The following is a 72089-nucleotide window of genomic DNA, read 5'->3' as shown; positions in this document are numbered from 1 at the left end:
TATAGCTCTTGCAGCTGATTGCTTCACACGGAAACAGTGTCACACATGGGCAGATGCTATAGCTCTTGCAGCTTATTGCTTCACACGGAAACAGTGTCACACATGGGCATGATGCTATAGCTCTTGCAGCTTATTGCTTCACACGGAAACTGTGTCACACATAGGCATATGCTATAGCTCTTAGCATCTGCCCATGTGTGACACTGTTTCCAGGTGAGATTGCGCATGCGCAGTAAAGGTCAAAGTTCGCTGATATAAAAATGTTGCAGTTGCATAGTCTCTCGTTGCCGTTTTTACTGTTTCGGTAGCGAGGTAATATGTTTATGCTGCTATTTCCACGACTAATGGAAACCTTTCAGCGTTTTTCTGCACAGTGGGAAAGTTTTCTTTGGTAGCCCTGATTTTTGGATACATTTGTTTCAGGGTCTGTATGACAGACTAGGCCTGGCTGTGATGTGGTCAGTGCTTTGAAGATGATGATCTGCAATTATCTGATGCAGTGTAGCAACGTCCATCACGGCACCGAGATCACACATCAGCAGTTAAAAGAATAACTTTATATGCATGATATAGATTTACATGTCCCAATCGTGACCAGTGAACAACTTATAACGTTACACAGATGTGTCGCTGACATTTACATCAACTCGGACGACTTAAAACCTTGAAAAGAGCGTCATTTTCGTCATTTGCGTGCGGTGCATGATTACAAATAAAATAGCCACACGAACACCAAAATATTATTGAAGTTAACGGGAGCGTAACGAGAAAGAGTATTTGGTTTGTCACAGATGGGTTTAGTCATATGTTACACAACCTTTGGCTGTTTCAGACAAACCGTAGCCTTAGGCGGTTCCACCAAACCTTTCTGACATGTGACTGTCCCCGAAGTAGAAGGCCAAGGGGAATAAGCCCTCAGTACACCAGCACATCCGGGCACTTCACCTACGTCATCATCAGTATCAGCGTTAGGTGTGTGACGTTTACGATCTGCAGACATCATGGCCAACACACCAGTCCATGGGATGGCATCCACAGCAACAACACATTAATCGACAACGTTGCACGAAAACCGTGCGACCTTCGCAACGGCGTAACTGCATGGCTCTTGTGATGTTTAACGATGATGCTACCTTGTTTCCTGACTACTATGGAACACCTGTGGGATCATCCTGGCAGACGACCGAGACTCCGACTACAACGGCCACAGAACATACAACTCGAAGACTCTGCGTGAAAGGTGGAGCGACGAAAACCGATCACTTGTCCACCCCGAAACACAACGATGACATATCGGTTGACGATGTGTCATAGACTAATAAATATTATTGTGTATGAATCAAATAAGCAATGTGTTATTTTTCAGTTAGAGAGGTAAAACATTGTGTGAAGTGTCTTTTGAACTTCATTTTGGTAGAAAAAATGCTGATCATCATTCACATCTGTGAAACTTTCCATACACACATTCACTAGGTAACCAACGTCAAGGTATCCGATGTCTGGCCCAGCTCAAACACTTTCCCACTCACTTGTAGACCCAAGGTGCGTGCGTGTGCGTGCGTGCGCGTGTGTGTGTGTGTTTGGGAGGTGGGGGTGGTGGGTTGAGTGAGTCAATGCAATTAAGCAACGATTAGAGTTCATTTCCAGTAAAGTGTACATCATTACGTACTTATCTCCCTTCCTTTCACGCTTATCTCCCTTGACGACCGTGAGACGCTAGATCCACCGGCACATCATTTCTTCGTAAAATCTGATTTGGCAAGAAACCATCCAGAATCCCCACTGTCTTCCTCTCCAGCTATACCTGCTCTGATTCTAAAGGTTGCGAGATGCTGTATACATGTGAGGACAGCAGATTACACGTCTGAAAACATAAACGTCTGGGTCACAATACCTCTTTGCACTTATGGCGATAAAAAGAAACAGTAACTAAACTTCAATTTAAAATAGTCTTCCGCAAAACTACGAAATGGCAGCTTCGATTGTGAGGGTTCCTGCTCATCGCGTACGTCTATCTACATCTACAGCTGAATCTTGCAAGCAGCTCAAGATGGCGATGTTGCAGACGTCGATGGTGGAGCAGGCAGGCTCTGGATGTGGTCGAGTGATAAGTATTATCTACACAGGAAGTGCTGGAGTAGGGCAAATCTGCTATCTGTAGGCCACTGTGCTGGTTGCGTTCGGGGCACATGACAGCGGAGATGAACGAAAACAGAGTTCTGCTTGATGAATCTCATTTGTATGTTTCTAAGGTCCACATTGTCTCTAGCTACTAACACATTGAGGGAGGATGAAGGATTCTGTTAAAACTTAAAGTACCAGATAACGAATGCTAGCTTCTATGTCTATGCCCACTACGACAAATGCGAAAGTTTATTGAACAACATACAGTCAATTACGGTTATCACGAACTCAAATGGACCACTGATTATATTTCGTGACAACCACAGCTCCTGCTAAATATGCAGCAATTGGTCGGGGTAAGAAAAAAACATTACGTCATACGTGCTGCTGGCAACTGGTTACCGTCCCAGCTACCTGGCTACCTATTTTTCTATAAAACGACAACGCCAATTCTCAACCGGATTAAAAATTAAGACATTGGCCTACATCTTTGTCTACATCAGGAATCGAACCCTTCTGTTCTGCATGGTAAACTGAAGCACGCCCTCTCAGCTACCAGAAGAATAGCCAGAAGATTACGTGGTTTTAAATCAATCAGAAAAGCAACTTGACATATTCCACCTGCTATAGGAAACAGTTAGTGTTGTTTATTGTTTAACGCCACATCAACAGTATTCAACCTTTGTTGTAATAGCCTGTAAAACACCGAGCCTGGAAAGCTCAACTCAATTATTGATATTCTGATCAAAGTGGACACGCAATCAACCAAGTCTCCTAGCCACCCAATTCTCTATGTTGCCTCGTATGGTAAGCGTAAGCTGCTGAAGACTAATTCTAACACCCCGGATGTTATAGGTGGGTTCAATGTAGATACTGCAGGAACGTGTTCCGGTAAACTTAGTGTACATCGCCAAAATGCAACCCGTGTGATTAGTTTGTCCTGTTGACTCGCCCGGTCGCTGTATGCCCATGTTTACACTGTGGTATTAGGTCGAGTAGAGATCGATAAAGACTGGAACACTTGTCTTGCAGTGATATATTTTGTGTTTGGTGCAGATGAACTCATTACTGGTAGGAGCGTTCCGAATGCATTTCACAGATGGCTGAAGACGGATACATCAAGATGGATTATAGCTAAACGTATGTCCCTACTAAATGCATTAATTTCAAGATAACAGTTTCCACTCACAGCTCTGTCGTTCGCTGCTTCATAAAAGTAATCGGAACGTGGTCATGGTGTCCTTGTCACATCGACCACATCATCGACCATATCAACGACTACATCATCAACCTTTACTGTCATCGGCTTACAATAGGCCCTCCTCAACGTACAATCTGCTCTACCGCCTGATGCCAAGGATTGATTGATTGCTTGATTGATTTATTGGTTGTTGTTTTACGCCGCACCCAGCAATATTCCAGCTATATGGCGGCGGTCTGAAAATAATCGAGTCTGGACCAGACAATCAAGTGATCAACATCATGAGCATCGTTGGGATACGATGACGTGTGTCAACCAAGTCAGCGAGCCGGACCACCCGATCCCGTTAGTCGCCTCTTACGACAAGCATGACAAGGAGGGTTTGGGCCACAGTGAAGGTCCTTTAGGTTCCGCTGTTTAGTGAAAGGATCTAGATATGATCTAGATCTAGACGTTGCACCTTAGTAGATCTAAAGTCTTTGAATGGCATTCAGAAGTGATACATATACTGAAAACGTAATAGTAGACACTCCAAAGCACAGATTCATCAGCAAAACCAACAGCAAGATATGGACGTCAACTGAAAAATAAAACTCTTTAAATCATAGTCTTTAGAAGCGAACGGAAATCAGTTTCACCTACGCAGTGACCATCCTGAAGAATCGCACACTGTTTCAAGTGTCAGGGTGACTCAAAACTATCGCCATTCCCAAAGTCATAGCGACTATCCTCATGTTGGTTGAAAGAGATGTGTGCCTCCCAGTTTGTCTGTGTTTATGTCCCAGCATGCCTGACCTAATCGTCTGTGCTTCTGCAAGCCCGTGTTAGATATACAGAGTTTTCCAGTCAGGGAGCGATGCCCACTCTGTGCCACCTGCACAAGCCCCTCCCCTGCCCACAAGGCACGAACAGTGGGTAGCGGCACCAACACCTAGGGGAGCTGGCGGACACACACAACACACACACACACACACACACACACACACACACACACGCCCACACACACACACACACACACACACACACACACATCAGACGACCGCTTCCTGCTTTGAAATATATAATAATAAAATCCGAGATTTCTATCCTTGTCCCTCGTGTCCGAAACTATAACAAATCCACGGATACCGTGTTTGCATTTTGTTTGTGTAATGTATCAATATATGACGTTATTTACGCTGCATTCGACTGTAATGGATATTGCTCTTGTCTGTGTCTGGTGCTACCCATCCCATCATTGTTCAGCCACTATCATGCTATTCCCGTTTTCAGCAGCAGTTGGAATCGCCAGATAGCTTCCACCATTGGTAAGTTCAGCAACACACAAACACCTACTAGCTGTTAAATCTGTGCATACTGTAGCTCACCCTACGTGTTCTAGAATATCATGTTGAGAGGTCAATTTACATCAATGTATAATGTATACTGTTCAAAAAGAGAAACGCATGACCCAGAAATCTGTTGCGAAAATGTTGTATTTTCAAACTTGTATAACGCGTCCATAAATACACTTTAGTACATGAATTTTTACATCGGTTTAGAAGACGGAAATGTCTATACAACCAAGTGGATAACGGAGACGTTGAGTGCGATGGTGACGACGTAACACGGTCCCGACGTCAGGTCTCCTGGCTCTCAGTCCAATCTTACTCAACCTGTTCCGTACAGTTTGACCGGATATCCTCCGAAGTCCAGGTACCCTGGCTGCTGTGCTCTCACGCGTGGCAGTACGATCACGCAAATGTAGCACCCGGATGTACCGATCTTGGGCTGCAGTGGTGACTCGAGGTCTGCCTGTACGGGGACGATACATTTGTTATACCTGTTTAGTTGTAACGAGCGGCAGGCCGTGATATAGTGCTCTGACTAACATTCGGACGTCTGGCACCAGAAGATTAGTAATCTCCAGCGTGCATGCTTTCAATGGCGATGTTCCGTGTCGCAGCGTCAAGACTTGGCGTAGTGATTTGACCTTGAAACTCCTTCAAAACGAATTCCGATTTCAGAAAGTAATCTGGATTTTTATAGCCTGACAGTGCATGTCGATTTTTTACTTGTGCAATTGTGTAAAATCATGTTATCAACACTTTCGTTACACATTTTGACGATTGTTTGAACACAATAGGTAATTAATTGATTTTTAAAAATACAAAACGCCTATACGCTTCTTTTTGGGGGGATAGTATATTATTGTGACCTATAGATATATCAACTATTACACTTCGTCTTACTCTGGCGATCTGCCTCTTTGTTACATCGATGGTGTATGTCCATTAATATACATCACCAAGATGACATACTTGACAGGAATCCCCACAGAGGCAGAAGTATTTCATTTAGGTATCATTGATCACGGACATGTACAAAACAGTACGCCAATCTCTGTCCTCGTGTTGAATGTAGGAAAACACTTCAGCATTCGTTTTATCAACAAGAGTGTAAAATGATTATCATTTATCATAGGTTTATGTTAAAGTGAAACATATAGCGGAAGTGTTGAGGCTGCTTACGTAGGGCTGAGTTAGTGGGAAGGTCGTTATCATAACTGCCTATACACCAGTTTAATGCCCCTGCTATGTGTACAAGTTTATACCGACCATATCTGATATTTCAGTACACACCCAAATAGCACCTGTTCGATAGATAGGCACAGGGAGCTGCGCTGTACGAGGACCGCCGACGTACTTCCTCGCAATTAGTCAGACCCAGCACCCAGACACACATTTTGTGAAAGTAAAATATAAACCATCCGCTGTTGTAAACACGAATGTAACAATACATGTGCATGTGTACAGTTTACGGGAGTGTACAATTACAGGCTCTCCCACAAGGAAGGGTATGTGTTCTCACATTCTCACTATGACAGAGTGAGAGACAAAACTAAGGAATTAAGTCTGACTGGTTCGTAAACGTTTTTCGATGGGTCTGCATCTCTGAAATCTTCTTGACATTTTGTTGTGCGTGAATTCTTTTCATGCGATTTACTAAAACGTACCTTTCGACTTGGCGAAATTTATAATAATTAGAAGCATATAATTTCGTTAAGTGAGATCTATATTTACCGATATAACTTCTATTTAATTTCTCTTCCGCGTTCCCATGGAGTGATCGGTTATCACGGAAGCTGTAACGTCAGTCAGCTGTAGCATGATGTCATCGCAACCAAGAGTCACGCGATACATGTTTAGCAGCTGTATGTAATCACGTAGGTAGAGCAATGCAACTTGTATTCAATGTCTATAAACATTATGAGTTTTCAGAGGGTGTAATTCAATATCTAGTTACAGTGAAATGTTTTCCTAATGATTTCGTTTAATTTTCCCGATGAACAAATGACGAGGTGAGAGTCCTGGTGTATGCAAGGAAGCAGTGTCGGCCTGGATTGAGTAAGTCTATGTTATTTTGATTATATTATCTATCTTACACAATGTACATGTAGATGTAGACGCCAATGTATATATGCCGTTGACAAAGCGGTAGAGGTTGGCATACGTGTTGAAGTAGATGAAGATGTAGGCGCAGACGTACATGACGTTGATGAAGATGTAGACGCAGTTGGGTAAGCGGATGTTAATGTAGATGGCAGCTTAGAGGTAGACGTAGACGAGGATGTAAATGCGGCTGTCGATGTAGACAAAGATGTAGATGTACTTGATGACAGCATGATAACTAGATGTTTCATGCAGCATGTATGATATTTCTGTTATTGAGCAGTGTAGGTTCCATCTGTTTCATGACAGCATGTCAGTAGGTACATCTGTTTCATGACAGCATGTCAGTAGGTAGGTAGCAGGACATCTGTTTCATGACAGCATGTCAGTAGGTAGGTAGCAGGACATCTGTTTCATGACAGCATGTCAGTAGGTAACAGGACATCTGATTCATGTCAGTAGGTAGGTGGATGACATCTGTTCCATGACAGCATGTCAGTAGGTAGGTAGCAGGACATGAACCAACAGCATGTCAGTAGCCCTGGACATCATGACAGCCCACAGCACAGCATGTCAGTGGTGTAGACGAAGACGTAGATTTGAATCTGTTCATCAGAAGATGACTATGAAGGTTGTATACGTGAAGTTCAGTAGCTAGATGGACGAACCAAGGCATAGGCCCTGACGGTTACCCACAGCACAGATCTGCAGTATGTAGATGATTTGAAAGACGATGACTATGAAGGTGTAAGTAATTTGCCGATGTAAGTAGACGACGGTGAAGGTGCAGATGTAGATGTGGACGTAGATGAAATAGCCAATGTAGACGACGATGAAGGTGCATATGAACACGAAGATGACACTGCCAGGTGTATTGTTGCAGGTGTGTTAGTGTTGTGTGCGAGTTGAGTTGGGCTTCAATACGTGAATGTAAATGTTGATTAATATGTTGACGAAGACGCAGATGTTGACGCATAGACAGATGAAGATGTAGATGAAGAAGAAAATGTACATGTATCTTCGGATAAAGATAATGACGCGGATGTTAAACCACGTATCTAGAGATACAGAGATAATCACTGAGCTTGATCGAGACTTCTCACAGCCAATCTGGTAACTCATTGCCTCTCTAAGCACTACTGGAGCAAGAATCACGCAATTTTGTCTTTAACTGTTCTTGGCAAGATTCTGCCCCTTGAATCAATCTCTATTGCTCTGATGACGTGGAGAGGCTGAAGGGCTCTTAAAAACCCAATGCTATAGCCACATCCTGGCGACTTTAGTGGCTGCGCACAAATCATATCTAGAATGTTTTTTATTTGTTTGGTTGGTTGGTTTGGAGGGGTTATTTTTCACTTGTTTGACTTTCGTTGTTTTTATATTGTTAAGGACCTTTTTGTTTGTTTGTAGTTTTTGTTTGGGGGTGGGGGGTATTTTGTTTGTTTTAATTTTTTGTTCATTTTATGCGCGAATATGTTTCTCCTGTTACGGCGTGAATGCTTTACGTGGAAAATGTTGGTCTCCGACGTTTAGTCAAAGATCATACGAGCACGGGTACTGTGCTTAAGTCAAGATGCGTTGTCTCAGTTGATCGGAAACTTGAACACTCATTTATAGGATTCTGGAACGCCAAAGGGAGACAACTGTGCACGTCGAACTGCCACACCTTCGACTACTGGGCTACCCACATCTCAGTGTCATGACTTCAACGTGCTTGTTGTATTCTTCGTATCCTTGTCAAGACGTTCACATGCCCACAATGTCATTTATATGCTTGTGATGACGTTCATATGTTTGTTATACCGTTCTTATGTCTGTGATGTCATTTATATGCTCATGATGTCATCCATATGATGACGTTAATATGTCTGTGATAACTTTTCTTGCTTGTCATGACATTCATATTCTTGTTATGACGACTGACATTGACGTAACAGATTTCAGATTATACTAACTCCGTTCTCTTTAAATAATATATTAGCTTTCATAACGTAAAAGCAAGTTTGGTGGGTGCATAGACCGTGTGAGGGGTATCTCGGGCTGTTTCCCCGTCCTCAGCAGCGTCCAGCAGTACACGCGCACTCTCGCTCTCTCTCTCACACACACAATCACTCACTCACTCTCACACACATCCTTCTCTCTCTCACACACACACACACAATCACTCTCTCACCCACATCCTTCTCTCTCTCTCACACACACATCACTCTCACACACATCCTTCTCTCTCTCACACACAATCACTCACTCACACACACACACTCTCACACTCTCTCTCTCACTCTCACACACACACACACAATCCCTCTCACTCTCTCACACATCATTCTCTCTCTCTCACACACACACAATCAATCACTCACTCTCACACACATCCTTCTCTCTCGCTCACACACACATACATACACACATGATTTAATACTTCCAGGTTATTGGCGTGGATTTCAGTAAAGAAACAGGTCGTGTCAAGGCCATCTCGGCTTTACGGAAAATTGCAAGACTAAAGGGTTTCGATGGTGATTAAGCAAAGTAACCTATTTTGAAGCTAGGTTAGTGACCTCCAGGTAGGCTGCGTCAGGAGCATCATCAGCCTGTAGAGGCTGGTGGATATTCCTGATATTCTCGTTGTGTAGACGTGTATGTCGTTCACGTATCGCCGTCAAATCGAGCCATTATAACCCTCACAGAACTTGAGAGGAAAAGGGGAAAAAGATCCCTGAAATTTAATCCCAGAAATGAAGTTATCTTGATTGAAAATATCTCAGAAAACGAATAAGGTAACAAATGAAAGTGTTCCTTTATTCTTTTCCAGGTTTCTTCACAAGGTATGTATTGCACTGTGGGTGAAATTCTGGAAATAAATATAGGAACACTTGTTCCCTTATTCGTTTCCATGACTATACATATCTAAACATATATTTACGTAATAATGCAAAAGGATCCTAAAGCAATTCTTAATTTCGTGGAGGTGAGGCCATCAAGACTGACCAAGTCATTCTAGACTTGAACTTGACTCCTTTTATCATATATTCCCTTGAGTCTGGGTGACAGACAGTTCTCGAATACCCCGCGAGAAACGTGTCGCTGATAATTACAAACGTCCCAATCAAGTCGAGACGGACGTCGTTATTGTAACCAAGTGTATCAACGGTCTTCATGTGGGGGACTGTGTAGCTGGAGGGGGGAGGGGTGTGAAGGTGAGGGGTACTTCTATTCTATGAGAAATGCGTGGTTCCCTTTGGGACCGTTTCCCCTGCATAAAGGAAACCATCTATTACACACAGCTAAATTTGCCAGGAAAGCGATAGGTTAAAGGTCAACATGTGTTTCTGTGTTAAAGAAGTACTTCCTCCGTTTGGCGACTTCCGACAATCATCTGTGCCATGACACTGTCCTTTGTCCTCCGTGACCACTGTCCTCTCTGAAACAACCTTTAACATGACCATCAGAACATTCCATAAGACTATCTTTTCAGGTACTTATACTTTCTGTACAAAATCGTTCGTTAACACTGAATTAATTATATTATTATTGTGAAATTATTTATGTTTTCTGATGATTGTTTAATTTTCTATGAGACACCAGTTTGTTTTAGAAACCGTCGCCCTGACCACAAAGACCTGGAGAAATTCCGACGCCTCCCTGGTAACTGGGAGCGAGCGATCGCGTGTTTGGTTCACACACTATACCAATGTCAACCCCTAGTCGCAGCCTTCTCTCAATGGTGGAAAAAGTCCACCCATCTGTCCCGACTCACGAAATAATATCCGCCAACGGGTCTTTTTTCCCAATCTCACTCCCTGTTGTTTCCCAGAAATGCCGGCTTAGTAAGCTTGAATTTCTCCAAATGTCTCTAAAAAATACCTTCTCTCCTCTTTGGTTCCTGAAGAAAGTTCACATGGGTCGTAAAACTACCCAAATGCAACCGTGCTTGTATTGACACGCAGCTGAGTCTGTGGTTCACTGGACCAGCTCCAGATTTCAACAGTAGCACACTGTTTTATCATTGACGGTAGTATTTTGATTTCAGGAATACTTAGTTTGCATATAAAGTAGCAATCAATAACATATTTTAAGATAAAAGATAAGATAAAATATTTATTGTGCAAACGTTCCATACAGAAACAGTGACGATATTCTATAAATTACATAAACAAGATATATAATGAATCATATATATATATATGATGAGTAACAAAACATATAATAATACAAATGTGTATAATAATAATGGCCTAGGACAATCAGATCTTCTATATTTGTTTAAAGTTGTACACATGGTAGCAAATATTTTCTATACTATTTGGATCATTATTTCTAAAAAGGAGGTTAAATTTTTCAGTGGTAGTAAGGCTGAGAAAGTTATTAATTTTAGAGGAAAGGGAGTTAAATAAGGACTTTCTTGCATCTGAATATTTAGTACAACACATGAAATGGTGTTCTTCATCCTCAAGACGGTCCTTATCCCAGAGCATTTATCACAGAGACGGTCCTCCAAAGGTGTAGGTGGTCTTGTTCTTCTACCCAGTTCAATTTTTTGATTGTAGAACGTTCCATGGCGTAACAGTGGCAATATTCTGTAAACTACAAGATTATACACAACGTGCAAGGTCATGCATTCAACATTAAAATGAAGTACATTATAACACTTCCATTTTGAACAAAAATGTAGTATACTGACATGGAAACAACCCGAGGAGTAAGGAAACTGTCGTTATGTTCAACATGCAAGGAGCCATGTATAATTGTAGATATGACGACATCTTGGAAATTGTTTCAGCACAACTGTCTGTACATTTTGCAGATTTTTAATTTTTAGCAGAGTGTAGTAAAATGTTTATCATGATTAAGGACTAATTGTTGAAGTGATAATCGGTCTTGATTATTGTATATGGTGTCATCATCATCATCATCATCATCATCATCATCATCATAGCTGGCCAGCATTAGGCATTTGGTTTCTATTTGTTAATATTAAAATGACAAGTGTAGATACACAAGCTTCTTGGTTGACGAAAAACTGTGTAGAATTCTTCCACAATCGGAAATGTGGAGTGAGGGGGTAATATTCCAGCAATATCACCAGGGACACCAGAAATGGCTTCGTGACGAACGAACGCCTTAACCACAAGGCTACCCCATCGTCCCCGGAAGTGTGGACGGTGGGGTGGTTTGGGGTTCGTTCTCCATGCCATAGGACGAGGTTCGATTCCGCATATCAGTTCAATGAGTAGATCCCACTCCTGTGTCCTCCGCCCTGACATCAAAAACATTCCTCACTCGATCGTTTAGACAAAATACATATTTCACGGCCTATACCTCGCTGGACACTACAGCCCTGGGTTCGACTCCAAGATTCCCGTTGATTGTGAATGTTGGTTTCTCGGAAGCCACGCCACGTGTAGAATAACGTGAAATTCACAAATGCATGGCATTTCAATAGTCAAAACGTCTATTCTGTCCAATGTAGGATGCACAACCTGCAACAATGCAACAGGCAGCTACTGTTCGACTTTTAGAAAGCTTACGGCTTTTGTCGCATATACCGAGTTCTCACAGTGGAACGGCAAGTAGCAGGGGAAACCGCTAGCAATGTGCTACATGATATACACACGGTGCTACGGGCTCTACACAAACATCTCCTGATCATCATCAATGGCATCTCCCAGCTCTGCAATCAGTCAACAGGAGAAGACCGAGATTGCAGGAGACGTTTGAGGGCTGGTGCCATAGCCAATGGGTATTGGTGATAACCCCCTCCACCACCCCAGCGCCAACCCCCCACCCTATACTCAGAGGGGCAGAACACTTCCACGGCCTCGTCACTGCGCCCTGTGTCGTCACTACGATACTGTGTACTCGGTGCAAGGTGTTTGGTTGATTGACAAACAAAATCGTCAGTTTCACCCGGAACTGGCTCCTACGTCAGAGGGCGGTATGCGCGAGGATTAGGCAAGGTCGCGTTAGAATGAATACGCATGGTTCTACGGATCATATATCATAATATTTTGGAGAGCACTTTTACAGGTCTGTTTGACTGATGTATGCTAAATGGCTGACTTGATGCCATGCGTATTCAAACAAACTAAGTCAAACTGGCACCATGCACACTGTCGCTGCAGCTGGTTGTTTTGGAACCACTCAGCCACCTTTGGAACCACTCAGCCACCTTTGGAACCACTCAGCCACCTTTAGAACCACTCAGCCACCTTTCAAAATGTATTGAAGTATGGCTTGCAATGAAAATATTGTCTAACATTTCTGGTGCGTTTGTACTGCGTGTGTTCATGAATACATTGCCAGGTAAAATCACAAACGGTAATGTGACATCGTTCAATAGTGGTTTCAGTCCAATTATATATTTGAGTATATACATGGAGGCATTTATTCTAACCGCCCAAGGTACACGATAATTGATATAGATGTAAGTGATTAGTTCTAAAATATTTGGATAATATACTTCGCTGCATTTGAGATGAGGCTGCAGACAGCATCAAACATCATAAAATTGATGCGAACATGAAATGCACGGGCAAAACGCGACTGTTCCTCGCGGGTGTCAATATGGTGGCTCATGTTTCCATGGACATACCCAAGGCATTCCCGTGGCTAGACTCTGAGCATTAATTTCACGATCACTGGATTGTCTGGTCCAGGCTCGATTATTTACAGACCGCGGTCATATAGCTGGAATATTGCTGAGTGCGGCGTAAAACTAAATTTGCTCACTCACTCACTCACTCTCTCTCTCAGTATACCAACAGATCATCTGCTGACGCAGCAGAATTAATTCCCTCCATACAATCTCGCTACTACTGTCAATAAATGGATGTCTGTCAACAGCACCAGAATAAAAACAAAAATTCGCAGATAAAAATAACATTTGATCACTGAGAATATTTCACTCTCTCTAATTCAAATATTTTCCAAACTTCACAAACATGTATAGTTCAAAGTTGAGTGTTCAATGATATCTAGGTTTCTTCCTGACGTAATAACCACACGCGGAGAGGAATGTAGGACGTTCCCAAGGTTTGGCTGAAATACTTCCCAAACATGAGCGAAGGTCCTTCTCACTCCAGTCAAAGACCTGACCGAAAAACCCAAATGCGAAATTAGACTGACAACCGCCATATTTGATTTCACTTCACAACCGCAACTGGGGAGAGAGCTTCCATGAGTACCGCCAGTGTGTGACGGCCCCTTCCTTTCTCTGAGCTGGGCCTTCTAAACAAGAGAAAATAAACAAATTCAGTTAAACACCGTTCACATGTGAAATGTTATATGCAATCTAACCCCAGCGGCGGCGGCGCTGTGGTGCCATAGACCCAGTTCGTTCTCAGTTTTCATTTGTTTTGAAGATCAGTCCTGGCCCGTGGGGAGGGGGTTGGGAGAGGGGTGGGGTGTTAGTGGATGGGGTGAGGGGACTGGAAATTCAGGGGTTATGCCACACGGCAAAATGCCATATATCGGGATATCTTGGTCCTGCATCTTCTGCTTGTTAACAAGCGACCTCCAAATAAACATTTTTTTCCCTGACATGTTTATGTACGAAACAACCGATTTCGAGCTGTCTCTGATTAGGATCTTGTGAGTGCGTGGAAGAACTGCAGTCAGAGCTCCAATTCAAACCTAATGACTTTATGGGTACATAAATGACTTTAGCATACCATCTCGGTGACAAACCAGATTACTGGAATCCTCTTTAAGCATATGACGTCCCATTCATTGTTTACAAAACTCTCTTGTTACTGACGCAGTTGATTGACAGGCGACCGGAGAATGGTGTCCGCTGCTATCCAGGTTCAATGGTAATAGTTTTAACCCATGGTGTACACGAGAAATGGTATTGTGCTGACGGAAAACGGGTGTTGGTGTACCTCTGTCCGTGGTCGTGACACCTGTTATATACATCAGGAGAGTTGCACCATGCAACATTCACATATACAGAGGAACTAGCACGATTCCAGGTGGGTAACCGACGACAGGCTGAAACCATTCGGGTAACCAAGGACTCGACATGATACCATGTGCGTAACCAAGGACTCGGGATGATACCAAGTGGGTAACCAGGAACTCGGGATGATTCCAAGTGCGTAACCAAGGACTCGGGATGATACCAAGTGGGTAACCAAGCGCTCAGTATGATACCATGAGGGTAAGCAAGGACTCAGTATGATACCACGTGGGTAACCAAGGACTCGGGATGATACCAAGTGGGTAACCAAGCGCTCAGTATGATACCAAGTGGGTAAGCAAGGACTCAGTATGATACAAAGTGGGTAACCAAGGACTCGGGATGATACCAAGTGCGCAACCAAGGACTCGGCATGATACCAAGTGGGTAACCAAGGACTCGTGATGATACCAAGTGGGTAACCAGGGACTCAGTATGATACCAAGTGGGTAACCAAGGACTCAGTATGATACCAAGTGGATAACCAGGGACTCAGTATGATACCATGTGGGTAACCAGGGACTCAGTATGATACCAAGTGGGTAACCAAGGACTCGGGATGATACAATGTGGGTAACCAGGGACTCGGGATGATACAATGTGGGTAACCAGGGACTCAGTATGATACCAAGTGGGTAACCAAGGACTCAGGATGATACAATGTGGGTAACCAAAGACTCAGTATGATACAAAGTGGGTAACCAAGGACTCGGGATGATACCAAGTGCGCAACCAAGGACTCGGCATGATACCAAGTGGGTAACCAAGGACTCGTGATGATACCAAGTGGGTAACCAGGGACTCAGTATGATACCAAGTGGGTAACCAAGGACTCAGTATGATACCAAGTGGATAACCAGGGACTCAGTATGATACCATGTGGGTAACCAGGACTCAGTATGATACCAAGTGGGTAACCAAGGACTCGGGATGATACAATGTGGGTAACCAGGGACTCAGTATGATACCAAGTGGGTAACCAAGGACTCGGGATGATACAATGTGGGTAACCAAAGACTCAGTATGATACAATGTGGGTAACCAAGGACTCGGGATGATTCTAAGGGGGTAACCAAGGACTCAGTATGATACCAAGTGGGTAACCAAAGACTCAGTATGATACAATGTGGGTAACCAAAGACTCAGTATGATAAAATGTGGGTAACCATGCAAGAACTCAGTATGGTACCAAGAGGGTAACCAAGGACTCAGTATGATACCAAGTGGGTAACCAAGGACTCGGGATGATACCATGTGGGTAACCAAGGACTCGGGATGATACCAAGTGGGTAACCAGGGACTCAGTATGATACCATGTGGGTAAGCAAGGACTCAGTATGATACCAAGTGGATAACCAAGGACTCGGGATGATACAATGTGGGTAACCAAGGACTCGGGATGATTCTAAGGGGGTAACCAAGGACTCAGTATGATACCAAGTGGGTAACCAAAGACTCAGTATGATACAATGTGGGTAACCAATGACTCAGTATGATAAAATGTGGGTAACCATGCAAGAACTCAGTATGGTACCAAGTGGGTAACCAAGGACTCAGTATGATACCAAGTGGGTAACCATGCAAGGACTCAGTGTTATACCAAGTGGGTAACCAAGGACTCGACATGATACAACGTGGGTAGCCATGCAAGGACTCAGTATAGTAACAAGTGGGTAACCAAGTCTGCGTTCCAAAGGTCGACACAAGGTGAATGTGATGGTGTAGGATGCTTGTCTTACACACACGAGGATCTGACTTGATGCCGGTTTCTCACGCAAGTGTCTTCCGTCATAACTGAAGCATCAGCATCATACCATGGCCTACCAGATGTACGGATCTAAACACGAACTACTTGTACTTTAACGTCAATATACGCCCCAGGTGCTTGCACGGCCGGCCAAAGCGGTACAGGAAGAAATACGGATAATTCTACAGGACAGAATCCGTAAACCCATTCACAGTTTTTGCAGTCGGGCAAACAGAATACATTTAAAATGTGTATATATCTTGTCTTGTGAAAATGGCTCGGTCAATCAAATTCTTAATCCGAAAGTTTTGAAACGTGATATTGTGACTCGAGGATATTCTCTAGATATTTTTATCAAACTGCATATCGCTCTCCCTGATTCTATCCCTCCTTAGCAACCCCCCCCCCTCCCCCCTCCTTATAAAGTGAACACAAATTAATTCTTTATGAAGATAGATTTGTAGATGTGAAATATGTCGTTAAAGAGACTTATACTATGTGCCTCCATCTTCTGTCTACGACAGGACATTAAATAAGGTATGTCGTCGTCTTAGCATTCGTCGCGTTTCTTCTCTTGTCTGCGGGGTTTAGTCTACGATCACTCAACCTTAGAAGCGATAGAGGTGTTCCAGCTTAATATAATCTTTGTGTATTCATTCATTAGTTCATTTTGCGAGCTGTTGTGAGGGGCGTTAAACAACAAATAAACAAACCAGCCACAGTTTGTAAGAGCGGATGTCTATGTTTCCCGTTCATTATTCGGGAGAAGGAGCCTGAAAGCTTCTGTGATAATAGGCTTTCAGGAAAAAGGGAAGTTTCATGAAATATCATAGCATGCAAACATTATCCTATTTCAAATTTTTTTAATTTTTTTTTTAAATTGTCTGTCTTATAACGGTTCAGAGATCACTATTTGTGCTTTTTATATTATGTTTTTCAGTCAGCACTCACAACAATTGTTTTTCGGCACATCTAGCATGTCTGTTTGGCGAGTGCAGTTAGTTTTTCTCCAGTATTTTTACAGGGTATCAACTGTACGCCCCAAAAATCACATGGTCACAATTACTATCACCATCCCAGATTGTTGGGCGAGCCCCACACCTATGAGGCTATCATGTGTCGGTGTCACCCCGAGGTTTACCATCTACCCCTCCGTCTCCATCCGCACCCTCCCCCTTCACCCCCCACGAGGGGTGCTGCTCGATATCTGCAGGTGTCGGACCATGTGGCCTACAGGAAGTCTCTCCTTCGTCCTGGGGCTCAGTTCATTGCAACCAGCCGTTTCTGGCCCAGTTCGATTACAACCTGAGCTGTCCAAAATTAGTCCAACCAGAAGTTCGCAAATTGTAAGTATACCTTTGACCTGAAACTCGTATCCTTCAAGCTCTCTGGAATAATAGGAAAGTCAATGCACCCTGAGGCTAAATCTAAGGGGATCTTGCCTTGTGGATATTTTTGTAACATTTATAAGAATACGTACTGGGGTTCCGAAAGACTGTATTCTTTGAAAGAAATGAACGTTTCGAATCACTGGTAATTACGACGACGTTACGAAGGATAATGGTCTGGAATTTTGTCAATCCGGACTGAACGTTTCTGCTTTACGTGATGAAAATACTGCTGATTCCCCCGCGTCAATACGATGTATGTCCCGCTGCCTTGTAAACACGAACGGGCAATAACACTGTATAATGTTGATAGATTATGTTTGGCCGCATACACATACACACACGAGCACATAACTCTATAACGACTCTTTAATTTGTAAATACGTACGGTCTCATATGGATATTTTCCTGATTAATAGGTACATAGAATAATTTACAATTAACATATCACACTTATGATATTACGATAAATTGTTCGAGTTAATCAATTATGGAACAACGCACAAATCTTCAATCGGCATTCGACAGCCATATTCTGTTACAACTGTAAAATTAGTGTCCGATCCTAAGTAGAAGTAGCGCAGGGAGGGATATTTAGTCCGCCACTCTTTAATGTCTATAAGTATTATCTACAGGATTGGGTCTTTTTCGAAATGGGTTTTGTCATATTCCTATACTACGACTTGTACACAAAATTCCCTTTCGAGCAATAAAGTATTATCTTATCTTATCTCATTATCTTACCAAGGTGTTATATACGTATTCAATACGTATTCGATTTTGTTTGAATCTAATTCCTCAAAAAGCCTCAACAATAGCATTAACGACCACTAACATTTTCTGATGACTTGTACCTGAAGGGCAACACAGCCTGTTGTATTTGTCAGTAGAACCAGGCTGGATGATGAACTGTTAAATCTAAATGACAGAGTAATACTACACTGAAAGAGTTCCTTTAAACATGCCGAATAACATGAGAAGGAAGGCCATGAAACACATGAGAGCCTTCCAAGGTCTAACCACATAAAGCCACATATGTATGTGAAAGGTGGGGGAAGCAAGCAACCCACCATCTATACATACATACTGCAGTACTGGAGCAAGTCATCATATGATTCCTGCTTTATACTCAGCTGTATCCTGGGAGTATGCACGAAACGATGGATGTCTGCATCAACTTGGTCTGTTTAATATTCCCGTCAATATCCTAGCGACTGTGTGTAGTAAATAGGCTACCCAAAGACAAATTATCGGAACAGTAAACGTATATATTGAACTATGTATTTCCAGGATCATCCCCGAACCCGAATGGATTATTAACCAATACAAACAGTAACTTGTCATGACCTGCAAGATTACTCACAATCTAAGTCTTCTGAGGACGACTTGCGACTCTTTTAATTCCAATCATATATAACCTCAGTGAGGTGAGGTGAGGTGAAATTGGGTTTTACGTCGTGCTTGAGAATATTTCGCTCATATGACGACGTGCATGCGTGTGTATGTGTATGTGCGGCTGCTTGTACTAGCCCAGACTGAAGCTGGTTTTATAGTGCTAGCCCACTGAGATACCATGCCGCAGTGAAGCATGAATACCCCATTCAGACACATTATACTGACTCCGAGCCGACCAGTCCTTGTACCCATTAATGCCGAGCGCCAGGCAGGGACCAACAAGTACCATATTTTAACGTCTTTTGGTATGACGCGGCCGGGGATCGAACCCGCGACCTTCCGCTCTCCGGGCGGACGCTCTAACCACTACACCACGGAGGCGGTTTATATAACTTCAGTCAACGGAAATACGAAAATTACAAAATTGTCACATTTTGCCGACTGAGATAGGAGACATACCAACATTGAAAACATAGTTGACAGGGTGTTGATGCAGGAGCCTGAAGACACATTCCACACCCTCCAACACATACTTGTTCCTTAATAGCACGTCTAGTGTACAACATGTGTGAAAAAAGAAAATAAGGACCATAGGTGTCCATTGTTTTTTTATCATTGTTATTATGAATATTTGTCACGTCTTGTCATATTTCATGTCTCTGCTGTTTGTCCCCAGCCCTTAGTGAGTGTGTGTGTACAATGAAACTATACATGACGGTAAGCCATTAAGAAAAATCACGCGGCGCAAGTGTTTTGGCTCTTTGAAGTTTGTCTGACTTTATGGTTATCTATATTTTCTTTCCAACCCATCGTTCTCTCTCCATATCCGTGCCAATCCCCGTCCTGACCCCTGGAAACTGCCTTCAAACGGCGTTCTGGTAAACACTTCAGGTAAAGGGGTGAGCTACGAGACCAAAGCCGTACAACGAGGACGGCGTGTGCCTTAATCAGTATTACGACATCTACCGACATACGACAAGCGGTCTGTATCCGGGATACCGTGAACCCGGTTGACAATGGAGTCAATTGAGCCTAGTACAAAAATAATCCACTTAGCCCATCCTTTTTACGACAACAATGAACCAGTGGATCCCCTCTGATCCAATATTGGCAGGGAGGGTCAAAGGATATTCATGCTAAAATTTATTGCCTGGTACCTATTTTAATACAGTTCTCCTTACAGGAAGAAAGAGGCTTTACGAAGCCTGTATTGCTCACTCGATGTCTGTATGCTCTCTGGCAGTGTGAGGAGTCTGAAACACGGATAACAAAGAAAGGGGTGTGTGGAGTTTTTAGAGCGGTTCCTACGAAAGGGAAACATCTCAAGACAATTACGGGTGTGAGGTGTGATTGTTGAGTGGACATCTTGTGAACCAATTATAAACTTGCACAATGGTGTGAAGACGAATGCGTACTGAAACCGTGAGGAGAAGAATGTATACTCACCGCCAATGCATGTATCAACGGGTTTAAGGAAATGGGAATTATTCAACAAAGTTTGCGGCCCCATACCCCCTGCACATACATAAATATGAAGTAAGAAGTACAATGAAGATGTAGTGTTTTCTGTGTGTATTTGTGCACCTTTCGACGTCCATTACATGCAACAGGTTTCTCAGGCCTACTTATCTCAGACAAACGAACGGGAATATTTTACAATCAGCAAATCCTGTTCTAGTAAGGGCAGTAACTCTGCACAACGATTAAGGGAGCTGTAACTGTTGGAACGACCGTCTCCCTAAGATAAACGTGATGCAGATTGTATATGTGTACAACTGCGATAAATACCCACGAGAAACCGCACAATCTTCGTGCAACTTCGAGAAGACTTCTTCTTGTAGTTTACACCACAGATTACCAATTTATCGATTGTTTCAAAAACAATGTACGTCACTAGGGTCCGAAACAACACCGAGCACTAAATCGTCACGTCATTACCACTTGGGCCCTCCAAACCAAATCCTACACTGTATTTCACTTCCCCACTAGAGGAGTGATAGTAACAAGCCTTCATTAATCAGAAACCTGTGATATCCGTGCTCCTTCGACATGAACATCTGCATACATGATACACTCGGTGTCAGATTTGAGGAGATACGGAGAATTAGGTTTTGACTATATTGAATTTAGATGAACGAGGTTTAAGTATTATTTAAAGTATGGGGCTGTTTTAGATCGTGTTACAACAGACGTCGTTGTGGAACTGAACGCAGGTGTTGACATTGAAAGGATATTGAGAAAACCCCAAGTGTTCAGTTTTCAGGATTCAACCATTGCACATATTGTGAGTATGCATGTGATTCACCCTCATTGCACAAGTATCGTTCGAACACAGACTCAAACAATCCCATGCCCAGTGCATGAGTGAGTGGAGCGTCGCCCTGTCTCACAAAGTCTCTCTGACTTCACCACACAATTTGGAGATTAGCGGCTTAGCGCTCGTTGCCAATCTGTCCTGAACTGACCCTCTTTCTGCAGGTGTCCAGTGGCTGACCTACTTGTCCCGCAGGTGGGGGACTGCGCGTTGAGGAGGGGGCCCTGCATCACGGAGACGTCAGACAGGAGAGATGTGGTGCCGGCGTTTCTCTGTTTTAACGTTCACATGTCGTAATATTGGTATTTCACGTATCTGGGCTGACTGTTATACAATTCAATATAATTCCGGACTTGCTTACTACAGACACCCGTGTAACCGGTGTTATTTGTACTGAGGGTTGGAACGGCGATAACAGTGAGAACATCAGGGTATGTGTTTTCCCACGTTCACTGATACATTCTCCGTATTTACAATACCCTCGTCACAACCATCAGCGTTTACTCACTAGTTAAAGGGTACTGCTTGAAAGGTTTAATTGTAACGGTTGCGCAGTGGTGTGTCTATGTCCGCAATGTGTATAGTGGCAACACAGCCTGCCTGTGGATGCGGGCTGATGAGGGTATTTGGTCTTACTCCGAAATTAAAAAACATCACACAACTATCATTTGGTTTCCTAAAACTAGATACTGACCGTCACAGCGAAAATGACGGGAGCCTAATTCGACCATGACGATCACATCCGGGCAACGAAAACTACGCAATACAAACATGACAGTTACATAACGGCAATAATGACGTTTACTCTGAACTAGTGTGACGGTCACATAACGGCAATTTACTTTATACAAGTTTGACAGTCACATAACGGCGAAAATGGCATTTACTCAATACCAACATGACAGTCACATAACGGCAATAATGACGTTTACTTAATACAAACGTGAAGGTCATATAACGGCAATAATGACGTTTACTTAATACAAACGTGACGATCATATAACGGCAATAATGACGTTTACTTAATACAAACGTGAAGGTCATATAACGGCAGTAATGACATTTACTTAATACAAACTTGACGGTCATATAACGGCAATAATGACGTTTACTTAATACAAACGTGACGGTCATATAACGGCAATAATGACGTTTACTTAATACAAACGTGACGGTCATATAACCCAGTAATGACGTTTACTCAATACAAACGTGACGGTCATATAACCCAGTAATGCCGTTTACTCAATACAAACCAAACGGTCATATAACGGCAATAATGACGTTTACTTACTACAAACGTGACGGTCATATAACCCAGTAATGACGTTTACTCAATACAAACGTGACGGTCATATAACGGCAATAAGGATATAACTCAATATAAACATGACAGTCACATAACGGCAATAATGACGTTTACTTAATACAAACGTGAACGGTGATATAACGATGATAATGACATTTACTCAAAACACACGTGGCGGTCACATATCGGCGATAATGACATTTACTCTATACAAACGTGGTGGTCACATAACGGCGATAATGACATTTACTCTATACAAACGTGAGTCTTATATAACTTTCCTTGATAACCAGCAATGTGACTGTGTTTGTGCCCTGGGTGTTCACGTACTGTAAACCATCTTCTTCTCGCGCCTGCAACGGTGACGTGACATCGGCATCTTGAAAGTAATAATTGTGTTTGTTGTTGAGACTGTCATGTTTGTGTGCTTTCTGGTGTATTCAGTACTATATCACTTGCACGATAACCGTGTTAGCATCTACACCGAAACGTCGCATCTATTGTATTAGTGAGTGAGTGAGTGAGTATGGCTTAACGCCGCTTTTAGCAATATTCCAGCAAAATCAGGGCGGTGGACACCAAAAATGGGCTTCCCACATTGTACCCATGTGGGGAATCGAACCCGGGTCTTCGGCGTGACGAGCCAACGCTTTAACCACTAGGTTACCCCAGCGCCCCAGTCTATTGCATTAAAGAGATCTATCCATAAAAAGTGTTCCTCTACACCAGCTTCTCTACGCCACTTAAAGAAGTTATATCACGGCTCTCTGTAACTTAACTAGTGTGGAGCAGGCAATCCAGTGATTGCAATTATGAGCAACAATCGACACGGTGGGGGTGGGCTGACACGCAATCAGCCGAGACAAACAATACGTCACATGGGCTTATTGGTTCGGCCATAGATAAGATAAGATATTTTATTGCATAGCATTCCATGAAGAAACAGTGGCAATATTTTATAAGCTACAAATATAAACACAGCAGGTACAAAAAATATAGATACATTTCACACATAAATGATGTACATTATAACATTTTTTTAGAAATCATGTGGTATAATGACATGGAAATAATATATGAGGAGACTATGGTAAGATATAGAATTCATTTAAAGTTGTAAAGATGGTGACATATTTTGGAAATTAATTCAGGACTTCAGTTCGTGAAAATTATTAGGAATTGTTGTTGTTTTTGGAGAGTGTAGTAAATTCTTGGTCATTATAAAGCATTGTGTATATAAGGCCATATTGGGTCAGAGCGCCCGATCATTTGTCTCCCACGTGACATTCTTCAGAAGTTGACTGGCATTTGAGATAGGAAACGAAAGCCGGCACGACGATAACATGTAACCTGAAACCTCCTCTGTGACCCGACTCAGTCCAAGAAACTGTCAAACACAAGCCAAGCATTTCACAATTTATAGGAATTGATGACTTCTGAAATTGTCCATGACACATGTCCGATCGCCGTGCCGTGAAGAAACAAAATAATTCGGTTCGACATTGTGTAAAACCACACAGGCTAAATACTCGACCCGCTATCACTTGTCATCTTGAACAGACACACCCTCCCTCCCTCCCCTCCTTTCCTGGACCCCACCGCCTGGTTTCCGTCGCCCCAACCCTCCCCTTTGTGGTTCCTCCTCACTTCCTAATGTCATGACATTTGTGTTGTTCATTTTTCATCTTCTGTCAGAAAGTAAGTTTCTCCCACGACTCTTGCTTGAGACCACGAAATGAAAGGATACCGCCTCCCAATTCGGGGACCGTCTCTAAACGGGTTTCGTTTATTACTATTAAGTGTAGTCTCATATTTTGTGCATATTTTACTATACTTTATTGTGGTATGTGACACTTTTGCCTTTTGTAATCCAGTATTTAAATTTTGTCCAAAGATTTTAAAAATTTTAAAGTCGAGTAATATTCGTGAAGGAAAAAGCTACGTCTGTACTTTCCAGAAAGTGTCCCGACATTTCTATTGATAAACACATCAAATATTTTCGATGATTTGCAAATGCTTTACTTGATCCTTTTAAAATATCATCGTTTTGAGACGCTCCCTTATCAGACCTATAAATGGCGGGAATCTCAAGTCTCTTCTCGTTTCCAGAACGTGGGTTCAGATTTAGGGGTCGTATGCCAGTGGCAATTTCCTTATTAAAATTCCTTCTCTAAGCCACCCCCTGAAAGTTCAACTGGTCACCCCCCTTTCAAGAACACAGGTGGTTTCTATTCCAAATTCCTGGTGAATCGGGCTGGGGACATCAAGGCCAGTTGCGCATATGTTTCTATAGTGCAGGCCTTGGCGCCCATAGCGGCTTTCATCTGGTTATTAAACAGTAAAATAAACCCAGGAGAGAAGTAGAAAGGAAACCGAATTCAGGGAATGTTTAGATTTCAAATTAATTTCAGGTTGTGACATATTTGCTAACTTTGTTAATACTATTCCTGGGTTTTTTTAAGAGTTTCTACTGACCATGTCTTTCACGAAACAAATGAGTTGCTTTTACGTGGGTAACGGGAATGTTTTGCTAATTACTTTGCTAAATTAATGACAAAACGCATTGAAAGAATATCGTATCTTACATAAAGAGAAACCATCGGACAAAGGAGAATACACCCATGTTTGATCAGTGGCGGAACCAGGGCATGGCGCCGGGTGTAGAGGGTGGGATTGGGGGAATAGTGAAGGGGGTCGGGGAATTGTTAGGGGGTTGTCCCGGCAGTGCCCCCTCAGTGCTTATATGTGTACATCTAATGACATTTGGTATGGTTTTAGTGGTTGCCATGATAACATGTTGATTTGGCTATTAAAGTAAAATTAACAAGGGCTTCCATAACGAGCTTTTTGAGTGATATGCTTTTAGGTGGACTGGCCACCAAACCCTATCTCCACTCCCAACCTACAACTGAAGCTTCAAATGACCTTAGAGGAAAACCTGAATCCGATCTTGTTGATGGTGGCTAAATTTGAGAAAATAATAACAGAAAAACAAACAAGAAACGGTTATTCAATGGTAATGTTTTTCACACGGAGGCATAGTTGTGTTTTCGTCCTGAGGTTTGCTGCATTTCGAGATCCTTTCAGCACAGCAACGGTTTCATAACGTTTGTTATAGTAATAGGACATACTTAGTTTCTAGTAGTTCCTTGGGAAGATACCCTCATTGTTAAGTGGAGAGAACAGTTGGGGATCGGCCTATATTCTACTTTGCCTGGAAAAAAGAATAGTTGGGGGTGGGTCAAGATTTGAAATGGTTTATTGGTGAGAATGGTCGGGGGTTGGGCCAAGACTTTACATTGTCTGGAGGAGAGAATGGTTGGGGGTTGGGCCACGGCTTTACATTGTCTGGAGGAGAGAATGGTTGGTGGTTGGGCGACGGCTTTACATTGTCTGGAGGAGAGAATGGTTGGTGGTTGGGCGACGGCTTTACATTGTCTGGAGGAGAGAATGGTTGGTGGTTGGGCCACGGCTTTACATTGTCTGGAGGAGAGAATGGTTGGTGGTTGGGCCAAGACTTTACATTGTCTGGAGGAGAGAATGGTTGGTGGTTGGGCCACGGCTTTACATTGTCTGGAGGAGAGAATTGTCTGGAGGAGAGAATGGTTGGGGGTTGGGCGACGGCTTTACATTGTCTGGAGGAGAGAATGGTTGGGGGTTGGGCGACGGCTTTACATTGTCTGGAGGAGAGAATGGTTGGTGGTTGGGCCACGGCTTTACATTGTCTGGAGGAGAGAATGGTTGGTGGTTGGGCCACGGCTTTACATTGTCTGGAGGAGAGAATGGTTGGTGGTTGGGCCAAGACTTTACATTGTCTGGAGGAGAGAATGGTTTGTGGTTGGGCGACGGCTTTACATTGTCTGGAGGAGAGAATGGTTGGTGGTTGGGCCACGGCTTTACATTTTCTGAAGGAGAGAATGGTTGGGGGTTGGGCCACGGCTTTACATTGTCTGGAGGAGAGAATGGTTGGTGGTTGGGCCAAGACTTTACATTGTCTGGAGGAGAGAATGGTTGGGGGTTGGGCCAAGACTTTACATTGTCTGGAGGAGAGAATGGTTGGTGGTTGGGCCACGGCTTTACATTGTCTGGAGGAGAGAATGGTTGGTGGTTGGGCCACGGCTTGACATTGTCTGGGGGAGAGAATGGTTGGTGGTTGGGCCAAGACTTTACATTGTCTGGAGGAGAGAATGGTTGGGGGTTGGGCCACGGCTTTACATTGTCTGGAGGAGAGAATGGTTGGGGGTTGGGCCAAGACTTTACATTGTCTGGAGGAGAGAATGGTTGGTGGTTGGGCCAAGACTTTACATTGTCTGGAGGAGAGAATGGTTTGTGGTTGGGCGACGGCTTTACATTGTCTGGAGGAGAGAATGGTTGGTGGTTGGGCCAAGACTTTACATTGTCTGGAGGAGAGAATGGTTGGTGGTTGGGCCACGGCTTAACATTGTCTGGAGGAGAGAATGGTTGGGGGTTGGGCCACGGCATTACATTGTCTGGAGGAGAGAATGGTTGGTGGTTGGGCCACGGCTTTACATTGTCTGGAGGAGAGAATGGTTGGGGGTTGGGCCACGGCTTTACATTGTCTGAAGGAGAGAATGGTTGGTGGTTGGGCCACGGCTTTACATTGTCTGGAGGAGAGAATGGTTGGGGGTTGGGCGACGGCTTTACATTGTCTGGAGGAGAGAATGGTTGGTGGTTGGGCCAAGAATTTACATTGTCTGGAGGAAAGAATGGTTGGGCCTAGACTCTACTTTGTCTGGAGGAGAGAAGAGTTGCGGTTTGGGTCTAGACACTACTTTGTTGGATAGTTAAGTTGAATAGTTGCCTTGTTGATATGTAGCCTGTCGTCCAGCTGTAGTAATGCGGATTGATTGGGTTGGAACTCCGTTGACGAACACACAACGGTACAGACGCGATAACGTGTGAGAGGTTTGTAACAGACAATATGTACCCTCTAACATTAATAACACATTCTTGGTGTTATCGTATTTAGTGACACTATTCACGTGGTATCTGTAGTTGTCAACTCGCCACTCAATCCGCGATAGGTTGTGTAGGTTGCTGCACCCTCCTCAAACCCCCTTGTCCCCGAATCAATCCAGTGACCAAATGTCAGCACCCAGAGGAACTGACGTCAATCATCCCGATCATTCCCAGAGTGTCAGCAGTCGCCTGTCACGCTTCCCACTCCCATGTGGGTATCGCCGCTCTGCTATCTGTCTGTCTGTCTTCCTGAAGGCTGTGTCAGTGTGTCGGTCATTGTCACGGTGGGCGATAAACGTCGCCAGCCGTCAATAGACATGAATACACGTTATATCAAGGAGACAGGTTTTGTTGTGCCCTGCAAGTCACAAAATCAGGCATAAACATACGTTCTGGCTTGAGAAGACACACAAAGGCATTCTCTACACAGACTGACGGGTCGAGCTTCAGTCCCCACCCGCCCAACAGTATCTCCACCCCCGCATCTGACCCTGTCTTTTATCAAAGCGAATAATACGCGAAATCATTCTACCCTCGCGTACACTTCCTCATGCCCAGATCTGTTACTGGAGAATACACATGCTTTTGTCACCTCAACATATTCGGCAAATGAGTAAGGCATGTGTGGGTCAGTTGTCGTCTGTGAAGTCTGTGGAGTCTTTGTCGTGTGTTCGATTCTGATGTTCGCCATGATCACGTTGCTTGGTTTGTATGTACTATCCATGTGCGCGTGGGTTTCACCGAGATGGTAAACATCTGGCAAGTCATCACTTTAGGATTTTCTGCGACATGAAACTGACATGCCGTTATTTAACTGGTATTACATTCAAGGGGGCATTAGTGAGTGAGTGAATGAGTGAGTATAGGTTTACACCGTTTTTAGCAATATTCCAGCAATATCACGGGGGGCACCAGAAATGGGCCTCACACATTGTACCCATGTGGGGAATCGAACCCGGGTGTTCGGCGTGACGAGCCAACGCTTTAACCACTAGGCTACCCTACTGCCCCTCAAGGGGACATTAAACCGTGCTCACTAACCGTTTCACTAAGTCAACCCGACCCCACGGTTCACCGAGAATGATATTGATAATGAGCCCCTAACGAGAATCAAACCCCGCTTGGGCATGTAGAGACCGCTTTAACCACTCCACTACCCCTTCGCGTAGAATGTAGATATGCATATATGTTCGCTCGAAATCTGTACTGAAACACTCGTCGTTTCGATTATTGTGTCTCTGAAGCCAGTCATGTATGGGAATGAATAATTGTTACTATTTTATTCAATTATTTTTTACTATGAGAATTATTCAAGTTGTATGAGTCTTCTAATGCTGGCCGTGGGTACCGACGGTAAACCGCCAGAAGCCAGTTGGTATGTATGGAATAAATACATTAAACTTATTGAACCACGACTGCGAGTAGATTCCAGTATGTACCTCTATGTGCTGGCATTCTCCAGGGGTAACTATTCTTCATGTCGGCCACAGAGCTTACACTCGAGGTCAACAGGTGCATACTTCGGGGCTATTTTTAGAGACGAATGGCGAAGAATGTTTTATAAAATACCTCCAAGTGCGACCGTAGGGCGACTTCTTTTGTACTGCTTGGGGAAGTCATGTAGTGTATGTATATGTATATGTGTGTGTTTATGTGCATTGAAATAGAGTATAGTAATTTGTGGGGTAGCTATGTTTAATTCTTCGCGACAAATCCCCGTGCGCTAGTAAATATGCGTACCTGTTAATGTCATGTATGAGTGAACTAAACATATGTATATCTCGTCGTGCGTGCAGGGCTACTGAGGAAGTCGAGTGGTTAAAGAGTTCGCTTGTGGACCTGAAGGTCTGGGTCCCATTCCTCACACGGATATACCGCATCTGAAGGAGCTTCTGGTATCGTTATAAACATCGCCGAAAGACACGTAAATGTTTGGTCACTCACTCACTCACTGAACCACTCATACACTCAACCTCTCAACCACTCACTCATTCAGCCACTCACTCACTCTCTCACTAACCCTTTCAACCAATAAACCACTTTCTCACCGACTCGCTCGGCCACCTTGTATTCATTACGGAAATCGAACCTGAGCACACACCAATAAACAGACCTTTTCGAAGATATTCACAACGAAAATAGACACTTTTAAAATTACAGGTAAACATATTTGAAGGGAAGGGCGGGCTACATGGTCCAGTGGCATTGCTGTGAGGGCAATGATTAGCGAGTCCCTGAACATCGGTAAGACTGACACGAGCAGATACTGATACCGTGCCGGTCAACGTCTCCAGCTTGTGGGTGGGTAATTGCCCCTATTTCTTTGAAATCGATCAACAAATCTGTCTGTGACGTCATGGGCCTCGTTCTGACGTCATGGCTCGAGCAGCCCTTGAAGGCTAGGTTAGGATAGGGCCACCTAGGAACAGATAAGAGCATTAATTAGAGTACAATTAGAGGGAGATACTAGAACGTCCCGGGGTGTCACTGCGTGCGTTCTGTCAGCCAATTAAGTGGGATGGGATGGGGGTTGTAGTGTTGTCGTGTGTTTTTATACATTTCCCTCCTTCGGACCCCGTTTAGTTATTCATGTGAGTCACACGTGACACGTACATTTGCTGTACATAATATTTTCATGCATGGTTATGCGTAATTTCTGAAACAGGTACATCTGATTACCCAGGTATAAGTGAGTATGGTTTTACGAGGTTTTAGGAAATATTCCAACATCACAGTGGGAGATAGTCAAATAGATTAACACTTTAACCGATGTGGGGAATCGAGCCGACGGTGTAACGAGCATAAAGTATATGTGATAAATGTAATGTAATGTTAATATACATATTATGTAGCATGGATAACGGTGGTGGTTAATATACATATTATGTAGCATGGATAACGGTGGTGGTTAATATACATATTATGTAGCATGGATAACGGTGGTGGTTAATATACATATTATGTAGCATGGATAACGGTGGTGGTTAATATACATATTATGTATCATGGATAACGGTGGTGGTTAATATACATATTATGTAGCATGGATAACGGTGGTGGTGGTTATATACATATTATGTATCATGGATAACGGTGGTGGTTAATATACATATATGTATGTAACGCATGGAATATACATATTATGTAGCATGGATAACGGTGGTGGTTAATATACATATTATGTATCATGGATAACGGTGGTGGTTAATATACATATTATGTAGCATGGATAACGGTGGTGGTTAATATACATATTATGTAGCATGGATAACGGTGGTGGTTAATATACATATTATGGATAACGTAGCATACATATTATGTATGTAGGTAACGGTGGTGGTTAATATACATATTATGTAGCATGGATAACATGGATAACGGTGGTGGTAACATGGATAACGTGGTGGTTAATATACATATTATGTAACATGGATAACGGTGGTGGTTAATATACATATTATGTAACATGGATAACATGGTGGTGGTGGTTAATATACATATTATGTATCATGGATAACGGTGGTGGTTAATATACATATTGTAGCATGGATAACGTGGTGGTTAATATACATGGATAATAACGTGGTGGTTAATATACATATTATGTAGCATGGATAACGGTGGTGGTTAATATACATATTATGTAGCATGGATAACGGTGGTGGTTAATATACATATTATGTAGCATGGATAACGGTGGTGGTTAATATACATATTATTATACATAATGATATGGTGGATAACGGTGGTGGTTAATATACATATTATGCATGGATAACGGTGGTGGTTAATATACATATTATGTAGCATGGATAACGGTGGTAATATACATATTATGTATGGATAACATGGATAACGGTGGTGGTTAATATACATATTATGTAGCATGGATAACGGTGGTGGTTAATATACATATTATGTAGCATGGATAATATACATATTATGTAGCATGGATAACGGTGGTGGTTAATATACATATTATGTAGCATGGATAACGGTGGTGGTTAATATACATATAATGTAACATGGATAACGGTGGTGGTTAATATACATATTATGTATACATGGATAACATGGTGGTTAATATACATATTATGTAGCATGGATAACAGTGGTGGTTAATATACATATTAGCAATGATAACGGTGGTGGTTAATATACATATTGGATAACGGTGGTGGTTAATATAGCATGGATAAATATACATATATATGTAACATGGATAACGGTGGTGGTTAATATACATATTATGTAGCATGGATAACGGTGGTGGTTAATATACATATTATGTAGCATGGATAACGGTGGTGGTTAATATATACATATTAATGTAGCATGGATAACATGGTGGTGGTGGTTAATATACATATTATGTAGCATGGATAACGGTGGTGGTTAATATACATATTATGTAGCATGGATAACGGTGGTGGTTACATATACATATTATGTATATTATGTAACATGGATAACGGTGGTGGTTAATATACATATTATGCAGCATGGATGGTGGTTAATATACACATATATGGATAGCATGGATAACTTAGCATGGTGGTGGTTAATATACATATTATGTAGCATGGATAATGGTGGTTGTTAATATACATATTATGTAGCATGGATAACGGTGGTGGTTAATATACATATTATGTATGGATAGCATTGGATGTAATATACATATTATGCATGGATAACGGTGGTGGTTAATATACATATTATGTAGCATGGATAACGGTGGTGGTTAATATACATATTATGTAGCATGGATATACGGTGGTGGTTAATATACATATTATGTATGGATAACGGTGGTGGTAATAATACATATTATGTATGGATATAGCGGTGGTGGTTGGACATATATGTATACATGGATAACGGTGGTGGTTAATATACATATTATGTAGCATGGATAACGGTGGTGCGTTAATATACATATTAATGCATGGATAATGGATAACGGGTGGTGGTTAATATACATATTATGTAACATGGATAACGGTGGTTAATATACATATTATGTAGCATGGATAACGGTGGTGGTTAATATACATATTATGTAGCATGGATAACGGTGGTGGTTAATATACATATTATGTAGCATGGATAACGGTGGTGGTTAATATACATATTATGTAGCATGGATAACGGTGGTGGTTAATATACATATAATGTAGCATGGATAACGGTGGTGTTAATATACATATTACGTGCAATGGTTAATATACATATTATGTAACATGGATAACGGTGGTGGTTAATATACATATTATGTAACATGGATAAAGGAGGTGGTTAATATACATATTATGTAGCATGGATAACGGTGGTGGTGGTTAATATACATATAATGTAGCATGGATAACGGTGGTGGTTAATATACATATATATGTAACATGGATAACGGTGGTGGTTAATATACATATTATGTAGCATGGATAACGGTGGTGGTTAATATACATATTATGTATCATGGATAACGGTGGTGGTTAATATACATATTATGTAACATGGATAACGGTGGTGGTTAATATACATATTATGTAGCATGGATAACGGTGGTGGTTAATATACATATTATGTAGCATGGATAACGGTGGTGGTTAATATACATATTATGTAGCATGGATAACGGTGGTGGTTAATAATACATATTATGTATTATGGATAAAAGAAGTGGTGGTTAATATACATATTATGTAGGGATGGTGGTTTAATATACATATTATGTAGCATGGATGGAACGGTGGATGAATAATATACATAGCATGGTATGGATTAATATACATATATGTATATGGTGAGTTAATATACATATTATGTAGCATGGATAACGGTGGTGGTTAATATACATATTATATGGGATGGTGGATAACGGTGGTGGTTAATTATATATACATATTATGGATGTACAGTGGTGGTTTAATACATATTATGTATCATGGATAACGGTGGTTAATATACATATTATGTAGCATGGATAACGGTGGTGGTGGTGGATAACGGTGGTGGTTAATATACATATTATGTATCATGGATAAGCGGTGGTGGTTAATATACATATTATGTAATGGATATGGTACGGTGGTGGTTAATATACATATTATGTAGCATGGATATGTGGTGGTGGTTAATATACATATGTAGCACATGTGGTGGTGGATAAATGGTGGTTATATACATTATGTAGCATGGATATGTGGATGGATACATATTATGTACATGGATAATCCATGGTGGTGGTTAATATACATATTATGTATAGCATGGATAACGGTGGTGGTTAATATACATATAATGTAGCATGGATAACAGTGGTGGTTAATATACATATATATGGATATAACATGGATAACATATTAATTACCATATAGTGGATAATGTAGCGTATTATGTAACATGGATAACGGTGGTGGTTAACATACATATTATGTAACATGGATAAAGGTGGTGGTTAATATACATATTATGTAGCATTGATAACGGTGGTGGTTAATATACATATAATGTAACATGGATAACGGTGGTGGTTAATATACATATTATGTAACATGGATAACGGTGGTGGTTAATATACATATTATGTAGCATGGATAACGGTGGTGGTTAATATACATATAATGTAACATGGATAACGGTGGTGGTTAATATACATATTATGTAGCATGGATAACGGTGGTGGTTAATATACATATTATGTAGCATGGATAACGGTGGTGGTAAATATACATATTATGTAGCATGGATAACGGTGGTGGTTAATATACATATTATGTAGCATGGATAACGGTGGTGGTTAATATACATATTATGTAGCATGGATAACGGTGGTGGTTAATATACATATTATGTAGCATGGATAACGGTGGTGGTTAATATACATATTATGTATCATGGATAACGGTGGTTGTTCATATACATATTATGTAGCATGGATAACGGTGGTGGTTAATATACATATGTATGCATGTTATACAGGTAATATACAGGTAAAACAGACTGCTCTCTTACTTTCGTCTATGTGTCTCACAATACACATGACTTGATCTATGTGTCTCACACTACACGTGACTTGATCCATGTCTCTCACCCCATACGTTACTTGATCTATGTGTCTCACACCATACATGGTTTGATATATGTGTCTCACACTACACATGACTTGATCCATGTCTCTCACACCATACGTCACTTGATCTATGTGTCTCACACCATACGTGACTTGATCCATGTCTCTCACACCATACGTCACTTGATCTATGTCTCACACCATACGTGACTTGATCTATGTCTCACACTACACGTGACTTGATCCATGTCTCTCACACCATACGTCACTTGATCTATGTCTCACACCATACGTGACTTGATCTATGTCTCACACTACACGTGACTTGATCCATGTCTCTCACACCATACGTCACTTGATCTATGTCTCACACTACACATGACTTGATCCATGTCTCTCACCCCATACGTTACTTGATCTATGTGTCTCACACCATACATGGCTTGATATATGTGTCTCACACCATACGTGACTTGATCCATGTCTCTCACACCATACGTCACTTGATCTATGTGTCTCACACCATACATGGCTTGATATATGTGTCTCACACTACACATGACTTGATCCATGTCTCTCACACCATACGTGACTTGATCTATATGTCTCACACCATACGTGACTTGATCAATGTCTCTCACACCATACATGGCTTGATATATGTGTCTCACACTACACATGACTTGATTCATGTCTCTCACACCATCCGTCACTTGATCTATGTGTCTCACACCATACGTGACTTGATCCATGTCTCTCACACCATACGTCACTTGTTCTATGTGCTCACACCATACGTGACTTGATCCATGTCTCTCACACCATACGTCACTTGATCTATGTCTCACACCATACGTGACTTTATCTATGCGTCTCACACTATGCTTGACTTGATCTATCTCACACTATACGTGACTTGATCTTCGTATCTTACACAATGCGTGACCTGATCTATGTGACTAACACCATACGTGACTTATTATATGTGTCTCACACCATACGTGACTTATTCTATGTGTCTCACACCATACGTGACTTATTGTATGTGTCTCACACCATACGTGACTTGATCTGCGTGGTAGTGTACAAGACCTATACTACTCGTTCCAACAACACACACAGATGATGCATCTGGGTGCAAAGTCCAACTTTCCAGAGAACCAAAGAAGACATTACAAAATAGGCCTGGGACAACTCAGACAACTCAGAGGAAGCTGAAATATAAACCATTGCATGGGGATTACATCTACCCCTCCACGAGACAGGACGGACGGACAGACATGCCTATATAACACACGGGAGATCAGAAGTACCCTTGCATATCAGTGCTCAATCTGAATCTGAGTGTAAACACTTCCGTCACCAGGCAAGATGAAGGTGGTGCTTCCCCCATCTTGTATACTGGCGCTATATCGCGTATTGCCAGCTAGTGTGCCTCTAACCGTACGATCTCCACACCAATGCTGAATGACTCACTGCTTAAACCACCTGTCCGCTCTTAGGAGGATCTGGAGGAGGGGGTCTATATATGATAAGAGATATTTATGATTTCTGTCCCTTGTATTAAACAACGTAATTCTGCAATGTATTTTCATACTTTTGAACTGTTAGCATGTATGTCGATAGATCTATATTTTAGATAACTGTATATATTTCTTGTTAATGTTTGCATATGTAACTGTGTTATCTAAAATTCGTATTGTTTATTTAAAGGGTGGTAAAGGGCATGAAATGCGACAAGTATTTATGTTTGTTTAACCCTCTTCTTGAACCTCAAATACACCGAGTATGTGTCATTTTGTCAATATATCCTCAGTGATGTTCCCATACACATGCTCCAACCTCTGACCAGCCCGGTGGCCATGGACAGCTTCACCTGTATTCACCTGTGTTCACCGGTGTTCACCGGTGTTCACCTGTGCACCTGCTCCGGAAAGAATTGTCACCACCGAATGAAAACAGGTTACAGAGGTTGTGAAGTGCACCAAGTCTCGTATGCCACATCAACTTGCACATTGCTGGTCACCGGAACACACTGGTGGCTACCTGTCAGTACCTGGGTCACTCCGTCCGAAATAACGCGTGTGGTATGACGTCATGTGTGGAAGTACATGACGTCATTAACCATCCCATTGGGTAAATTACTACTCGAAGCCACCGCCTTTGGGTATACAGGTCGTTTTGTTGAGATTGTTTTGTACGAAGAATGAATCAGGAAGTGCTCGTCGTATTGCGACTGCATGCAAAAAACTGGGTGAAGGTCAGGCAAAAGATTCACATATTCAGGCACAATGACACACAGCTTAACCACAGTATTAGGCTCTATTAGTAGACCTGCCCCTAGTCCTCAGACAGTTTTCATAAATTACTGACTGACACAGCAGCACTTGAGGACTCTCACAGACATTGAAACACAAATATTCGAAAACTCATTACTTTGATAGACGAGATTTCTTCAGTGTTAGGTCTGTGATAATCACCTGGCCTCATTTCTGTACACAAACACCGTTTAATCTTAAAAATAAATTTACAATTTACTATATTTTCTGTGCACGTGTATACATATTTATACCCTGATGCGCTGTGCTTTTAACATGGCCGCAATTCCAGCCACACTGAAGAAACCGTGGGCATAAAAAATGTTCATGAATACATTAATGGATATTAATAACGTCACTGATATAGACAGCACAGGTGGCCTTGTGGACACCGCACTAGAAACACCAAACTGGTCAGTGTTGACGACCCGCGGCATTTTGAGGTCGGTGATCTAACTGATCAAGGTCATCGTTTGTGTGTTTTGATTTGTGTGCCCCAGGAATGCTAATGATGGTCATATCATTGATATCTCTACTGTAATTACTTGAAATGGGATTTGAACAACATTCTTGGTGTTGTCTGTGAAGGTTCGGGTATCCCAGTGGTATGTGCAGAGTTGCGTCCACAGGTGGGGCCAGGAACCTATGACCGTGGGTTCAAACTTCAAACACGCCCCCTGTTTCTAGGTATGTCGATACCTAAGATCGTGGGTTTCACCAAACTGGTAAAACCTGCGTTACTTCCGGTTTACACCCTTTTAAACGCTGACCCTTACACGCCGCCGGAAGTTGAAAGCGGAGATTAACCAATCTCACTCACTTACTGTATTATGCAAATCGTGCAGGTGGTTTAACCCACTGGGCCCCCGCTAGAGGGACGGCGATGTTGTTTACACATCTATGTGTTTATAGCTTTACTTACAGCTAGTCACAGTTAGGGCTGCTGGGTGGAATTCGTATTCAGTAAATTCATCTCTGAGTTTTATGATCTACCGTCTCTGTTTGTTACATGATACTCGAACGTAAACATATTTAAATGGTTTAACCATATGCATAAATAAAACTATTAGTGCGTGTTTTATTTGAGTGGATAACTGTTTTTGAACTTCAGAATCACTCAGAAAAGGACGCTTATTTGACAAAACTTCAGTAATGCTATCCACGTGTCTAGCCATTTTAAAATTGCCAAAAACTAACCTTCCTACCGAGGAGCCAGTTCGATGCAACTCCGCGACGCCAGATTAATCAAATACATGAATGACTAAGAATTTATCCTTTGTGAAAATATGTTCAAAATTTCTTGAACACGTGGGATGATTTTATTGTGGGTTACTGTGTTCAACGGAAATATGTTTTGGTAAAAATTTAGAAAAAATATCACAATATTGCGTTTAACAATAATATCTCGATCAAGCCATGGAATCTTCCCAAAACAGTTTGTTTGGAAGCAGAGGAGCATTCTAAAAATACTCGCTCACTGAGGAGTGGGTTACTATGGCAACCGAAACTGGAACCTTTATCCAACAGTTATTTTTCCCCAACTCTCGTATCAGAGAAAAGCGGATGAATGAAGGGCCCGAACGTATACGAAACATACTCCCTCGGTATAACGCGATCACAATTTCTGGATTAGGTTCCTCGATATAACAGGGTGAGGTTTTTGTTCTTGAACCTTGGGAGGGATATATTTAAGCATTAACCCATCCATCCTCAATATTGCGTGCACCCTTGCTATGTCGCATCTTCATCGGCAGCGACTGCTGTAATAGATCACCCCACAGCCCCCTTTTACTATGGTGCTTTGGATGTTACACTTCCTGGCATCACACACTGCCAGTTTCGGTATAGCGCGCCAACATCTACTGTGCAGATATACCCTACCTCACACACGGCACAGGATCACCCCACTCAATGATACTGGGGAGTTACTCTCAATGGTACACACAAACGTCCACCATTCAATGTTACTGGGAGTTACTCTCTATGGGGAGTTACTCTCTATGACACACACAAACGCCCACCACTCAATGTTACTTGGGAGTTACTCTCTATGGTACACACAAACGTCCACCACTCAATGTTATTGTGGGGTTACTCTCTATGGGGAGTTACTCTCTATGGTACACAAAAACGTCCACCATTCAATGTTACTGGGAGTTACTCTCTATGGTACACACAAACGTCCACCATTCAATGTTACTGGGAGTTACTCTCTATGGTACACACAAACGTCCACCATTCAATGTTACTGGGGAGTTACTCTCTATGGTACACACAAACGTCCACCACTCAATGTTACTTGGGAGTTACTCTCTATGGGGAGTTACTCTCTATGACACACACAAACGCCCACCACTCAATGTTACTTGGGAGTTACTCTCTATGGTACACACAAACGTCCACCACTCAATGTTATTGTGGGGTTACTCTCTATGGGGAGTTACTCTCTATGGTACACAAAAACGTCCACCATTCAATGTTACTGGGAGTTACTCTCTATGGTACACACAAACGTCCACCATTCAGTGTTACTGGGGAGTTGCTCTCTATGGTACACACAAACGTCCACCATTCAATGTTACTGGGAGTTACTCTCTATGGTACACACAAACGTCCACCATTCAATGTTACTGGGAGTTACTATGGTACACACAAACGTCCACCACTGGGGGAGTTACTAACACAAACGTCCACCATTCAATGTTACTGGGAGTTACTCTCTATGGTACACACAAACGTCCACCATTCAATGTTACTGGGAGTTACTCACTATGGTTACTCACACACAAAACGTCCACCATTCAATGTTACTGGGGAGTTACTCTCTATGGTACACACAAACGTCCAACACTCAATGTTACTGGGAGTTACTCTCTATGGTACACACAAACGTCCACCATTCAATGTTACTGGGAGTTACTCTCTATGGTACACACAAACGTCCACCACTCAATGTTACTGGGAGTTACTCTCTATGGGGAGTTACTCTCTATGGTACACACAAACGTCCACCACTCAATGTTACTGGGGAGTTACTCTCTATGGGGAGTTACTCTCTATTATACACACAAACGTCCACCACTCAATGTTACTGGTAAGTTACTCTCTTTGGTACTTAGAAACGTCCACCACTCAATGTTAGAGGGAAGTTACTCTCTATGGGGAGTTAATCTCTATGGTACACACAAACGTCCACCTCTCAATGTTACTGGGGAGTTACTCTCTATAGGGAGTTACTCTCTATGGTACACACAAACGTCCAACACTCAATGTTACTGGGAGTTACTCTCTATGGTACACACAAACGTCCACCATTCAATGTTACTGGGAGTTACTCTCTATGAGGAGTTACTCTCTATGGTACACACAAACGTCCAACACTCAATGTTACTGGGGAGTTACTCTCTATGGTACACACAAACGTCCACCACTCAATGTTACTGGTTAGTTACACTCTATTATACACACAAACGTCCACCACTCAATGTTACTGGTTAGTTACTCTCTATTATACACACAAACGTCCACCACTCAATGTTACTGGTAAGTTACTCTCTATGGTACTTAGAAACGTCCACCACTCAATGTTAGAGGGAAGTTACTCTCTATGGGGAGTTAATCTCTATGGTACTCACAAACGTCCACCACTAAATGGTACCGGTTAGTTACTCTCTGTCGGGAGTTACTGTTATTGGCACAGGCAAACGTCCGATTTAATATCGTTCACGATATAGATTCACACAACAGACAGGTCATTAAACTTCACGGTGTGTAATATGGGTTCACACAGTACAACTAGTGTTGTGTGTCGTATGCATCGTACAGTACACCTAGCCCAGTGTTCACACAGTACAACTGGCCCAAGATGTGGACACAGTTCACTCACTACAATTGGCCCAGTGTGTAACAAACGTTCACACAGTACAACTGGCCCAGTAGGTAACACACGTTCACACAGTACAGCTGGCCCAGTGTGTAACAAACGTTCACACAGTACAACTCGCCTAGTGTGTAAGAAACATTCACAAGGGACAACTGGCCTTGTGTGTGGAAACGGTTCTCACAGTACAACTGGCCCAGTGTGTTGAAACGATTCATACAGTGAAACTGACCCAGTGTGAAAACGGTTCACATAGTGCAACTGGCCCAGGGTGTGGAAACGATTCACTCAGGTCAACTGGTCCAGTGTGTAACACACGTTCACAGAGTACAACTGGCCCAATGTGTAAGAAACGTTCACAGAGTACAACTAGCCCAGTGTGTAAGAAACGTTCACGCAGTTTAATTGGCCTAGTGTGTAAGAACCGTCCACACAGCAGTACAACTGGCCTAGTGTGTAAGAAACGTCCACACAGCACAACTGGCCCAGTGTGTAAGAAACATTCACACAGTACAACTGGCCCAGGGTGTGGAAACGATTCACACAGTACAACTGGCCCAGGGTGTGGAAACGATTCACACAGTACAACTGGCCCAGGGTGTGGAAACGATTCACACAGTACAACTGGCCCAGGGTGTGAAAACGGTTCACATAGTGCAACTGGCCCAGGGTGTGGAAACGATTCACACAGTACAACTGGCCCAGGGTGTGGAAACGATTCACACAGTACAAATGGCCCAGTGTGTACAATTAAGTCCACATTTGTCGTCACTTGTAAAACTTTCATAACACAATGAATCAGTCATGTGTCGTATGGTTTTGCATGTGACAACTGGTTCAGTATATCGGATGGTTTTACATATGTCGACTGGTTCAGTATGTAGTATGGTTTTACACGTGACGACTGGTTCAGTGTGTTGTATGGTTTTACATGTGACGACTGGTTCAGTGTGTCGTATGGTTTTACATATGATGACTGGTTCAGTGAGTTGTATGGTTTTACATGTGACGACTGTTTCAGTGTGTCGTATGGTTTTACATGTGACGACTGGTTCAGTGTGTCGTATGGTTTTACATATGTCGACTGGTTCAGTGTGTTGTATGGTTTTACACGTGATGACTGGTTCAGTGTGTTGTATGGTTTTACACGTGATGACTGGTTCAGTGTGTCGTATGGTTTTACATGTGACGACTGGTTCAGTGTGTCGTATGGTTTTACACGTGACAACTGGTTCAGTGTGTCGTATGGTTTTACATATGTCGACTGGTTCAGTGTGTCGTATGGTTTTACACGTGATGACTGGTTCAGTGTGTCGTATGGTTTTACACGTGATGACTGGTTCAGTGTGTCGTATGGTTTTACACGTGATGACTGGTTCAGTGTGTCGTATGGTTTTACATGTGCCGACTGTTTCAGTGTGTCATATGGTTTTACATGTGATGACTGTTTCAGTGTGTTGTATGGTTTTTACATGTGCCGACTGTTTCAGTGTGTCATATGCTTTTTACACGTGATGACTGATTCAGTGTGTCGTATGGTTTTACATGTGTCGACTAGTTCAGTGTGACATATAGTTTCACATGTGTCGACTGGTTCAGTGTGTCATAAGGTTTAGCATGTGACGACTAGTTCAGTGCGTGGTATGATTTTACACGTGACGACTGGTTCAGGGTGTGGTATGGTTTTACATGTGTTGACTGGTTCAGGGTGTCGTATGGTTTTACATGTGCAGACTAGTTCAATGTGTCATAAGGTTTTACATGTAACGACTCGTTCAATGTGTCGACTGGTTTTATATGTTACGACTAGTTCAGTGTGTCGTAAGGTTTTTACATTTGACGACTAGTTCAAAGTGTCGAATGGTTTTACATTTGACGACTGGTTCAGTGTGTCGTATGGTTTAACTTGTGTCGACTGGTTCAGTGTGTTGTATGGTTTTACATGTGTTGACTGGTTCAGGGTGTCGTATGGTTTTACATGTGCCGACTAGTTCAATGTGTCATAAGGTTTTACATGTCACGACTCGTTCAATGTGTCGACTGGTTTTATATGTTACGACTAGTTCAGTGTGTCGTAAGGTTTTACATTTGAAGACAAGTTCAAAGTGTCGAATGGTTTTACATTTGACGACTGGTTCAGTGTGTCGTATGGTTTAACTTGTGTCGACTGTTTCAGTGTGTTGTATGGTTTTACCCGTGATGACTGTTTCAGTGTGTTGTATGGTTTTACACGTGATGACTGTTTCAGTGTGTTGTATGGTTTTACACGTGATGACTGTTTCAGTGTGTCGTATGGTTTTACACGTGATGACTGTTTCAATGGGTAGTATGATTTTACACGTGATGACTGTTTCAGTGTGTCGTATGTTTTTACATGTGATGACTGGTTCCATGTGTCGAATGCTTTTATAGGTTACGACTAGTTCAGTGTGTCGTAAGGTTTTACATGTGTTGACTGGTTCAGTGTGTTGAATGGTTATAAATGTGACGACTGGTTCAGTGTGTCGTATGGTTTTACATGTGACGGCTAGTTCAATGTGTCGAATGGTTTTACTTCTGATGACTGGTTCAGTGTGTCGTATGGTTATACACGTGATGACTGTTTCAGTGTGTAGTATGGTTTTACTTGTGATGACTGGTTCAGGATGTCGTAAGGTTTTACATGTCCCGATTATATCAGTGTGTCGTATGGTTTTACATGTGACGACTGGTTCAGTGTGTTGTATGGTCTAACATGTGACGACTGGTTCAGTGTGTCAAATGGTTTTAAATGTTATGACTAGTTCAGTGTGTTGTATGGATTTACACGTGATGACTGGTTCAGTGTGTCGTATGGTTTAACTTGTGTCGACTAGTTCAGTGCGTGGTATGATTTTACATGTGACGACTGGTTCAGGGATGGTATGGTTTTACATGTGACGACTGGTTCAGTGTGTCGTACGGTTAAACTTGACTCGACTGGTTCAGTGTGTTGTATGGTTTTACATGTGTCGACTGGTTCAGTGTGTTGTATGGTTTTACATATGATCACTGTTTCAGTGTGTTGTATGGTTTTACATATGATGACTGGTTCAGTGTGTCGTATGGTTTTACTGGTGATGACTGGTTCAGGATGTCGTAAGGTTTTACATGTGTCGATTATATCAGTGTGTTGTATGGTTTTACATGTGACGACTGGTTCAGTGTGTTGTATGGTTTTACATGTGACGACTGGTTGAGGGTGTTGTATGGTTTTACATGTGACGACTGGTTCAGTGTGTCGTATGGTTTTACATGTCAAGACTAGTTCAATTTGTCAAATGGTTTTATATGTTACGATTTTTCAGTGTGTCGTATGGTTTTACTTGTGACGACTAGTTCAGTGTGTCATATAGTTTCACATGTGTCGACTAGTTCAATGCGTGGTATGATTTTACACGTGACGACTGGTTCAGGGTGTGGTATGGTTTTACATGTGTTGACTGGTTCAGGTGTCGTATGGTTTTACATGTCACGACTCGTTCAATGTGTCGACTGGTTTTATATGTTACAACTAGTTCAGGGTGTCGTAAGGTTTTACATTTGACGACTAGTTCAATGTGTCTTATGGTTTTACATTTGACGACTAGTTCAGTGTGTCGAATGGTTTTACATGTGACGACTGGTTCAGTGTGTCGTATGGTTTAACTTGTGTCGACTGGTTCAGTGTGTTGTATGGTTTTACATGTGACGACTGGTTCAGTGTGTCGTATGGTTTTACATGTGACGAATGGTTCAGTGTGTTGTATGGTTTAACTTGTGTCGACTGGTTCAGTGTGTTGTATGGTTTTACATATGATGACTGGTTCAGGGTGTCGTAAGGTTTTACAAGTGTCGATTATATCAGTGTGTCGTATGGTTTTACATGTGACGACTGGTTCAGTGTGTTGTATGGTCTAACATGTGACGACTGGTTCAGTGTGTTGTATGGTTTAACTTGTGTCGACTGGTTCAGTGTGTTGTCTGGTTTTACATGTGACGACTGGTTCAGTGTGTCGTATGGTTTTACATGAAGCAAATGGTTCAGTGTGTTGTATGGTTTAACTTTCGTCGACTGGTTCAGTGTGTTGTATGGTTTAACTTGTGTCGACTAGTTCAGTGTGTTGTATGGTTTTACATGTGACGACTGGTTCAGTGTGTTGTATGGTTTTACATGTGACGACTGCTTCAGTGTGTCGTATGGTTTACTCTGTCGTGACGTTTAACTTGTGTCGACTGGTTCAGTGTGTCGTATGGTTTTACTTGTGAGGACTGGTTCAGTGTGTCGTATGGTTTAACTTGTGTCGACTGTTTCAGTGTGTTGTATGGTTTTACATGTGTCGACTAGTTCAGTGTCGTATGGTTTTACATGTGACGACTGGTTCAGTGTGTTGTATGGTTTTGCATATGATAACTGTTTCAGTGTGTCGTATGGTTTTACATATGATGACTGGTTCAGTGTGTGGTATGGTTTTACATATGATGACTGTTTCAGTGTGTTGTATGGTTTTACTCGTGATGACTGGTTCAGGATGTCGTAAGATTTTACATGTGTCGATTATATCAGTGTATCGTATGGTTTTACATGTGACGACTGGTTCAGTGTGTTGTATGGTCTAACATATGACGACTGGTTCAGTGTGTCGAATGGTTTTAAATGTTATGACTAGTTCAGTGTGTTGTATGGTTTTACACGTGATGACTGGTTCAGTGTGTTGTATGGTTTTCCATGTGATGACTGTTTCAGTGAGTCGTATGGTTTTACATGTGACGACTGGTTCAGTGTGTTGTATGGTTTTACATGTGACGACTGGTTGAGGGTGTCGTATGGTTTTACATGTGACGACTGGTTCAGTGTGTCGTATGGTTTTACATATGATGACTGTTTCAGTGTGTCGTATGGTTTTACTGGTGATGACTGGTTCAGGATGTCGTAAGGTTTTACATGTGTCGATTATATCAGTGTGTCGTATGGTTTTACATGTGACGACTGGTTCAGTGTGTTGTATGGTTTTACATATGATGACTGTTTCAGTGTGTTCAATGGTTTTACTCGTGATGACTGGTTGGTTCAGGATGTAAAATGATTTTACATGTGTCGATTATATCAGTGTATCGTATGGTTTTACATGTGACGACTGGTTCAGTGTGTTGTATGGTCTAACATGTGACGACTGGTTCAGTGTGTCGTATGGTTTTAAATGTTATGACTAGTTCAGTGTGTTGTATGGTTTTACACGTGGTGACTGGTTCAGTGTGTCGTATGGTTTTACATGTGATGACTGTTTCAGTGAGTTGTATGGTTTTACATGTGACGACTGGTTCAGTGTGTTGTATGGTTTTACATATGATGACTGTTTCAGTGTGTTGTATGGTTTTACATATGATGACTGGTTCAGTGTGTCGTATGGTTTTACATATGATGACTGTTTCAGTGTGTCGTATGGTTTTACTGGTGATGACTGGTTCAGGATGTCGTAAGGTTTTACATGTGTCGATTATATCAGTGTGTCGTATGGTTTTACATGTGACGACTGGTTCAGTGTGTTGTATGGTTTTACATGTGACGACTGGTTCAGTGTGTTGTATGGTTTTACATGTGACGACTGATTCAGTGTGTCGTATGGTTTTACATGTGAAGACTAGTTCAATTTGTCAAATGGTTTTATATGTTACGACTTTTTCAGTGTGTCGTATGGTTTTACTTGTGACGACTAGTTCAGTGTGTCATATAGTTTCACATGTGTCGACTAGTTCAATGCGTGGTATGATTTTACACGTGACGACTGGTTGAGGGTGTGGTATGGTTTTACATGTGTTGACTGGTTCAGGGTGTCGTATGGTTTTACATGTCACGACTCGTTCAATGTGTCGACTGGTTTTATATGTTACAACTAGTTCAGGGTGTCGTAAGGTTTTACATTTGACGACTAGTTCAATGTGTCTTATGGTTTTACATTTGACGACTAGTTCAGTGTGTCGAATGATTTTACATGTGACGACTGGTTCAGTGTGTTGTATGGTTTAACTTGTGTCGACTGGTTCAGTGTGTTGTATGGTTTTACATGTGACGACTGGTTCAGTGTGTCGTATGGTTTTACATGTGACGAATGGTTCAGTGTGTTGTATGGTTTAACTTGTGTCGACTGGTTCAGTGTGTTGTATGGTTTTACATATGATGACTGGTTCAGGGTGTCGTAAGGTTTTACAAGTGTCGATTATATCAGTGTGTCGTATGGTTTTACATTTGACGACTGGTTCAGTGTGTTGTATGGTCTAACATGTGACGACTGGTTCAGTGTTTCGTATAGTTTAACTTGTGTCGACTAGTTCAGTGTGTTGTATGGTTTTACATGTGACGACTGGTTCAGTGTGTTGTATGGTTTTACATGTGTGTCGTATGGTTTTAACTGTGTCGACTGGTTCAGTGTGTTGTATGGTTTTACATGTGACGACTGGTTCAGTGTGTCGTATGGTTTTAACATGTGTCGACTGGTTCAGTGTGTTGTATGGTTTTACATGTGACGACTGGTTCAGTGTGTTGTATGGTTTTACATGTGACGACTGGTTCAGTGTGTTGTATGGTTTTACATGTGACGACTGGTTCAGTGTGTCGTATGGTTTTACTTGTGTCGACTGGTTCAGTGTGTCGTATGGTTTTACTTGTGTCGACTGGTTCAGTGTGTTGTATGGTTTTACATGTGACGACTGGTTCAGTGTGTTGTATGGTTTTACATGTGACGACTGTTTCAGTGTGTCGTATGGTTTTACATATGATGACTGTTTCAGTGTGTCGTATGGTTTTACATATGATGACTGTTTCAGTGTGTCGTATGGTTTTACTTGTGATTACTGGTTCAGTGTGTCGTATGGTTTTACATGTGACGACTGGTTCAGTGTGTCGTATGGTTTTACATGTGATGACTGTTTCAGTGTGTTGTATGGTTTTACACGTGACGACTGGTTCAGTGTGTCGTATGGTTTTACATGTGATGACTGTTTCAGTGTGTTGTATGGTTTTACATGTGATGACTGGTTCAGTGTGTTGTATGGTTTTACATGTGACGACTGTTTCAGTGTGTCGTATGGTTTTACATGTGATGACTGGTTCAGTGTGTTGTATGGTTTTACATGTGACGACTGGTTCAGTGTGTTGTATGGTTTTACATGTGACGACTGGTTCAGTGTGTCGTATGGTTTTACTTGTGATGACTGGTTCAGTGTGTCGTATGGTTTTACATGTGATGACTGTTTCAGTGTGTTGTATGGTTTTACTTGTGATGACTGGTTCAGGATGTCGTAAGGTTTTACATATGTCGATTGTATCAGTGTGTCGTATGGTTTTACATGTGACGACTGGTTCAGTGTGTTGTATGGTTTAACATGTGACGACTGGTTCAGTGTGTCGTATGGTTTTACATGTGATGACTAGTTCAGTGTGTTGTATGGTTTTACACGTGATGACTGTTTCAGTGTGTCGTATGGTTTTACATGTGATGACTGTTTCAGTGTGTCGTATGGTTTTACATGTGTGACGACTAGTTCAGTGTGTGGTATGGTTTTACATGTGACGACTGGTTCAGTGTGTTGTATGACTGGTTCGACTGGTTCAGTGTGTTGTATGGTTTTACATGTGTTGACTGGTTCAGGGTGTCGTATGGTTTTACATGTGCCGACTAGTTCAATGTGTCATAAGGTTTTACATGTCACGACTAGTTCAATGTGTCGACTGGTTTTATATGTTACAACTAGTTCAGTGTGTCGTAAGGTTTTACATTTGACGACTAGTTCAATGTGTCGAATGGTTTTACATGTGACGACTGGTTCAGTGTGTCGTATGGTTTAACTTGTGTCGACTGGTTCAGTGTGTTGTATGGTTTTACATGTGATGACTGGTTCAGTGTGTCGTATGGTTTTACATGTGACGACTGGTTCAGTGTGTCGTATGGTTTTACATGTGACGACTGGTTCAGTGTGTCGTATGGTTTTACATGTGACGACTGGTTCAGTGTGTCGTATGGTTTTACATTTGATGACTGGTTCAAAGTGTCGAATGGTTTTACATTTGACGACTGGTTCAGTGTGTCGTATGGTTTTACATTTGTGACGACTGGTTCAATATGTCGTATGGTTTTACATTTGACGACTGGTTCAGTGTGTCGTATGGTTATACACGTGATGAATGTTTCAGTGTGTTGTATGGTTTTACTTGTGATGACTGGTTCAGGATGTCGTAAGGTTTTACATGTGTCGATTATATCAGTGTGTTGTATGGTTTTACATGTGACGACTGGTTCAGTGTGTTGTATGGTCTAACATGTGACGACTGGTTCAGTGTGTCGTATGGTTTTACACGTGATGACTGGTTCAGTGTGTTGTATGGTTTTACACGTGATGACTGTTTCAGGGTGTCGTATGTTTTTACATGTGATGACTGGTTCCATGTGTCGAATGCTTTTATATGTTACGACTAGTTCAGTGTGTCGTAAGGTTTTACATGTGTTGACTGGTTCAGTGTGTCGTATGGTTTAACTTGTGTCGACTGGTTCAGTGTGTTGTATGGTTTTACATGTGGTTCAGTGTGTTGTATGGTTTTACATGTGACGACTGGTTCAGTGTGTCGTATGGTTTTACATGTGACGACTGGTTCAGTGTGTCGTATGGTTTTACATGTGACGACTGGTTCAGTGTGTTGTATGGTTTTACATGTGACGACTGGTTCAGTGTGTCGTATGGTTAAACTTGACTCGACTGGTTCAGTGTGTTGTATGGTTTTACATATGACGACTGGTTCAGTGTGTCGTATGGTTTTACATATGATGACTGTTTCAGTGTGTCGTATGGTTTTACTGGTGATGACTGGTTCAGGATGTCGTAAGGTTTTACATGTGTCGATTATATCAGTGTGTCGTATGGTTTTACATGTGACGACTGGTTCAGTGTGTTGTATGGTTTTACATGTGACGACTGGTTGAGGGTGTTGTATGGTTTTACATGTGACGACTGGTTCAGTGTGTCGTATGGTTTTACATGTCAAGACTAGTTCAATTTGTCAAATGGTTTTATATGTTACGATTTTTTCAGTGTGTCGTATGGTTTTACTTGTGACGACTAGTTCAGTGTGTCATATAGTTTCACATGTGTCGACTAGTTCAATGCGTGGTATGATTTTACACGTGACGACTGGTTGAGGGTGTGGTATGGTTTTACATGTGTTGTCTGGTTCAGGGTGTCGTATGGTTTTACATGTCACGACTCGTTCAATGTGTAGACTGGTTTTATATGTTACAACTAGTTCAGGGTGTCGTAAGGTTTTACATTTGACGACTAGTTCAATGTGTCTTATGGTTTTACATTTGACGACTAGTTCAGTGTGTCGAATGGTTTTACATGTGACGACTGCTTCAGTGTGTCGTATGGTTTAACTTGTGTCGACTGGTTCAGTGTGTTGTATGGTTTTACATGTGACGACTGGTTCAGTGTGTCGTATGGTTTTACATGTGACGACTGGTTCAGTGTGTTGTATGGTTTAACTTGTGTCGACTGGTTCAGTGTGTTGTATGGTTTTACATATGATGACTGGTTCAGGGTGTCGTAAGGTTTTACAAGTGTCGATTATATCAGTGTGTCGTATGGTTTTACATGTGACGACTGGTTCAGTGTGTTGTATGGTCTAACATGTGACGACTGGTTCAGTGTGTTGTATGGTTTAACTTGTGTCGACTGGTTCAGTGTGTTGTATGGTTTTACATGTGACGACTGGTTCAGTGTGTTGTATGGTTTTACATGTGATGTGACTGGTTCAGTATGTATGGGTTTTACATGTGACGACTGGTTCAGTGTGTCGTATGGTTTGTACATGTAGGTTCAGTGTGTGGTATGGTTTTACATGTGACGACTGGTTCAGTGTGTCGTATGGTTTTACATGTGACGACTGGTTCAATGTGTCTTATGGTTTTACATGTGACGACTGTGTTCAGTGTGTTGTATGGTTTTACATGTGACGACTGGTTCAGTGTGTCGTATGGTTTAACTTGTGTCGACTGGTTCAGTGTGTTGTATGGTTTTACATGTGACGACTGGTTCAGTGTGTCGTATGGTTTTACATGTGACGACTGGTTCAGTGTGTTGTATGGTTTTACATGTGACGACTGGTTCAGTGTGTTGTATGGTTTTACATGTGACGACTGGTTCAGTGTGTCGTATGGTTTTACATGTGAAGACTAGTTCAATTTGTCAAATGGTTTTATATGTTACGACTTTTTCAGTGTGTCGTATGGTTTTACTTGTGACGACTAGTTCAGTGTGTCATATAGTTTCACATGTGTCGACTAGTTCAATGCGTGGTATGATTTTACACGTGACGACTGGTTGAGGGTGTGGTATGGTTTTACATGTGTTGACTGGTTCAGGGTGTCGTATGGTTTTACATGTCACGACTCGTTCAATGTGTCGACTGGTTTTATATGTTACAACTAGTTCAGTGTGTCGTAAGGTTTTGCATTTGACGACTAGTTCAATGTGTCTTATGGTTTTACATGTGATGACTAGTTCAGTGTGTCGAATGGTTTTACATGTGACGACTGCTTCAGTGTGTCGTATGGTTTAACTTGTGTCGACTGGTTCAGTGTGTTGTATGTTTTACATGTGACGACTGGTTCAGTGTGTCGTATGGTTTTACATGTGACGAATGGTTCAGTGTGTTGTATGGTTTAACTTGTGTCGACTGGTTCAGTGTGTTGTATGGTTTTACATATGATGACTGGTTCAGGGTGTCGTAAGGTTTTACAAGTGTCGATTATATCAGTGTGTCGTATGGTTTTACATTTGACGACTGGTTCAGTGTGTTGTATGGTCTAACATGTGACGACTGGTTCAGTGTGTCGTATGGTTTAACTTGTGTCGACTGGTTCAGTGTGTTTTCTGGTTTTACATGTGACGACTGGTTCAGTGTTTCGTATGGTTTTACATGAAGCGAATGGTTCAGTGTGTTGTATGGTTTAACTTGTGTCGACTGGTTCAGTGTGTTGTATGGTTTTACATATGACGACTGGTTCAGTGAGTCGTATGGTTTTAACTTGTGTCGACTAGTTCAGTGTGTTGTATGGTTTTACATGTGACGACTGGTTCAGTGTGTTGTATGGTTTTACATGTGACGACTGGTTCAGTGTGTCGTATGGTTTTACTTGTGACGACTGGTTCAGTGTGTCGTATGGTTTTACTTGTGACGACTGGTTCAGTGTGTAGTATGGTTTAACTTGTGTCGACTGTTTCAGTGTGTTGTATGGTTTTACATGTGTCGACTAGTTCAGTGTCGTATGGTTTTACATGTGACGACTGGTTCAGTGTGTTGTATGGTTTTACATATGATGACTGTTTCAGTGTGTCGTATGGTTTTACATGTGATGACTGGTTCAGTGTGTTGTATGGTTTTACATATGATGACTGTTTCAGTGTGTCGTATGGTTTTACTGGTGATGACTGGTTCAGGATGTCGTAAGGTTTTACATGTGTCGATTATATCAGTGTGTCGTATGGTTTTACATGTGACGACTGGTTCAGTGTGTTGTATGGTCTAAAATGTGACGACTGGTTCAGTGTGTCGTATGGTTTTAAATGTTATGACTAGTTCAGTGTGTTGTATGGTTTTACACGTGATGACTGTTTCAGTGTGTCGTATGGTTTTACATGTGATGACTGTTTCAGTGTGTTGTATGGTTTTACATGTGATGACTGTTTCAGTGTGTTGTATGGTTTTACATGTGATGACTGGTTCAGTGTGTTGTATGGTTTTACATGTGATGACTGGTTCAGTGTGTCGTATGGTTTTACATGTGACGACTGATTCAGTGTGTCGTATGGTTTTACATGTGAAGACTAGTTCAATTTGTCAAATGGTTTTATATGTTACGACTTTTTCAGTGTGTCGTATGGTTTTACTTGTGACGACTAGTTCAGTGTGTCATATAGTTTCACATGTGTCGACTAGTTCAATGCGTGGTATGATTTTACACGTGACGACTGGTTCAGGGTGTGGTATGGTTTTACATGTGTTGACGACTCGTTCAATGTGTCGTTCACTGGTTTTATATGTTACAACTAGTTCAGGGTGTCGTAAGGTTTTACATTTGACGACTAGTTCAATGTGTCTTATGGTTTTACATTTGACGACTAGTTCAGTGTGTCGAATGATTTTACATGTGACGACTGGTTCAGTGTGTCGTATGGTTTAACTTGTGTCGACTGGTTCAGTGTGTTGTATGGTTTTACATGTGACGACTGGTTCAGTGTGTCGTATGGTTTTACATGTGACGAATGGTTCAGTGTGTTGTATGGTTTAACTTGTGTCGACTGGTTCAGTGTGTTGTATGGTTTTACATATGATGACTGGTTCAGGGTGTCGTAAGGTTTTACAAGTGTCGATTATATCAGTGTGTCGTATGGTTTTACATTTGACGACTGGTTCAGTGTGTTGTATGGTTTAACATGTGACGACTGGTTCAGTGTGTCGTATGGTTTTACATGTGTCGACTGGTTCAGTGTGTTGTATGGTTTTACATGTGACTGGTTCAGTGTGTTGTATGGTTTTACATGTGACGACTGTTTCAGTGTGTTGTATGGTTTTACATAGTGTGTCGTATGACTGTTTCAGTGTGTCGTATGGTTTTACATATGATGACTGGTTCAGTGTGTCGTATGGTTTTACATATGATGACTGTTTCAGTGTGTCGTATGGTTTTACTGGTGATGACTGGTTCAGGATGTCGTAAGGTTTTACATGTGTCGATTATATCAGTGTGTCGTATGGTTTTACATGTGACGACTGGTTCAGTGTGTTGTATGGTTTTACATGTGACGACTGGTTCAGTGTGTCGTATGGTTTTACATGTGACGACTGATTCAGTGTGTCGTATGGTTTTACATGTGAAGACTAGTTCAATTTGTCAAATGGTTTTATATGTTACGACTTTTTCAGTGTGTCGTATGGTTTTAGTTGTGACGACTAGTTCAGTGTGTCATATAGTTTCACATGTGTCGACTAGTTCAATGCGTGGTATGATTTTACACGTGACGACTGGTTCAGGGTGTGGTATGGTTTTACATGTGTTGACTGGTTCAGGGTGTCGTATGGTTTTACATGTCACGACTCGTTCAATGTGTCGACTGGTTTTATATGTTACAACTAGTTCAGGGTGTCGTAAGGTTTTACATTTGACGACTAGTTCAATGTGTCTTATGGTTTTACATTTGACGACTAGTTCAGTGTGTCGAATGATTTTTTACATGTGACGACTGGTTCAGTGTGTCGTATGGTTTAACTTGTGTCGACTGGTTCAGTGTGTTGTATGGTTTTACATGTGACGACTGGTTCAGTGTGTCGTATGGTTTTACATGTGACGACTGGTTCAGTGTGTTGTATGGTTTTAACTTGTGTCGACTGGTTCAGTGTGTTGTATGGTTTTACATATGATGACTGGTTCAGTGTGTCGTAAGGTTTTACATGTGTCGACTATATCAGTGTGTCGTATGGTTTTACATTTGACGACTGGTTCAGTGTGTTGTATGGTTTTACATGTGACGACTGGTTCAGTGTGTCGTATGGTTTTAACTTGTGATGACTAGTTCAGTGTGTTGTATGGTTTTACATGTGACGACTGGTTCAGTGTGTTGTATGGTTTTACATGTGACGACTGGTTCAGTGTGTTGTATGGTTTTACATATGATGACTGTTTCAGTGTGTCGTATGGTTTTACATATGATGACTGGTTCAGTGTGTTGTATGGTTTTACATGTGATGACTGGTTCAGTGTGTCGTATGGTTTTACTTGTGACGACTGGTTCAGTGTGTCGTATGGTTTTACATGTGACGAATATTTCAGTGTGTCGTATGGTTTTACATGTGACGACTGGTTCAGTGTGTTGTATGGTTTTACATGTGACGACTGGTTCAGTGTGTCGTATGGTTTTACATGTGACGACTGGTTCAGTGTGTTGTATGGTTTTACATGTGATGACTGGTTTCAGTGTGTCGTATGGTTTTACATGTGACGACTGGTTCAGTGTGTTGTATGGTTTATACTTTTACTGTGACGACTGGTTCAGTGTGTCGTATGGTTTTACATATGACGACTGTTTCAGTGTGTCGTATGGTTTTACATGTGAAGACTAGTTCAATTTGTCAAATGGTTTTATATGTTACGACTTTTTCAGTGTGTCGTATGGTTTTACTTGTGACGACTAGTTCAGTGTGTCATATAGTTTCACATGTGTCGACTAGTTCAATGCGTGGTATGATTTTACACGTGACGACTGGTTCAGGGTGTGGTATGGTTTTACATGTGTTGACTGGTTCAGGGTGTCGTATGGTTTTACATGTGACGACTAGTTCAATGTGTCGACTGGTTTTATGTTACAACTGTTTCAGTGTGTCGTATGGTTTTACATGTGACGACTGGTTCAGTGTGTTGTATGGTTTTACATGTGACGACTGGTTCAGTGTGTTGTATGGTTTTACACGTGACGACTGGTTCAGTGTGTCGTATGGTTTTACATGTGACGACTGGTTCAGTGTGTTGTATGGTTTAACTTGTGTCGACTGGTTCAGTGTGTTGTATGGTTTTACATATGATGACTGGTTCAGTGTGTTGTATGGTTTTACATGTGTCGACTATTTCAGTGTGTCGTATGGTTTTACATGTGACGACTGGTTCAGTGTGTTGTATGGTTTTACATGTGACGACTGGTTCAGTGTGTCGTATGGTTTAACTTGTGTCGACTAGTTCAGTGTGTTGTATGGTTTTACATGTGACGACTGGTTCAGTGTGTTGTATGGTTTTACATGTGACGACTGCTTCAGTGTGTCGTATGGTTTAACTTGTGTCGACTGGTTCAGTGTGTTGTATGGTTTTACATGTGACGACTGGTTCAGTGTGTCGTATGGTTTTACTTGTGACGACTGGTTCAGTGTGTTGTATGGTTTAACTTGTGATGACTGGTTCAGTGTGTTGTATGGTTTTACATGTGATCGACTGTTTCAGTGTGTCGTATGGTTTTACATGTGACGACTGGTTCAGTGTGTTGTATGGTTTTACATGTGATGACTGTTTCAGTGTGTCGTATGGTTTTACTTGTGATGACTGGTTCAGTGTGTTGTATGGTTTTACATGTGATGACTGGTTCAGTGTGTCGTATGGTTTTACATGTGACGACTGGTTCAGTGTTCAGTGTGTTGTATGGTTTTACATGTGACGACTGGTTCAGTGTGTCGTATGGTTTTACATGTGATGACTGGTTCAGTGTGTTGTATGGTTTTACACGTGATGACTGGTTCAGTGTGTTGTATGGTTTTACATGTGATGACTGTTTCAGTGTGTTGTATGGTTTTACATGTGACGACTGGTTCAGTGTGTTGTATGGTTTTACATGTGACGACTGGTTCAGTGTGTCGTATGGTTTTACATGTGACGACTGGTTCAGTGTGTTGTATGGTTTTACATATGATGACTGTTTCAGTGTGTCGTATGGTTTTACATGTGACGACTGGTTCAGTGTGTTGTATGGTTTTACTTGTGATGACTGGTTCAGTATGGTTTTACTTGTGATCGACTGTTGTATGGTTTTACATATGATGACTGGTTCAGTGTGTTGTATGGTTTTACATGTGACGACTGGTTCAGTGTGTCGTATGGTTTTACATGTGACGACTGGTTCAGTGTGTTGTATGGTTTTACATGTGACGACTGGTTCAGTGTGTCGTATGGTTTTACTTGTGATGACTGGTTCAGTGTGTTGTATGGTTTTACACTGGTTCAGTGTGTTGTATGGTTTTGCATGACTGGTTCAGTGTGTTGTATGGTTTTACATGTGACGACTGTTTCAGTGTGTTGTATGGTTTTACATGTGATGACTGTTTCAGTGTGTCGTATGGTTTTACATATGATGGTTTTACATATGATGACTGTTTCATGGTTTTACATGTGATGACTGTTTCAGTATGGTATGGTTTTACATGTGATGACTGGTTCAGTGTGTTCATGTGACGACTGGTTTATATCAGTGTGTTTTACATGTATGGTTTTACATGTGACGACTGGTTCAGTGTGTTGTATGGTTTTACATGTGACGACTGGTTCAGTGTGTCGTATGGTTTTACATGTGACGACTGGTTCAGTGTGTTGTATGGTTTTACATGTGACGACTGGTTCAGTGTGTCGTATGGTTTTACTTGTGATGTGGTTCAGTGTGTCGTATATGACTGTTTCAGGTGTGTTGTATGGTTTTACACGTGATGACTGGTTCAGTGTGTTGTATGGTTTTACATGTGATGACTGTTTCAGTGTGTCGTATGGTTTTACATGTGACGACTGGTTCAGTGTGTTGTATGGTTTTACATGTGACGACTGGTTCGTAGGTTTTACATGTCGTATGGTTTTACATGTGACGACTGGTTCAGTGTGTTGTATGGTTTTACATATGATGACAGTTTCAGTGTGTCGTATGGTTTTACATGTGACGACTGGTTCAGTGTGTTGTATGGTTTTAACTTGTGATGACTGGTTCAGTGTGTTGTATGGTTTTACATATGATGACTGGTTCAGGGTGTCGTAAGGTTTTACAAGTGTCGACTGGTTCAGTGTGTCGTATGGTTTTACATTTGACGACTGGTTCAGTGTGTTGTATGGTTTAACATGTGACGACTGGTTCAGTGTGTCGTATAGTTTTAACTTGTGTCGACTAGTTCAGTGTGTTGTATGGTTTTACATGTGACAACTGGTTCAGTGTGTTGTATGGTTTTACTTGTGACGACTAGTTCAGTGTGTGTTGTATGGTTTTACATATGATGACTGTTTCAGTGTGTCGTATGGTTTTACATCTGATGACTGGTTTCAGTGTGTCGTATGGTTTTACATATGATGACTGTTTCAGTGTGTGTCGTATGGTTTTACTGGTGATGACTGGTTCAGGATGGTTTTACATGTGATGACTGGTTCAGTGTGTCGTATGGTTTTACATGTGACGACTGGTTCAGTGTGTCGTATGGTTTTACATGTGACGACTGGTTCAGTGTGTTGTATGGTTTTACATGTGACGACTGGTTCAGTGTGTCGTATGGTTTTACATGTGAAGACTAGTTCAATTTGTCAAATGGTTTTATATGTTACGACTGTTTCAGTGTGTCGTATGGTTTTACTTGTGACGACTAGTTCAGTGTGTCATATAGTTTCACATGTGTCGACTAGTTCAATGCGTGGTATGATTTTACACGTGACGACTGGTTCAGGGTGTGGTATGGTTTTACATGTGTTGACTGGTTCAGGGTGTCGTATGGTTTTACATGTCACGACTCGTTCAATGTGTCGACTGGTTTTATATGTTACAACTGGTTCAGGGTGTCGTAAGGTTTTACATTTTGACCACTGGTTCAGTGTGTCGTATGGTTTTACATTTGACGACTGGTTCAGTGTGTCGTATGGTTTTACATATGATGACTGGTTCAGTGTGTCGTATGGTTTTACACGTGATGACTGTTTCAGTGTGTTGTATGGTTTTACACGTGATGACTGTTTCAGTGTGTCGTATGGTTTTACATGTGACGACTGGTTCAGTGTGTCGTATGGTTTTACATGTGACGACTGGTTCAGTGTGTCGTATGGTTTTACACGTGACGACTGGTTCAGTGTGTCGTATGGTTGTACACGTGATGACTGTTTCAGTGTGTTGTATGGTTTTACTTGTGATGACTGGTTCAGTGTGTTGTATGGTTTTACATGTGACGACTGGTTCAGTGTGTTGTATGGTTTTACATTTGACGACTGGTTCAGTGTGTCGTAAGGTTTTACATGTGACGGCTAGTTCAATGTGTCGAATGGTTTTACTTCTGATGACTGGTTCAGTGTGTTGTATGGTTTTACTTGTGATGACTGGTTCAGGGTGTCGTAAGGTTTTACATGTGTCGAATATATCAGTGTGTCGTATGGTTTTACATGTGACGACTGGTTCAGTGTGTTGTATGGTCTTACATGTGACGAATAGTTCAGTGTGTTGTATGGTTTTACATGTGACGACTGGTTCAGTGTGTCGTATCGTTTTACATTTGATGACTAGTTCAATGTGTCGAATGGTTTTAAATGTTATGACTAGTTCAGTGTGTCGTATGGTTTTACAAGTGACGACTGGTTCAGTGTGTCATATGGTGTTACATGTGACGACTGGTTGAGGGTGTCGTATGGTTTTACTTGTGACGACTGGTTCAGTGTGTCGTATGGTTTTACATGTGAAGACTAGTTCAATTTGTCAAATGGTTTTATATGTTACGACTTTTTCAGTGTGTCGTATGGTTTTACTTGTGACGACTGTTTCAATGTGTTGTATGGTTTTATATGTGTCGTCTAGTTCAGTGTGTCGTATGGTTTTACATGTGACGACCAGGTAAGTTTGTGAGGAGGGTTTGCTGTAGAAAACTGAGCGAGATGCGATTACGTATATGCACAAAAAGGATCCGCCACCAATGGTAATACACGTAATATGCATAATATATGAATTAACACAGAAGGTTACCCGAGGTCCGGTCGTCATGGAGCATCTGCAGCGTGGAGACGTGTTGCCCATTGCCTGGTATTGGTTGTCAGGATTTCGCTGACACCGCACCATTCATCTCAACTGACCCACAAGTTGCGAAGGCTCCCAGAACGGGTGACATCAGATGAAACGCTGACCCGTCTGCACGGGGACCTCTTGACCAGTAAGACTATTTAAAGGTCACATGCAACCAAAAAATCAAACATAATTAAAGCACAATTATCACTTATTCATGACATATAATATACATTGCTGGTTATAAAAAAAACCCATATCAACAAAATTATAAGCGTACAATCGCAAATCAAAAGTACAATATTTTGTACTTGGGTTTACTTCCCAAGAAACGAAACAGCCGGGATACCGAACCCAGTCAAAGCGGGTGGGTGTGCACTCAAGTGTAACGGCTGGTTCATTTTCAGATGCCCTCACGGCTCATTGTGTGTGTATATAGAGATGTTGGGTTTTGTAAATACATGCTCATTTTTTGTGTATAACATTTTGCAATCAACAGACATCATAACATGTCATGTGTACAAGTATCACACCTGCCTGTCTGTGTAATTACATAATGTGACATAGACCGAACTCGAGCCATAAATCAATTCGTTTTGTTTATGGTGTATAGCCTGATAGGTGCTAAGTTCAAATTGCATGTGGTCAGTGAAGTTGTGTATTAAATATTGTCATTAGCAGACAGACAGGCAGACACATAGGTGTCAATAAAACAGACATTGAGTTTAGTCTGTGACAACGACATATCTATATACATATCTATGTCGAACTGAGAAAGTGACTCGGTAAGAAGATTGTGTGGTGAAATAGACAAATGAAATTATATAAACAGTTAAATCGGTAATCTACTGTAATAACATATAAAAAGCTCGCGCCTGTGAAATATCAACAAAACATTAGAAATATAGCTCACCACAAAGCCTCCACCGAGTATTCACCGGACAACCCGCTTCCAAGCTGCGCGAACCTTTTTCACTGCGCATGTGCAATGAGCGCAGCCCAGCTGTTGAAACCACTTTTCCCAAATTAGTGAATCTTTTGAACTCCGATTTCGCACGGTTTTTTTCATCGCGTTATTTTTCAACTTTATAAGTTGAATTTGCATTTTTGATGATTTGTTTCGGTAAGTCCATACCGAAAGGTATCAGAATCTGCAAAGTTGTGTTTTGCATGTGACCTTTAATGATAATTTTAATCACTTTGACCTATAGTCTCAACTTCATGGCAAACAGTGGAGTGAGTGAGTTAATATCTAACGTTGCATCAGCAGTAAGGGCATGGTCGTGGTTGATAATCTGCAGCGGGGACAGGTCGAGGAAAGGTCCGTTCAAGTCGGCCGCACGACGACGCGGTGAACTGGCTGCTGTATGACCAGTTCAATGTATAATATAGGTCTGTATGACCAGCTCAGTGTGTAATACAGGTCCGTATGACCACCTCGATGTTCACCACAGGTCTGTATGACTAGTTCAATGTATAATATAGGTCTGTATGACCAGCTCAGTGTGTAATACAGGTCCGTATGACCACCTCGATGTTCACCACAGGTCTGTATGACTAGTTCAATGTATAATATAGGTCTGTATGACCAGCCCAGTGTATAATACAGGTCCGTATGACCAGCTCAGTGTGTAACACAGGTTCATATGATCAGTTGAGTGTATAAAACAGGTCCGTATGACCAGCTCAGTATTTAACACAGGTTCATATGATCAGCTCAGTGTATAATACAGGACTGTATGATCATCTCACTGTTGAACACAGGTCTGTGTGACCAGCTCACTGTATAATACAGGTTCGTATGACCAGTTCAATGTATAGTGTAGGTATGTATGACCAGCTCAGTGTATAATATAGGTCCGAATGACCAGCTCGATGTTCAACACAGGTTCGTATGGCCAGTTCAATGTATAATACTGGTTCGTATGACCAGTTCAGTGTGTAACACAGGTTCGTATGACCAGCTCAGTGTGTAATACAGGTTCGTATGACCAGTTCAGTGTATAATACAGGACTGTATGACCAGCTCAGTGTTTAATAAAGATCCGTATGACCAGTTCATTGTATAATACAGGTTCGTATTACCAGTTCAGTGTATAATACAGGTTCGTATGACCAGCCCAGTGCATAATACAGGTCGGTATGACCAGCTCAGTATTTAACAAAGGTTCATATGGTCGGCTGTTTGTGTAACACAGGTTCGTATGACCAGCTCAGTGTTTTACACAGGTCCGTATGATCAGCTTACGGTATAATACAGGTTCGTATGACCAGTTCAGTTTATAATACAGGTTGGTATGACCAGATCAGTGTGTAATACAGGTCCGTATTACGAGATCAGTGTGTAATACAGGTTCGTATGACCAGATCAGTGTGTAATACATGTCCGTATAACCAGATCAGGGTGTAACACAGGTTCGTATGGCCAGATCAGTATGTAAAACAGGTTCGTATGACCAGATCAGTATGTAATACAGGTTCGTATGACCAGTTCAGTGTATAAAACACGACTGTATGACCATCTCAGTGTTTCATAAAGGTCCGTATGACCAGTTCAGTGTATAATAAAGGTTCGTATGACCAGTTCAGTGTAAACTACAGGTTCGCATTACCAGTTCATTGTATAATACAGGTTCGTATAACCAGCTCACTACATAATACAGGTTCGTATGATCATTGCAGTGTTTAATAAAGGTCTGTGTGACCAGTTCAGTGTATAATACAGGTTCGTATAACCAGCTCACTATATAATACAGGTTCGTATGACCATTGCAGTGTTTAATAAAGGTCCGTGTGACCAGTTCAGTGTATAATACAGGTTCGTATGACCAGTTCAGTGTATAATACAGGTTCGTATGACCAGCTCACTATATAATACAGGTTCGTATGACCAGCTCAGTGTATAATACAGCTTCGTATGACCAGTTCAGTGTATAATACAGGTTCGTATGACCAGCTCACTATATAATACAGGTTCGTATGACCAGTTCAGTGTATAATACAGCTTCGTATGACCAGTTCAGTGTATAATACAGGTTCGTATGACCAGTTCAGTGTATAATACAGGTTCGTATGACCAGCTCAGTGTATAATACAGCTTCGTATGACCAGTTCAGTGTATAATATAGGTTCGTATGACCAGCTCAGTGTATAATACAGCTTCGTATGACCAGCTCAGTGTATAATACAGGTTCGTATGACCAGTTCAGTGTATAATACAGGTTCGTATGACCAGCTCACTATATCATACAGGTTCGTATGACCAGCTCAGTGTATAATACAGCTTCGTATGACCAGTTCAGTGTATAATATAGGTTCGTATGACCAGTTCAATGTATAATATAGGTTCGTATGACAAGTTCAGTGTATAACACAGGTCCGTAGAACATAGGTTCATATGATCAGCTCAGTGTATAATACAGGTTCGTATGACCAGCAAAGTGTGTAATACAGGTTCGTATGACCAGCTCAGTATTTAACACTGGTTCATATGACCAGTTCAGTGTATAAAACAGGTCCGTATGACCAGTACAGTGTATATACAGGTTCGTATGACCAGCTAAGTGTATAATACAGGTCCGTTTGACCAGCTCGATGTTCAAAACAGATTCATATGACCAGTTCAATGTATAAAACAGGTCTGTAAGACCAGCTCAGTGTATAACCTCGTTAGGATGAGAAAGCCACAATAACTCGGTGCGCCTAGTGGCAGCAAGAGTTGTATACTCCCCGGGGAGTTGAGATTGAAAATGCGATGTGACGTTGAGATTGACACCCAATGATCGAGGGGAAAAATACCAGCGCCTTGAGCATGCACTAGTTGCGTGGATATGTGCGCTATATAAATATCCTATAATAAAAATAATTCAGGTCCGTATGATCAGCTCAGTGTATAATACAGGTTCGTATGATCAGCTCAGTGTATAATACAGGTTCGTGTGACAAGTTCAGTGTATAATATAGGTTCGTATGACCAGCTCACTATATAATACAGGTTCGTATGACCATTGCAGTGTTTAATAAAGGTCCGTGTGACCAGTTCAGTGTATAATACAGGTTCGTATGACCAGCTCAGTGTATAATACAGGTTCGTATGACCAGCTCAGTGTATAATACAGGTTCGTATGTCAGCTATAATAATACAGGTTCGTATGACAAGTTCAGTGTATAATATAGGTTCGTATGACCAGCTCACTATATAATACAGGTTCGTATGACCATTGCAGTGTTTAATAAAGGTCCGTGTGACCAGTTCAGTGTATAATACAGGTTCGTATGACCAGCTCAGTGTATAATACAGGTTCATATGACAAGTTCAGTGTATAATAAAGGTTCGTATGACCAGGTCAATGTATAATACAGGTTCGTATGACTATTGCAGTGTTTAATAAAGGTCCGTGTGACCAGTTCAGTGTTTAATAAAGATCCGTGTGACCAGTTCAGTGTATAATACAGGTTCGTATGACCAGCTCAGTGTATAATACAGGTTCGTATGACCAGCTCAGTGTATAATACAGGTTCGTATGATCAGCTCAGTGTATAATATAGGTTCGTATGACCAGGTCAGTGTATAATATAGGTTCGTATGACCAGGTCAGTGTATAACACAGATTCGCATGTTCGGCTCAGTATTTTCCACAGGTTCACATGATCAGCTCAGTGTATAATACAGGACTGTATGACCATCTCAGTGTTTAACACAGGTCATTATGACCAATTCAATGTATAATGCAGGTCTGTATGACCAGCTCAATGTATAATATAGGTCCGTATGACCAGCTCGATGTTCAAAACAGATTCGCATGACCAGTTCAATGTATAATACAGGTTCATATGACAAGTTCAGTGTATAATACAGGTTCATATGACAAGTTCAGTGTATAATAAAGGTTCGTATGACCAGGTCAATGTATAATACAGGTCTGTATGACCATCTCAGTGTGTAACACAGGTTCGTATAACCAGCTCAGTGTTTTACACAGGTCCGTATGACCAAATAAGTGTTTAACACAGGTCCGTATGACCAGATCAGTATGTAATACAGGTTAGTATGACCAGATCAGTGTGTAATACAGGTTGACATCCTCACGACTAGGTCAGTGTGTAATACAGGTTCATACGACTCTCTCAGTGTTACATATTCATACACAGAGATATGCATAAATGGGTCAATTGAGCGAGGTCACCATGAATGTCCTTGAACTCATTAATGCCCCGTAACAGGACTCTCCCTCACTTAAACCTGGTAAACTATTTGCTACGTTGTTTATCCCCAAGAAAATGCATCTATCTCTGTCACGATATCACAAAACACGAGAAGGGGTGTCCACCTTATGGGAACATCAACGACGACAGCGTCGATGTGAACATATGAGCATGGTGTACGCTTTAAGAGTGTCTTGGCGTCCTTAAACCGTAGCCACTGCTTTAGTTCGTCCTCTCTTCCATCAACGTTCCTGTGGCGTGCTGCCAGTACATCAGATATGAAATCAGATAATTTATTTGGCATTTACCAAAGTCGTCCAGTAATTGATTCCGGCGTGGTCGGTATCACAGCTAAGGAATATTTTCGCATAATAGATACTACTGCCATGATGTCAGCTGTTCTCAGAAGAAGGCGTTTAGGGTTTTCAAACGGAAGAGAAATATAACGTGGTATCATTGGTACAAAGTGGTTTTCAATTATAACTGTGATTTATTAGCGTTATAGAGAGGTTCGGCTGCAATGAGGTTGTCCCTTTGCGCTCTTTGGTAAGAAATGGTTTCCGTTTCATTATACGATGCTTTTGAATACCAACCAAAATACAGCTTCCAACCTGTGGAGGACGTTGTCTGGTTCACAGTAGGGCACTAGGCTTCCTCTGTAACCACAAGGTTCTGTCTCTGCCAGCGATGGCGTCGCTTTGTCACGCGGGCAGCCTAGATCAATAAGTCCCTGCTAGAGGTAGCTAGATGAAGCGGCTAGTCTGCAGACGGAACATACTTGCATGTAGATGCAGTACAGCTTTCAGATTTAGTTCACATTTGGTTAGTGTTGTTTATGCAGAAATAGATAACGAGTGAATGACAGGTAGGGTCAGTCTGTCATACAGACCCTGGAGCAAATATATCCAAGAAAGCCCACGCAAGTTTAGAAAAGCTTGAAAAAAGTCTCAGGGCTCCTTTTCATTAAATGATATTTTTTTTACTGTGAGCTTTTTTTCTGTAAAATATGTTCATTTCAGAGACTAGCTGTTAGTCTAAGGTAGGGTGAGCAGTTCAGTTTGTCGACGGACGAGTCTATATACCTCATGTTTGTATGACTCTCACCGTAAGAACGGATTATAGAAGACCAAGTCCACCCGGATCTACATGTACATAGTGAGTGAGTGAGTGAGTGTGGGTTTCCGCCGCTTTTAGCAATATTCCAGCAATATCACAGCGGAGGACGCCAGAAAAGGGCTTCACACATTGTACCCATGTGGGGAATCGAACCCGGGTCTTCGGCATGACGGCCGAACGCTTTAACCACTAGGCTACCCCAACGCCCCACATGTACATAGAGACGTGTCTATATATACATGCAGGCATGCATACACACATGTAACCATATATACATTCAGGCACACATTTATATACAGGCATGTATACACACATTTACATTTCAGGCATATATACACACATTTACATACAGGCATGTATACACACACTTACATACAGGCATGTATACACATTTACATACAGCCATGTATACACACATTTACATACAGGCATGTATACATACATTTACATACAGGCATGTATGCACACATTTACATACAGGCATACACACATTAACATACAGGCATGTATACACACATTAACATACAGGCATGTATACACATTTACATATAGGCATGTATACACACATTTACATACAGGCATGTATACATACATTTACATACAGGCATGTATACACACATTTACATACAGGCATACACACATTAACATACAGGCATGTATACACACATTAACATACAGGCATGTATACACATTTACATACAGGCATGTATACACACATTTACATACAGGCATGTATACACACATTTACACACAGACATACACACATTAACATACAGGCATGTATACACATTTACATACAGGCATGTATACACATTTACATACAGGCATGTATACACACATTTACATACAGGCATGTATACAACCATTTACATTCATGCATGTATACACACATTTACATTTCAGGCATATATACACACATTTACATACAGGCATACACACATTTACATACAGGCATGTATACACATTTACATACAGGCATGTATACACATTTACATACAGCCATGTATACACACATTAACATACAGGCATGTATACACACATTTACATATAGGCATGTATATATACATTCAGGCATGTATACACACATTTACATACAGTCATGTATACACACATTTACATACAGGCATGTATACACACATTTACATTCAGGCATGTATACACACATTAACATACAGGCATGTATACACACATTTACATACAGGCATACACATATTTACATACAGGCATATATACACACATTTACATACAGGCATGTATACACACATTAACATACAGCCATATATACACACATTTACATACAGGCATACACACATTTACATTCAGGCATGTATACACACATTTACATTCAGGCATGTATACACACATTTACATACAGGCATGTATACACATTTACATACAGGCATGTATATACACATTTACATACAGGCATGTATACACACATTAACATACAGGCATGTATACACATTAACATACAGGCATGTATACACATTTACATACAGGCATGTATACACATTTACATACAGGCATGTATACACATATTTACATTCAGGCATATATACACACATTTACACACAGACATACACACATTAACATACAGGCATGTATACACATTTACATACAGCCATGTATACACATTTACATACAGGCATGTATACATATTTACATACAGGCATGTATACACATATTTACATTCAGGCATATATACACACATTTACATTCAGGCATGTATACACACATTTACATACAGGCATGTATACACACATTTACATACAGGCATGTATACACACATTAACATACAGGCATACATGTATATACACACATTTACATACAGGCATACACACATTTACATACAAGCATCTGTACACACATTTACATACAGGCATGTATGTATGCATCAGCAGGCATTATGATGTATCAGCAACCAGTAAATAGTATATCCGCCGATTTGAAGACAAATGTTAGTAAATGTTATCTCAGATCCGGTGATAGGGCTGTTAATACTGCAACTTACACATAAATTCAAGTTTAATATTCAGGGATGACAGATTAAAATAGTGTTGCACTCAGTCCTTGGGGTCAGCTGACGCTCGCGGCGGCATTTACTTGCATGTTTCCACGATAGAACCAGCTTGGCACATTTTTCACAATACTGAGATTCTTTACGACGAAATTGGTGTCCCTCGGTGCTGCGACTTGTTGGTCAAAACAGAAAAAAAATTGTCGTCTGGTATTTAGAGATTATATCTGTCTTTGAAAAGGGTTATATTTCCTTGGTGTTTGCGAGTTCCAAAGAAAGCAGGTAGCAGTGTCGGGGCTTATACCCGTTATATTTAAGTGTTTTTCAGCTAGCTGTCGCCTGAAGAGATATTTTCTCTTGAAATTGGATCGGTATTTAACTTCAAAAAACATTTCGGAGTGATTATATAGTCAGAGCAGACTTCTGTTGGAGATGCCAAGTTGACGCGATAGAATGTGACATTCTAACTTGAAAATTAAACCGCCTAAATAAAACTACCAGCATCCGGACATAAGCCGTGGCTTTATTTAGGAGTATATGCAAATACATCATCTTCATATCTAAGATGACAGAGGGCCACAGGGGCTGCTCTCTCACTCTCTGTCTCCATATACACACACATATGTGTGTGTGTGTGTGTGTGTGTGTATCCACCGGTGATAGAGTGTGTGGATCAGGTCTCCCCCTTCGCTACACTTGCTAAACCTCCCCCCCCCCCACCAAACCCAAATGTTCCTCCTACCCGCCAGGCGACTGATCCCTCCTCAGGGAGGCACGCTCCACTTGCCTTGCGTGACCACCCCCCTACAGGTACTTCAAAGGCGCCACGGTTGCTGATCAGCCCCCAGGTGTGGTGACGCGCGCAGCACGTGGCCGGTTCGATGACCTTGCAGACGTCCCCGAGTTTGTCATCAGCCAGGTGTATCGCCTACAAGGTGCTATAACTGAAGGTTTCAGATGTACGGGATTTTTACTTCGACATCTTATAGTGTTCAAGTTGAGTCGAACGCACAAGGGGTGACGTGCCGTGGATGAGTGTTGGATGTGATTCACTGAAGGTCCTGGACTAACATTTCGGTTCTGGAATGGAAGTATTAGTTTCTTACACTTTCATTAAATATGCAACAGAAAGACAGAAAGGAAAGAAATTCTTCGTTCCCAGAATTCTATACTTGGCAAGGTTTTAATAATTCATTTTCGATTTGAGCTTTTAGAAAAACATGATTTCGAGGTAAAAGAGCATAATACGATTTTTGGAAAAGTTTTCAGCTCATCTGTTTAATGAACGTGGCAAAGCGAGTTGGAGACAAATATGTCTGAATTTGAGTATGGTTTAGAAGCGAGTGTGAGAGACTTAATGTATTTGTTAACCTCTGTCAGTTGTTGGACAGGCTTTCTCACACAAACTCGTGTAACTTGAATAAGGCAAATCGAGAATTCCTAGATAGATGTTGTGAGTTCGTTTCTGTTAACTATTATGAGAACAAAATAGAAACATCCCGGAGAAAAGTCCGTCTGTGTAGTCTGTAAAAACTCAACCCTGGCCGAGACTGACCAGTGGTTGACAGCATGAGCGTCGACAGCCAACCAGGTAAGTCATTGTACTACCCGATAAGCATCCCCTGCAATCCAGTCTAACATTGTACAAAACACCTATAGTGTTACGACTGCAGTAGGTCTATGTTAAGGAGTTACGAACATCTTAGCGCTAAGCTTGCTTTGTACAACGGCACCCAGGAGTAGGCAAGATAGCAATATTTGTCATATAGTTTGTTATCGGACGGGTGCCATGGCGGTCGAACTATGTAGAGTGGCGTCCCTTGTTCCCACGATCCGCTGGTCGGTGTTCAAATCCCACATTCATACCCGTGACTAAAGGTCCATTTGCCCTTTCTTGCAACACGTAATCGTTACGCAGTGATATCACTGGAATACCGTTAAAAGTGGCACATGAAGCGAAAGTCAGTTTATTCTGCAGTCACCAGGTTGCCGAGACTGAAACTGTGCAAGAACTGTCTTTTCCTGACCTGGCATATTTTTAAAGACATTTTTCACCTTAAACCTGTTGTGTAATCTGCTTGTGTAATATGCCCAGTCGCATGTGAATCACGCATGCCCACAAAGAGACATTTCTAATTGAAATATTTAAATATCATACTGAGTCAAACTGACCTATTTCATGAAGACAGGCCCTGGTTTTGTGTCCCAGATATTAGAACGTGTCGGGAATAATAGCAGACGACAAATTATCTCCCTTGAATGACAAACGAGTCTCATTTGATTGGGTTTCTGAGAGAGCTGGTAGGAGTTACTTTTACTCGGTGTGTATGTCAAACAACCGGCTCATTGATACGTACACCTGATATTTAAGTAACTTCTTTTCTATTGGGCACCTCAATCAGACGTCGTTCCGCCATAAATGAACAAATGTTTGCAACATTTTAAGATATTCGGCAGGCATAGTCGTTTCCTTGAAAGTTTCAATGCAAATTCGTACATGGACCCGCCTGCGTTGTTCCGATGACATACGGGATCCTCTTCAAAAGAGAAATAATTCATCCAAGTTGATCCAATCCGATTAGTAAGTCCGAAAGTCAAGTATAGAAGCTCTGGGGAGACACATGTACATGTAACAGATCGTCTGAAACATTCTTCTCTCCACGGCAAGCGAGGTGTACTACAACTAAACTTGAGTTGCGCATTCAGGCCATTCAGGTGATTCTAACTAACGCATGCCCGGCCCGTGGGAAGTTTCTAATGCCGACGACCACGTGAATTGTGCTGGCTCCCGCACATCCGACCCCGTCCCCGAGTTCCCCATTTGTCCGATCCCAACTGTATATCATGAAAGGCCTGCTGACCTTTGGCCTTTCAATGCACAGGATGTGTGAGGAGTTCGTCTCGCTGGTCTCGCGCCTCACTTGAGATTTGAAGACCATCTAATATAAAGATAGCGGCCACCGAGTCCTCAACTTGCGCCGTGTACTTAGCTGTCAATCACAGAACTCTCTAACACACACTCAATCACTTAAGATTTAACTTCCGGTCGGGCGCCATGTCACGTGAGGAGGTGCCGGGATCGACAATATATCAGAATGCATAACTGCGAGATATGATTTCTTTCATAAGGTCAACATTCTTTAGAAATGAGCCTTTGTGTAGAATGTATGCTGGAGTTGGTTAGAATGTATACTGGAGTTTCGAACGTTCCAAAGTGATGGTCTCGTCAGAAACGCGACAGAAGAGCAAATCGCCTTCCCATACTGAATATGCGAAGAAACGATTTCTTTATAAACATTATGTCGATACTGGTAACATATATGACACTGTAACTCTCAAGAAGTTTTTGCAGACATAAGCACAATGACATGACTCAATATTATGGGAAGTTTTATAAAGAATCCACGCCTTTCTGGAATACGGGCGTTTGTTCCTTGTGACCGAAGACTTGTTGAGGTTTAATATCGCGCTGACATCTCGCGCGAGTTATGACTTATGTCTGCACTCTCACCGAGAGGTCACCATACAAGACATCCTTGACCTTTTACCTCTCCCCACCTGACGCCATCTCTATTTTGCCTGCTGTTAAACATTATTTGTTATGGATATTTAAAGATGATAAAGACGCACACGTTTTAACGGGTTAACGGTTATATGTTGCCATATCTCTGTAAGCCATCCCTGCTTCTTCCTCTTCAAAACAAATTATTATATTTATAATGCAGCTGAAAAACTTTAACGATAAATAATGATAACATAGTTACAATTATGTAGCGAAACAGACTAATGCATAGTCTGTGCTCTAATGGATGAGTGAATTTGGTGTCTAGAACAGAACAGACTTTAGATGCATTATTCTCTTTGAAATATGAATTGATCAAGTTCCGCATTAACGAATTAAGGTTACGTCATACAACCACACAGGCGGTAATCCAGTATTTCTTAATTTAGTCCAGATGATAGTGATCATTTGAAATTTATTATGGTAATGAATACTACTGAAATCAATGTTCTTAAACTTTTAGCTGATACTATTAACGATAT

This window comes from Haliotis rubra, unplaced genomic scaffold (genome assembly GCF_003918875.1).
Source record: "Haliotis rubra isolate DU_JTF1 unplaced genomic scaffold, ASM391887v1 Scf294, whole genome shotgun sequence".
Classification (NCBI taxonomy): domain Eukaryota; kingdom Metazoa; phylum Mollusca; class Gastropoda; order Lepetellida; family Haliotidae; genus Haliotis; species Haliotis rubra.
Note: the sequence above shows the minus strand (reverse complement) of the source record.